General features: G+C 34.4%; 3 protein-coding genes and 1 non-coding gene across 4 annotated transcripts; all 4 read right to left on the bottom strand.

Moving 5' to 3' along the window:
- Positions 1-2,975: 2,975 nt before the first annotated feature.
- Trnan-guu (transfer RNA asparagine (anticodon GUU)) lies at positions 2,976-3,047 on the bottom strand. Its single transcript has one exon. It is a non-coding gene; the product is annotated as a tRNA-Asn (tRNA).
- A 9,093-nt stretch (positions 3,048-12,140) lies between these two features.
- On the bottom strand, positions 12,141-19,777 carry LOC123530684 (semaphorin-5A-like). Its single transcript, XM_045311432.2, has 10 exons — positions 19,594-19,777; positions 19,316-19,406; positions 17,607-17,648; positions 16,898-16,977; positions 16,317-16,385; positions 15,981-16,098; positions 15,165-15,287; positions 14,392-14,562; positions 13,534-13,704; positions 12,141-12,635 (listed from the first exon to the last, which is right to left on the bottom strand). The coding sequence occupies exons 2-10, from the start codon at positions 19,326-19,328 to the stop codon at positions 12,217-12,219; spliced, it is 1,206 nt and encodes a 401-aa protein (XP_045167367.2). The 5' UTR covers positions 19,329-19,406; positions 19,594-19,777; the 3' UTR covers positions 12,141-12,216.
- Positions 19,778-25,829: 6,052 nt separating this feature from the next.
- On the bottom strand, positions 25,830-29,455 carry LOC123532411 (C1q-related factor-like). The gene is made up of 2 exons (XM_045313838.2): positions 29,070-29,455; positions 25,830-27,473 (listed from the first exon to the last, which is right to left on the bottom strand). The coding sequence occupies exons 1-2, from the start codon at positions 29,308-29,310 to the stop codon at positions 27,064-27,066; spliced, it is 651 nt and encodes a 216-aa protein (XP_045169773.1). The 5' UTR covers positions 29,311-29,455; the 3' UTR covers positions 25,830-27,063.
- An 11,853-nt stretch (positions 29,456-41,308) lies between these two features.
- LOC123531012 (multidrug resistance-associated protein 1-like) lies at positions 41,309-56,311 on the bottom strand. The gene is made up of 31 exons (XM_053517508.1): positions 56,174-56,311; positions 55,641-55,823; positions 55,346-55,453; positions 54,659-54,787; positions 54,179-54,292; positions 53,786-53,847; positions 53,433-53,570; positions 53,026-53,160; positions 52,407-52,584; positions 51,849-52,169; positions 51,493-51,630; positions 51,044-51,272; positions 50,696-50,762; positions 50,115-50,241; positions 49,682-49,858; positions 49,301-49,468; positions 48,947-49,139; positions 48,455-48,547; positions 48,168-48,234; positions 47,458-47,698; positions 46,935-47,172; positions 46,411-46,555; positions 45,774-45,939; positions 45,287-45,486; positions 44,822-44,948; positions 44,490-44,591; positions 44,092-44,235; positions 43,584-43,742; positions 43,038-43,204; positions 42,074-42,268; positions 41,309-41,652 (listed from the first exon to the last, which is right to left on the bottom strand). The coding sequence occupies exons 1-31, from the start codon at positions 56,204-56,206 to the stop codon at positions 41,541-41,543; spliced, it is 4,656 nt and encodes a 1,551-aa protein (XP_053373483.1). The 5' UTR covers positions 56,207-56,311; the 3' UTR covers positions 41,309-41,540.
- Between the last annotated feature and the right edge of the window lie 1,193 nt (positions 56,312-57,504).

Below are 57,504 nucleotides of genomic sequence, written 5' to 3'. Positions count from 1 at the left end.
CTGAATATATCAATAACGGTTAACAAGTACTTTACTCCTTTATTATATTTTGAAAAAGCTTGCATGTCAACTAAATCAGCTGACCAAGTATCATCAATGTCATTAACTATCACTCTTCGTTTCCTAAATTTTCTTTTAATTGGTTTGTGTAATTCTTCTGCTAATTTATCACTCCAGCGGTAGCTTGGTACAGTTATTTCGGGGGTGTACTCTACCCCCTTTTCCCGTTTTTTGACTTTCGTTTTTGTCTGGGCGTTAAGCCCATAGGGAACTGTTGTTCCTGTCCTAACCCAAGTTTGTATTTCGTTTTAATTGCGGGTTTTACAACTAAATGTTTTGCAATCTTTTCTCCAAATGTTTTTGATTTAGTGTTATTTAAATTGGAAAGCATTTTTTTGTCGCATGTACCCTTTTTTTACACCGCTGTCATAGCAAAAGTCATGGTCCATACATACTGCATCCAGTTCGTTGACAGGAGGTCCGTTATCTAAAGGATTTCCTGGTCCACAATAATTATATCCTGGGAGTGTTAAACCTTTCTTAGGTAATAAAGGTAACATTGCTTTATGAATATCTAAATTACCCCCTGTACTTTTAACAAACTTTGATTTCATTTTTCCACAAGACGAACAGGTAGCCATTATCATTTTTCTCCCGTTTTTTGAGGATTTATATTATCAGTAAATCTTCTTTCTTTCAAACAATATATTTTATTCTGTAAACTCATTATATTATATGTGTTTAAAACTTTTTAGTTGGTTTGAAACTTGTGGGTTTTAAATTGTCCAGCATTGGATTTTTTAAAAGAGGGGCAAGGGGTCAAGTGGGGTCAGATTGGCCTAGAAGCCTTACTTTATTAACTACTGTCACAGAACATGTTCCCCAGTCAGACCACTCGGACCAACCGCCATTTACTGAAAAATCCAAGAATTTTAAGAATTGTCATATCAAAATCAATATAGTACTAACGATCAAATTTAAGAATGCCTGCTCGCATTTATAGAACCTAGATTAACCTTAATCTTTTTCATTTTCTGCTCGGATAGTAAAAAATAGAATATAAGCTTTAATTAAAGTTCTATAAATGCAAGCAGGCATTCTTAAATTTGATCGTTAGGACTATGTTGATTTTGATATGACAATTCTTAAAATTTTTGAATTTTCTTATTCGCTTTTTCAATTTTGTACTTGTTAATGAAATAATTCATTGTTCTTTTATATTCTCTGCTGGCGTTCTCTAACCTTAGCTTGCTATTAGCGGAGCGGTTGTTACGATAGTTTGATTTAGCATCGTGATAATTTTTCCTAGCCTTATTACATTTTGCTCCAAACCACAGCTTGTTATTTCTTGTGGAGTGACTATTTCTTACATAAGATCGGTTAACTTTAGGGAAAGAACAACTTGCAGAGTTTTCAAACAAAAGCTGTATTTCAGCAGTAACGTGCTCAATTGACAGTTCTGTTTGCGGTAAGTTTAATGTGTTTAATATGGAATTGGGTTAATATTTTTAACAAATTCGTCCTTGAGGTTATCTCGCCAAATCGGCTTTTTAGATACTTGAGAACCGGAGCCGTTAAAACTTGGTAAGCTTTGTTCGCATTTAAGAGACCAGTAAAGCGCACTGTGACCGTCGGATAAAAAGCGCATCCGTTTCGTTTATTTCAAATTCGGATAGAAATTCGTAACATTCTGCCTTTGCGATTAGGTAATCTATCACTGACTTATCTCTAAGTGTAAAAGCACCTATGTTGCTGTCTTTTCCTAGCCTCCCGTTTGCAATAGAACGATTATTATTCCGACATAAATCTATGACTAATAAACCGTGCGTATTTGTTTTCTTATCCTTGGAGGTGCGGGTGAGGGGTATAGACAAATATTCTAAAATAGCGTATTTATTAAAGTGCATGATAGAGTCCTGGTCAATTTGAAAAATATCATTCAGATACGTGTCAGATGGTATATAATCATTCATTTCAGCTATTCTGCCGTTAACATCACGGGCCAACATGACATATTTATTCTGGCTACATTTAGAAATAATTTTATTTTCAAAAATATTTAAATCGTAGTCATTAATGAAACGTGAATTTTCAGGAGGGAGATATAGATCTATCACACCTAAAATTAAATTTTCAGTCATTAATTAAAGCTGTTTGTCGACATAAACCCAAAGGATATACTCATTATCATTTAGTATAACATGTATAAATTTTGCAAGCGACTCTTTTATATATAACCCTATGCCACCTGATTTGCATTTGTAATTTTGACCTCTAGGTTTTGATAAAAAAAGTATAATTTTCAATGTTTACGATATCATAACTGTCAATATGCGTCTCTACAACACAAAAAAATGTCATGCAAAAATACAAATTCAACAAAATCTGGGTATTCCAGTCTTTTTTTCAACCTGTTTACATTCAGACATCCAAATGATAAATGCTTTATTTCAGAATTCCCCCTAATATCCTATTTCAGATTGCTATTTTCTGAATTTTTCAAACTTTGGTTTTGTCGCGGTGAGTCCCATGGTCGTGTTATTTTCGGGTCGCTCTGGGAGCTTACGTGTCTATCTGGAGCATGCCTTCGCTGAACATTAGATCTACGTCTTTGGTCCGATCCGTCTCGATTTGATGAACGACGGGCCTGCGGTGACTTGGATTCCCTCGTATTGGTAAATGTTGATGACTGGGAGAGTAAGAATCCCTGCGACGACTGTGTGTATTGTCCGGCGACCAAGTTAATCCATCAGAGTGAATATTTATGTTTACCTCGTCACGGTGCTGGATAGGAGTATTACTGCGCGACCTCGGGCTATTCATAGATTGAGAATTAACATAATCAGCTGATTTTGTGTTTACGTTACGAGTGGTTGACATAATTTTCTCCCAGTCTGGGAATTTGTCCAAAATTGTTTCACCGTCTTTTATAATTTTGGCAGGGTATGCCAGTGTCACAGGGTGAGAAAAATGTGCAGCCAGACCGGGACTCGAACCCGGGGCCTCGGAATAACGTTCCGATGCTCTACCGACTGAGCTATCCGGCCGCCTACACATATTCTCCCCGTTTTAATATTCAAGTTCTATACTGTGACACCAGCACTACTCTGCTGTTAGGGTGACGTGAGAAAATTACCAGTCTGGCGACAAAAGGTGTACGTTACGTTGAGCGTACCGTTACCAAAATGAAGTTTGCCGCAAACATTTTAGTTAGTATTGAAATGTTTGCAGAAGTTTGCCGTTAGCGGCAAACGTTTCGGTGACTTTGCTCAAAGAACTATAAATTTTACAGCTCTCTGCTTTGCTGCAAACTCACCACATACTTTATTGAATGCAGAGTTTGTCATAACATCGCTAGAAACATTATCACATGATTTTGTTCACCAAAATGTCACCAGAATCTTTTATCTATATTTTCGTCTTCAAAACATTCGCCATAATCTTTTAATTATCTGACCAGATGTGAAAGGTGGCGGAGTGGTTAAGGTCGCTGACGTCAAATCACTTGCCCCTCATCGATGTGGGTTCGAGCCTCACTCGGGGCGTTGAATTCTTCATGTGAGGAAGCCATCCAGCTGGCTTACGGAAGGTCGGTGGTTCTACCCAGGTGCCTGCTCGTGATGAAATAATGCACGGAGGGGCACCTGGAAAGTCGCCATATGACCTATCATGTGTCGGTGCGACGTTAAATCAATCAAAAAAAAAAAAAAAAGATGTGAAAGTTCGCCTGATTTTGCGACTTGTAATGTTTTCGATTTTCATTGTTTAACCCCGAACGATACCTTTGAGCACATCAGTTGAATGTACAAACAGCAAGACAGTCAGTTTCTCTTTCTACTATTCCAGACGGTTTAAGCACTCACTTAAGCTAATGTATGTTTTTCAACAGCTTTCCGGTCTATCAATGATTCGATATCATATACATATAGCAATGATCCGCACCACCAGAAACCCACTTTCTTATTACACAACACGTTTATAAAAATGTCTCTGGACGATTAATCGTTTCAAAGTGGTATACCCACTGGCACCAGATCAGTAAGAAAATGCCTCCGTACGTGTTATACCCTACACCTAGGTATTCTATAAGAACCATGGTCGTGAACGGGAAAATATACTAACCCGTTTCAATCGCACATTTCATACCTAAAACACGCAGTGTGGTAAATGTGTACTATGGATATCAAACAAGTAGTAATTTATCTTCCATTGTGTACCGGTCACATTTTTTCAATACATCTTATCTTAGAAAAACAACGCGTAGTTTATAGTAATTTCAACATTACACAAAAACTTGCTTGAACTTCCCTGGTGAAGTTCCGTTCTAGATTACAAAACCATTCTGATTGGCTGTTGTGAAAATGTATGTCAATCGTCATTTTACTACACGTGTTCGCTAAAATGTGAAAATGCAGCAAAATGTGCAAAATGAATAAAATATACAGAACAAATGCAGACCAATGTACGATTTCAAATTAAAGATCATATACAAGATGAATTTCATTCATCATTTCGATTTTTAGTGTAAAATTGTGATTTTTTTAAAATCTGTTTTTGTTTGTTTACGTTTCGCCAAACATGTGCGTACTGCCGTGACCTCTAGACCGGATGTTCATTAGGGAAGTTCAAGCAAGTTTTTTCTGTAACGTTGACGAAAGCATAAAATATGTTGATAATCTCAGCAATATGGAATATTGAGACAATGTGACTGGTACACGATGGAAGATAAATTATCGCTTGTTCAATATACTAGGTACCCATTCACCGAACTGCGCGTTTAAGTTGAGAAATGTACGATTGAAACGGGTTAGTGCACTTTCCCGTTCATGACCATGGTTCTTATAGAATACCTAGGGGTAGGGTTTAACACGTACGGAGGCATTTTCTTTCTGATCTGGTGCCAGTGGGTATACCTACAGTTTTATTCTCACTACTTTCACAGGCTCAAATACTGATCATAGATGTATCGAAATGTCATGGGGAAGCGGCTTGCCTAGCAGATCCTGCCAAACTTTTTACACTTTTGGGAAATGGCTTGTCTATCAAATCGTACCAAACATTTACACTTATGGGAAGTGGCTTGTGTAGCAGATCATACAAATGGGAAGTAGCTTGACTAGGAGATCGTATCAAACCTTTTATACTTTTGGGAAGTGGCAAACATTTTACACTTTTGGGGAGTGACTTGTCTAGGAGATCGTACCAAAGTTTTTCCATTTTCAAGTTGGGAAGTGACTTGTCTAGGAGATCGTATCAAACTTTGTAACACTTTTGGGAAGTGACTTATGCAGCAGATCGTACCAAACTTTTTAAATTTTTGGGAAGTGGCTTGTCTAGGAGACCGTATCAAACCTTTTACACTTTTGGGAAGTGGCTTGTCTAGATCGTCTAGGGGATCGTACCAAACTTTTTTACACTTTTGGGAAGTGGCTTGTGTAGCAGATCATACCAAACTATTTTACACTTTTGGGAAGTGACTTGTCTGGGAGAGCGTACCAAACTTTTTACACTTTTGGGAAGTAGCTTGTCTAGGAGATCGTACCAAACATTTTGCACTTTTGGGAAGTGGTTTGTTTAGGAGACCGTACCAAACTTTTAAAACTTTTGAGAAGTGGCTTGTCTAGGAGGTTGTACCAATTTTTTTATATTTTTGGGAAGTGGCTTGTCTTGCAGATCATACCGAATATTTTACACTTTTCATTAACTTACTCACCCCCCCCCCCCCCCGCCCACCCCCACCACCGCCATTTTTATCTGAAATTTTCACATTTTCTATGGGTGATACTTTCAATACTAAAATAACATAAGTAATAAAATACTAATACTATACTGAATTTTGATATGACATTAAGACTAGTTTTTGATTTAGGATGATAAGAGATGTCGTCACAATCATACGGTATAAAATGTTGAAAAAATAACAGGCAAATCTTTTTTCAATTATCACATAGAATCTATCATAATTTCAGCTTTTCACTCGTTTGAAGCAATATACAGTTAAATAAATTGATTTTTGTGTGTGCTTATTTACATTTTATTTTCAAGATGTATTTCGGGTCTTTTTCAGATCAACCCTTCTATCTGTTAAATGTAGCGGAGATTCGCATGTGTAAAAGGACACTTCCACAATGAACAATCAAAAATACAATTCATATATATTTGTATTTTATAGCACCTATAATGTTTGCAGGCATGGACGCGTTAATTGTAATTGTGCTGATTACATGACTTAGCCGAAACAATAATATTCGCCTTAAAACAGATCTTTTGAATGTTTGTTAACTTACATGCAGAATGCTGACATTCCTCAAAGGGACTATATTTCGTTATTATGCAAATGGGTATTTTCCCATATTTACCATATTTTCCGGATGGTAACTACACAATTCCAATTTATTCCTCACATGTGCAGTTTTGTTTTCATTTTATTTCAGATCTAACGTAGTCTGTAAGAATAACATTCGTTTTCCACGGACGTGCTCTATTAAAAATGGGCGTTTTTCATATGATAGCATAACGTAGCCGATATTGTGTTGTTGCTTATAGAAAGCTAAACGATTCATTCGACGTTTTTTTCTGAATCTTGCAAAGACTGGTACCGACTGAAAGTCCGAACCATTGGGCATAAGCTGATAACCGCGTACTTTGCGTAGGTTTGTACACTCTGGCTACATTTGTAGACAAGCTCAATTAACGGTTGTATGCTTATTGCAATATGTTGATGCAGTTCTGACACTACCTGGTATACCATCTTGTCATATTGGGCGCAATCTGCTGAAATTCATTACCCAAGAAATTATGTGCGGGAATTTAGTCAGAACAACCAGAACAGCCAGAGAAGCTAGAAACCAACCATAACCCTAACCCTAACCCTAACCCTGTCTACTCTGGCTACTTTGGCTGCTCTGGCTGGCTAAGTTCATGCAAGCCAAGAAATTATCAATAATAATTATGTCTGTAATGAGCGGAATCTGAAAAGTCATAGTGTTTTGTTCTTGAGACTCAGTTGGCCGCTTTAAAACTTGATTTATTTGTCCATAAGCAAGTTCTGTAAAGCAAAGATAAATTTCAGTGGTGGAAAAGAAAAGTAAGATATCGACATTATAACAAACGCAGTGCGCAAAAGCATCACAATGAAATGAGATTTTACCAGATATTTCTTCAAAGTGTCTCTTTCTCTTTTTTTTCACACTTCCTATCGATAAATGTCTTTATTTTAAGTCCGTTATATGGAACAGCGTCTTAATTTTCTTTAATGTTCAGAGAGCATATTTAAAGACTATTTAAACATTTTCCAATATCTTTGATATTTTTATCTTTACTTGAACCGACCACAGGGAAGGCAATGAACTCTTAGCTCAACAGGGAGACCGCAGAGCTACTGATCGTGAGATCGTGAGTTTGATCTCTGGGCTGGGCGTTTGTTCTACGTGACGATATGATAACGACATTGTGTCTGAAATCATTCTTCCTCCATCTCTGATTCATGTGGGGAAGTTGACAGTTACTTACCATGCGCGGATCCAGCTTATTTTCTCAGAGGGGGTCCAACCCCCCCCCCCACCCCCCGGGGAAATTTTGAAATTTAGCGCTTCATTTTCTGCATTCTGGGGTATTTTAGGAGCATTTAAGAACACCTTTCCACTGCAATTTTATATACAATATACCCCTTATTTTCACAGTTTTATGTGCTAACCTGTTAAATTTGGGGAAAATGATAAAATCAAGTTTTCTTCAAGGTAGAATTCCTAGTTTTCTTTTAGATAATTAATATAAATATGAATTATGTCGGGGTCGTATGAAGCAGCAGCCGCATATACTTTGAATTTGGTTCTAATATTGCCTTTTTCGGAAAACAAATTTTCTTTCCTTCTTCTCTTCTTTCCTTTTTTAAGGTCCGGAACCACTCTGGATCCGCACATGCTTACAGAAAACAACATTGTACTGGTTTAAAGAATCCAGGTAGACTGGTAATGCCGTTATGTAACTAAAATTTTGTTAAAAAACTACGTTTTAACCAGAAACAAACAAAAACTCTACACATAAAACACTATTTACATGATGTTTAGTGCACTTGGTGAAAGATTTTACTGAAGCAGTTCAAAGTTCAAAGCCTTGCTAGTGTCAATAAATCGACTCATATTAGTGGCCTGGGAAACATCAACCTATCTGTAAGCTTCGCTTTGTAAAAATGTACAGGAATCCTAGAGAAACTATCTATACTTCAACTCTGCCGCTGGGGCGAGTGTCCTGAACCTCAGAATTGGAATCAGCATAAGCACTTGAAAAGATGAAATAGGTACTATTCTAATTATGATATGCATCATTTACCACAATATAAATTGTCTGACCAACATCATGTTTCTTCTGGACTAAGCCAAGTGGTACCAACTCTCGAACGGCACCATCCCTAGAACAAAATTGTCCTTGTAACAATTCCTCGTCTGTTTAATATTGTTATCTATAATGGTAGTGAAGTGAAAAGAAGTACAGATCACTTACCTGCGTATTGTTCTAGCACAGTTCCAAACATTAGCCTGACTAATTTGGATGCAGACGAATTTCACAAAGTCTAGCGGACATATTAAATTTAGTGGTTATTTTCTTTAATTAAAGTAAGGTCATACATCCTTTTGTTTGAATATTTGATAGAAACTTAAAGAACAAATACTTATCACTCTATAAAGTATCAACATGCTTTCATTCTATTTCCACTTTAAATATCTCCTGTGTCCTGTCAAAGATGGGCCTGTTTTTTTATTTTCTTTTTCGGATAATTTAGATTTTAATCGAGATAGTGACCAATCATTGTCTAGGTTGTGACGAATGTCAAAAGAAAATTAATTATATTGTTTTTAACCCTGAAAACTTGGTTCTGTTGACCACAGTTTTGTTAATGGCGATCAGTGGTCTTTGGGATTTTGTTAAGACGAGTATAAGTTTTTACAATAATTTTATCATATTGAAGTGAATTAAACACGTTTATTTCAAATTATCTACATATATTTTGATGTGACTCAATGTTTTCTATTGTAAAAAGATATTTTTTAAAGTTTTCGGTTATTTACTTGTTACTTGGCAACAATGGTCGTTCGAGAGTTGGTTCCGGCCAAATTCTTTTACTTATCACGCGCCACTTAACGGTCATTTATAAAAGTCATGTTGGCGAAATAAAGATAGATACAAGTGATAACATATGTTATTCTTCTTTTTGGCTACATTGAAACTTAATCATTATCCTGCTAAATTTCTATAATGAACGTGTCTATCTTTCAATTGGGATAGTACCATTAACTGTTACAAGGGGTGCTTACCAGGCATCATTTCTAAATATGACATATCTTCTTTCAGTAACGGACTGCCCGCTCAGTCATTACGTCATCCAAAATATTTCCATTTCCTGGAAATTTTTCATCCGCATCCTTAGCAACATTTGAACCCAGTATTATCCGTGTAAAGTTGCAATGTTTGTTCTGGAATTATGTGTATGACGCCATGAAAATGTTCTTACAATTGACATAAGCATACCCCTTTCAGCAAAACAGAACCCCTTATGTTATGTCGAGGGTAATTAAGTGTAATAATGTTGTCACAGAACCGTCGAAAAATGCACTACTACTTCTAACACACTGAATAAAAAGCTCACTTTTTACTAGTACCAAGAACAACACTTTGTTTCGTGGAAGAAACTGAAACAGAAGTTGATTACTTTAATGTAGCGGAATAAGAATATGCATATTGTTAGAGTCCAGTTCTAAGCCCAGGAATGTGAAGGTTGTTGTGGACCGGCTGACTTTTCACCTGCAAAGGGAATATGTAGACTTTTATACGCCTTCGAACATTTGAGTAAACTGTGAGCTCATAATTGTAGCTATAAAATAAATTGATAACCGTTCACCTAAGTATAAATAAATTATGATAATGAATTTCATTTCAATATACCATATGCAAAACTGAAAAATGGTTTAAGGTTGCATGGATATTCCATAAAGCTCAAGCGGGCAAAAGAAACAGCGTCCGAAATATGTCAGGGAAATACAAACAGCTGTAATAGTTGGATTATTTCTAACTTGCTAACAGGTAACGAAGACTGAATGCACATGTTTGAGCCACAGAGAAGGGCTGATAGCAAGTTACGGAAGCACACTCATTATTCCAGAGTAACCGCCAATACTAAGAAAAAGGTTGTACACAATTCTACCGGGCCAGTTGTCCAAGTACCTTGGTCACCGGGTCATACAGTCACTGGACGCTACCATAAGAAAAAGAAGCGTCCAAGCAAAAGATGGTTCATCTGATTCAGGTGAGAAGATGATGTATCTGACAACCTGTATTTTGTAAAACCTTCTATGGTTCTATGCAACTTTGATGTCGAAGACTTAACAAACTGCCTTCTTGAGAAAAAAGTTCAGATGTTCCCTTTGCAGTGTTTTATACCAGTGTCTCCAACAGACACCAAACGAAGAATATCCAACTGCATCTCACGACAACAAAAAGCGTTTCTGTAAAGGTGGGGGATAGATTTACATTGTACTTTGAAAGATTGAAATAAAATATTCAGAAATCAAACCCAAAATAATGAAATATTTTGAAGGATCCTCGTTTCATATACTGATTTGTTTAGATAAGCCCAGATCATACTGGTTTACTTGTCCATTTACTCCTGCGATTTCATATCAAACACAGGCCTGTAATTAATTTTGCTTCACTAATTCCTAACTCAGGTACTCCAGTTCAACGGACACCAATAGAAACATTCCCGTATAGCTTTTAATGTCAGATTTATTTCGTCTCTTCGGCCTTAAATGTCAACAAGATTTTGTACTTGTGTACTTGTGTTATCAGTACACGATTAAATTCATTGGGCACAGCAAGGAAATGCTATAAATGTAAACTGGATATTTCGGAAGTTATTTTCACCGCTGTATGCCAACTTTGAAGAATATCTTTAAAATAAATCGGGCAAAGAATCTAAGGTTTGTACAAAGGTAGCGATCGCTTTCTATTCTATCACGGGAAGATTAGCAAGAAGGAATAAAATCCTTTCCTATGCGACAACCAGGTTGTATGTGCTCAGAAAATTATCATACCAACGCGACTTTGATCACAACTGAAATTAACTGGAATTAATTCTCGAAATAAGTAGATCAATATGGAATTTACATTTTAATTCTATATTATTCTTAATTTTACGATTTCTTACGTCTTTAACCGTTGCCTTATTTCGAGCCTGTATTTTTTTAATTTTCATTGTCGGCTGCTCCAGTTCATCAAAACTTCAGATTTAGATGTCATGTTCAAGACGTCACTTCGTTCTTATATATCAACAAGATTTTGTACTTTTGTACATGTGTTTTCGTTTTCAGTAATATATTAAATTCAATAGATACTATAGTGAAATGCTAGTAATGTCGACCGGATAGTGTTGAAGTTGAGTGTTCACCTCTGTCTGCTATTATTTTTGATGAACGTTTCTTTATACGAATCGAGCAAATATTTTCATGTTTGTACATAGGTAACACTTGTTCTCTATTCTATTACGGGAAGATCAGCAAGAAGATGTAAAATTCTTTCCAATACGACAACCAGGCTGTATTTGGTCAGAAAATTATTTTACCACTACGACTTTGATCTCCACTGCGTATTACATATGGAGTACCCTCCGAGAATCTTATCCAGTATATCAAAGTATACGTAAATTTTGTACGGTTCAAACGGTATACTGAATGATTATTTTTAAATCTCGCTATATTTAGGTCTGAGTGACTTCAATTTATTGTCGTACAGGACAACCTCATGTGTCCATAGGAAATGATTTAGGCAATGGAAAAGAAGCTGTGAAAAGATCATTTGGAAGCATAAAGTCCTTTCGTAAGCCAGCTGTCTGCCGTGGAAGTATGACTCTAACATGAAAGTCATATCTAGCACGAGGAAAAATAACACAAATGGAAACAAAGTGAGTCCAAGTCAATAGCTTCAGTTACCAGATAAATGAAGCAGATTTCTGAAAAACGTGTTTTAAGATTGTGATGTGTGTATTACAAATGCAGAAATAGACACTGTAGCCAAAAACAATCAATTTCGTTAAAACACAAAACTGAAATTCATTGTATAAGTTTAATGTCTGACATATTATACAGATATAACTTCAGGAACATACAAATATATGCGTAAGTACTGAATTGGGTTTCATTCAATTTAAAGAGCAAATATAGCCTAGCTTGAATACATATGCAATAGAGTGCCAGAGAAACTGCTTGTGGCATAACCATGATATTCCCATAGTGTTTTTCCGGCACAGCTTGCAAAACACTTTACAGAAACATGTTCTCCTGCATTTACAGCTGTCACGGTGTCTAAGCTGTTACACTGATTATACCCGGTCTGTCCGGCTAAAATATTCGATTCTATTCTTCCTTCCAATGAAAAGCCAAAATACGCTGCTCGACTACTATACATGCAGATCTGGGCAGTAAAATGGTAAACACCTTTGACAGGAGCCACAAATATGCCCGTGCTGTTATCGTACACATCGCCTATATTGAGAGTGTTCTTGGTGAAAACCAACACCTTGCCGTCCGCCAGACTTTTGTCAGAAACCGTATGAGATTTGAATGCGTAGAATGGTGCGACAGCTGAATATAGAAATGGTATATACTTTACTATCATCAACTTGCTAGATATTGCATTATAAATTAATTCGTATCGATATTACATTATCCAAGTGATACTTGAGGCACAATCGTGTAAAGCCTTTCAATAGAAAATATTTCTCCATGTTACCCAGGATCACAATACAATTCATTAATTATAAGTAATTAATGTTTGTATAATTGATAAATAAAGAAAATGTAAGATATCTTCTTTTTTCTGTCGTTTATAGAATATTCTAAATCAGCACAACTGAAAAAAAAGTTTCATTTATATTTAAGTGTATCTTATGGCTTTTAGCGGTAACAAATTTAAGAGCATAGCGACACAGTTGTCAGAGATTGGCTTTAAACGTGCAGGTTATGCATAAGCGACCGTAACAATTCCCCTCATTTATGATGTTGATATTGAAAGTGCAATTTTCGGCACGAGATAAAGTCCGTATCCGGGGCACATTGTACGACTTTTAGCCGTAACAAATAAAAAAGCACTACATTTTATGACGAAAACTCCTAGGTGCCTATGGTGGGATTTTAACACGGATCGCTCGGGTGCTAGTCCAATGCTCTAACCACTGATCCAAAGAGTCGACTTCTTTAGAGATTAGCTTTTAAATATGCATGCTAAGCGTAAGTCACCGTTACATTTATCCTCTTCATAAAATGCTATGCTCTTTGGCTTGTTGCGGCTAAAAGTCGTAAGATGTATAACTTTCATGCAGTCCGACACATTAAAACATTGATAGTTTTCCTGTTCTACTGAAAGAACTCGAAACGAAGTCAATGCAATTTCTGTTGAACATTACTCTTATGATATTGTAATAATCATCAATGATATGTAGCGAACATATCAAAATAAATATCAAGAAAGTAAGCCACTCACTGAAACATGGCCTTATTGTGCATATGTCAACATCTGTGGAGTCTCCGAAGCAATGGTCACCCGACCTTGATGGATGCGGATTGGAACAGGACCGATTTCTTCTCTTGAGACCAAAGTCACAGGTCACAGAACATGTTCCCCAGTCAGACCACTCGGACCAACCGCCATTTACTGAAAATCCAAGAATTTTAAGAATAGTCATATCAAAATCAACATAGTACTAACATCAAGTTGAAGAATGTCTGATCGCATTTATGGAACTTAAATTAAAGCTTATATTCAATTATTTACTATCCGAGCAGAAAATGGAAACTATATGTAATCATAATACTGTTCTGAAATTGGAACCTGTATTAATCGTCATGAAATATGTTGGCCGATATGTGACAAAACAGATTTTAGACACAAACTGCAAAATAAAGATCGATAACATAGTATTGATGAAGAACATTATTTATTTAACCTTTCAAAAATGAAAACAAGTTATTTTCACTATTTGAGAGTTATACTTTTGAGAAAGTCACTGAAAGCAGTTAGGGACCTGGCGTCAAGAACACAAAGACGGCTTTATTATTTATTTATAAGTTCATTGTTTACTTGGAATTTTACTGCCTTCTTATTACATAGATTTGTTATTCCAGGTGACTATTTGCCACTGACTCATTTTATAAGTTAAATAGACTGTAATCAATCTGATACTTATGAATATTGGTAAGAAGCATACCATATCAAATTTAATTTATTATCTTCTAGTCTAAAAAAACTCTTAAAAGCATGAATATTAATAAAAGTAGTAACATAACACCAAGAAAATATTTCCACATCGTTTATACCGACATATAAACTAAAATGTAATACCTGGGCACAACTGGTTGTCACAAGATTTGGTATCGGTATCTTTTCCTATACACTGCATTCCATGATATGCTGGGGCAGGGTTGGTGCACGTTCTTTTCCTGGTATGTATGCCGCTGTCACATGTCACATCACATGACGACCACCTAGACCACTCAGCCCAGTTCCCATCAACTATATTTGTTATACATATATCATTATTATAAATAATATACTTTAAACTGACTGGTGAATTTCGTATTCAAATTTCGATAAACATCTACAGGAGTACGTTATCATGTCAGACGTAACACAACCTGTAACGATGGATGGCATACCTGTGTGTAGGAGCAATCAGAACTCAAGACAACAGCTCTGCCTTGTTATCAATAATTGACCATATAATTGATATAGTTTCTTGTATACCGGAAAGGATTTACCCGTATTTTTGACAGTTCTGAAAATCTCTCACGGGGTGTAATGTGACACACATGCTGAAATTTATGAATGGTTGCGTAAATTCATACGCTACTATAAGTAAACAGTGCTTAAAAGAAAAAAAATCCGTAAATCTTCTAATATTTTAAGAATACGGTATGCAAGAAAATAGCATCACTGGTTGTAGGTTCGGATGGAAATATCCGACTCTCGGGTAACTGTTTTGTGTAACTTGGCAGAGCCTCGTTACCGCGTAAACAGTTACTCTCGAACCAGATATTTCACCAGTGAATGAGTTTTGCTCATTAACAAGTAAGAATTTTATGGGACATGTACACTCTATGAATATCTTTACCTACCCAAAGAGCACAAATGACAAAATTTTGGACAAATATTCTTTGCCTCATCTACATTTGTGCAAATGTTAAACATTTCGTTAATGTGCGCACAGTCTACATTCACGTCATCTATACATTTTGAGGCTGAAATAGGGAAAACAGTAAAACATATATTCATTAACGCTTTTTCAAAGGGAAGAATTTCTTTATTATGTTATATATTTTCAGAAATAACCTTATTTTTATGTCTTTATTATCATTTTATCATCTTGTATGTACAACAAGAATAACAAATGTCTGCAGAGAATTGGATTTAGCAAATTAAACGTAAATCTATCTTTACAGGAATAATTGCCAACTTACTCTGTATACAGTATGGTGGAAAGGCGGTTATTAAGCTTGCAAACATGTTCTTTTTTCTTCGAATACAAAAACATGAAAGTGGATTACACTAAGTTATTCATCAAGTGTTTATTGCACCAATATAAACCATGTAAATGGCAATTATTGAATTACTTTGTTGAGCAGATTTATTTAATTTCATCATATACTGATACAAGGAAACGTCGATACGCGTTCTGTTTCCCGCGTCTCGTCGGGAAAAAAATCTTCAGTATTTTAAAGTTACGTCATAAATGCGCTGGGTAGCTGTACGTGACGTTGCCATGGATACTGTATTACAGAATAGACTAAAGATGTGAATCAAGATTTTTAATACCATATGAAAAAAATCATTAAATTTGTTTCCACATTATACAGAGAATTTTTCCTACAACTTGATGAATATATTCAAATGCGTTAAAATATGAGACTTGTAATATTTTGTACTATACTTACGTTTCAAATGCTGGCAAAGTCGATTGTTGCATTTATCTTTACCACAGCACTCAAAACATTTCCTGTAGACATCTCTCTTGACTATTGCCCTTGTGTAGTTTGGAATAGCCCCGCAGTTCTAGAAAAACAAAATTGTTAATCTGATCACTGAATGACGAACTGCAAAGTAAATTAAGTAACCGTACATACTACTATGAAGACGATGATATACCAAACTTGCACACTTTCGTTATCAAAACATGTTTAAAAGTGTTTCTTAAGCTTATACATAGAGAGAGAGGGAGAGAGGGAGAGAGAGAGAGAGAGATTTATAGTATCTGACGATTTTACCCGTACCTTATTATCTGTTATTCCTAATGTGAATGTCTTGGATATCCCAGATATATTAACGTAGGCAAAACATGACTGAAAAATAAATAGAATCTACTATGGTATATAGATTTACTGTTTATTATAATAACATACGTTTTTACGAAATATATGTTATTAATAGTAGGAACTTAGCTAATAAGTATTTGGATCTCAAGTATCATTTTATTATTAGCTCGACTATTCGAAGAATAGGGGAGCTATCCTACTCGCCTCGGCGTCGGCGTTAGCGTGAGCGTCACACAAATGTTAATGTTTGCGTACCACCCCAAATATTTTCAAAGTCCATTGAGATATTGCTTTCATATTTTGCATACTTGTTTACTATCACGACCCCATTCTGTAAACGGGAGCAGACAACTCTATCAAGCATTTTGACTGAATTATGGTCCCTTTTCGACTTAGAATATGCTTACTGTAATGTTTAAGTTTTACTCATAGCTTATATAATACTATCAAGCACTGAGAATAGTCGAGCGCGCTGTCCACTGACAGCTCTTATTAATGTAAATCTTTCAAAAATGATTAACAAAAGTACAATTACATACCTGTCCGTTACCGCCTTCCGTTATGTTGTGACAATTATCAGGATCGTCGATATTATCACACGTGTAACATTCATGAGTAACTGCAAGTATAAACCAAATAATTCCGTCATACCACGTCTTGCTTCTACGTGAGTGTTGAAATTTTAGTATGCGCACTATTAATTTTGGTTATGATAACGCATAAGGGCTTTAAAGCAATTATGTCATTATGAGCATGCTCTAAGCTTAAGTCAAAATACAAGTTTAGACAAAATTCGTGCAGGTATTGTGGCTGATTTCTGTCATTTCGTTCTGCTGTGCAGGCGCGTTTGAAGAGCGCAAACACACCAACACACCAGAAAGACAACCTAGCGTGCCAATACGATAAAATACTTTTGTCGTATCAGCGTTCTTATTTGTCGCTCTTCAAACGCACCATAACGAAATGGCAGAAATCAGCCACCAAATATTCAGACGATACGCTGGTTATTTCAAACATTAGTTCATAGTATTATATATTTGATTTCAGTCTCATCCATTTACATGCAATAAAAGCATATAAACAGTAAAAACACACCATAAATGTAAATGTCCACTCGCTAAGAGTTACAGGAGACTATAGATAATTACTCATCTGAAATTATTACATAGATATACAAAGGTCATGAGAGGCGCTTCCTGTCAACTGACTGTGACTAAGTATTTGGATAAGTAGATAATTCATACAAACCAGTCTTTCTCGCCGAGATAAGCAGAAGAAAAGCTGTAAAGTCTGAAAATATAAAAATATGAATAAACTGTATTATTTTTTTCATGCTTTTTATTTTCATTTGTTTGTTGAAATATAACGAAGAATTATATTTATGACTTAAAGTATTTCACTGTTTCAAACAGCGGGGTTTTCGTTTTATAATTTTCACTACGGAGCTAGATTCAGCACTTGAATGTGAATGAATATGAATAGATCTAGATTTAGTAGATATTTTTTCCCCAAAACTATAGATATATAAAGATACAGAACTACATAAATACCTACAAAAAATAAAGATATGCGCTCTAGGTAACGCATGAAAATGTAAAAGAAATCTAAACATCTGACATAATTATTTAAATATTTTTTACAACGTCATGATTTTATGTATGACGCCGCGCGGGTAAAACTGGTATATTTAATCCCATTAAATAAAAAAAAAGGTTTGTTTCGGGGAAAGATCGAAATATCTTTCACTCATGAACAGTAATTGAATTTTCACTTGTGGCTAAAGGTTCGTTTACACTATTCAAGAAAACTTGCACAAGATATAAATCACAGCAACTTGTATAGTGTAGACAGTACATTGTGTCCCCCATTAGTGTCTTTTTGAGTGGCAGTTTCCAGATAATTTTAGGCTACAAGATCTTAGAGCGTTTAGAACTCATCCTATTTTTCTTGGATGGTAGTGCTGTCAAATGCTCTGATAAAGGGTTTTTGATGAGGAGCACCTGCCCGGTATGGTATTTTGTTTACATTTTTTCATTAAATGTGTATTGAGATCTAATAAAACAATCATTGAATGTTTGGCTTTGATAATTTAACAGTGTGGACAGCAGAAAAAAAAAAGATGTTTTAATTTAATGACATTCTCAAAAGCCAAGTTTATATAATTCAATAATAAAATTATATCTAGTACTCCAGTGAAAGAGTAACATCAGCAAGTTCGGTGTTCTCAAAAAGTATTTTCACAATATCAATGATGTTTCTCACAATGTTACCTATTAACAAAATATGACTTTTTTATCATATTTCTTGAAATAATATCTTTTAAGTAGCTTTGTTCTTCAACTGGATATGTATCACTTCAACTAGAGTTTTTCTCAATCAATGTTTTCACCAATGATTCATTTTTTGAATGTACAAATATTTGATCTTTATAAACACTTTGTACCGGTATCATTTCGGCCATTTTTTTATTTACCTGTCATGATTTCCTTCCATTTAAAATTAATGTGTCTTCCAAGTTCAAGAAATATTGCAAAGCACTAATTGCTTGTACAAGATATAAATTATCTAGTGATTTATGGGCCCTACAAGATTTTCTTGAATAGTGTAGACGAGCTTTAAGCCACTCGAGAAAATATGGCATCTGACGTTCACTTGGTTATTTCAGAAAGATATTTCGATCTTTCACCGAAACAAACAAATATCCTCTAGCTATATCTTCGAGGAATGGATTTGAATCCGAGAAGCCACAAATCAGTTATCACACTTATACTTAAGCATGATCATACTTAAACACATCGCTAATTAATTTACACGATTCCAGTTGAATAACTATATCGAGTGAAAACCTCATTTATTAAAATTTCAAAACGAGTATGATAATCACTGGAAAATAGTGTTTAAAGAAGGATCTATTGAAATGATACAAGCTTGTATGAAAAGACAGAAAAGTTACTTACAAAAGAACCACATCTTTTCCTGTTCAGTTGTTACAATGAAATCGAATATCTTCACAACTTTTCTTTCGTTTTTTTTAGTTTTTCCTTTGAACTGAAAATATAACCTAACGAGTTTCTTTCTGCATGTACTAGTCTTAACTCTGTGATAAATGTGGCTAAAAATTTAGATAGCAAAACTCTGTGTATCTGTGTTCATCATATTTGACAGTGTTAAATGGGTAAATAGTGTATTATGTAGAATTATTTTCAACTATTTTTTTATTATGAAAAAACATTACCTGCTTAATAGTAGTGTATTAAATATATATCCGAAAACTCCAATGAATATCGCCTGAATTATTTTCTTTATACTATTTAGCGTTATAGCTTTTTTCATTTAAAACAATTGTAACAATTAAGTAAGTGAATGAATACTTATAGTGTAAATATTAATTTGAGAAAATCGTTGTTAACTTAGACATAAAGCAGTTGAACTTAACATATATACACAAACACTAATTGATCAATATCAGTAAAAACTTTTAAGTCCAGAGATCTTTTTTATTTGTTTCAAGGGTCTTCTTAAAAGATGTTTTCTCTATCAAATATCTTATGATTGAAGTAAAAGACAACTCAGATCAAACATATGTGATGCCGTTACAGAATGTTTCGATCTAAAATTAATTTTTACCTAAAACACAAATGTTCACTGAACAGTAATATTTTGAAAATAAAAAACGACAATCCATTGTCTCATAATATTTATGCATGTAACAGAATCGTATTAAAAATACATAATGATAAATGTCTTGGTATTCATTTAACATGAACAGTTTGAAAAATGTGTAGCTTACATATGACACAAATAATACGGTAATGGACATCTTCGAACCAGTCTCACAGCAAAGGGTTGCCCTGGCTATATATATGCCGCACACGTCTTGGTATGAATGCAAAGCAGATATGTGATGAACTGTGTTATATATACGCACATCGATCCATTTCTATGCAAACAAACTTCAGGTGGGTTTAAAGGTGGGAAAATATTTGTAAAAGATGACGTCCGCCTTGGCAGACCTAACATCTGATAATTCAGGACAAACATCGATACTGTAAAGGCTGTGGTGGAACAGAATGCCCGAGTGTTGGTGACAGAAGTAGAAGAAGCCAGTAGCAGATCAGACGGCAGTGTGAAAACGATTTTGAAAATCAATTAGCACCTAAGTAAGACTGTAACAGTCGGGTTATTTCTGACTTGCTAAAAGATGACGACGAAGCATATGTGCAAACCTGTGAGCAAATGTATGAGTCAAAGAGAAGGGCTGAAAACAAGCAATTGAAGCGAAAATCACGCCCATGTATTCCAATAGAACCATCAGTTCAAAGCAAATACTGTTCGCCATTTTCTTTGATTCTAACTGGTCAGTTGTTTAAATGCCATACAATCACTAAACGCTTCTATAAAAATTATGAGCTGAAGGAAGTGAAAATGTCTTAGAAGAAGAAGCAGCCAAGCAAAGGATGATCAGGGATACATCTGAGCCATGACACGTGTGCGAGGATATAAAGCCTGAAAACATTTTGTAAACCACCTGCCTTACTCATTGAACCTAAGTTCATGCGACTTGTATTTATTTCAAAATCTGTAAAAAGATCCCAAATACTTTCTGGGAAGATAAACGTTCAGATGTTCTCTTGGCAGCCCTGTATACCAGTGTCTCCAACAGACACCAAAAGAAGAGTATCTAACTGCATTTCACGACAAAGCTTTTGATTTGTCAGCTTTGTTTCGTCTCTTCGATCTTAAGATTTTGTACATTTGTACATTTGTTATCAGTAATCTATTAAATTCAATGGATACAACTGTGAAATGCTAGTAATGTTGACTGGATAGTGTGGACGTCGGCCCTTCGCCTCTGTATGCTTACTTTGATGAATGTTTCTAAAAACGAACCGAGCAAATATCATCAGGTTTGTAAAAAAAGGTAATACTTGTTTTCTATTTTCTAACAGAAGATCAGCACGAAGGTGTAACCTCCTTTCCAATGCGATAGCCAGGCTGTATTTGGTAAGACAATTACTAAACCGACGCGATTTTAATCACAACCGAGAATACGCCAGAACCTTACTAGACCCTCCAATACATTATAGTATACGAATATTTTGTACGAGTGAACAGGTGGAGTGGATAAATTGTGGATAAATTCTCGAAATAAGTAAATCAATATGGATTTTGCATATTGACTCTATATTATTTTCGATTTGACAATTTCTTACATCTGTAATTGCTGTTTACCCGTTGCCTTATTTCAAGTGTGTAGAATATTTTGTTTGTCGTTATTTACTTATATCGGCACGCTAAATCTCGTGCCTTTACGCAGTCCAAATTGTTTCTATACTATCTACTGTTGGTTTTGTTTGTAATTTTCTTTATGAAAAGTGGTTTCAAAAATATAAGAAACATAGATAATGTTTAGATTTTTATCCCAGTTTCGTCCAGTTGATGGCAAATACTTCCCGATGGCAAACCCCGTCTTTTGTTTGAGGTACACCATGTTATGTATCTGTTTACTATCTGAAGCTTTTTAGCCAGTTGTAAAGATAAAATATGTTTTCTATTGGAAGAAATTTAAAGATAGTTGTAAGTGACGATTTGATTTGGAGAATACATGCAATACTATTGTACAGCTGCGTTTACTTATAAGGAAAATATTATTTCATTTACTTTCGTAAACATGATGTTTACCACTTAAGTATTGTCCGCAAGATCCTGATCAAGGACCATGAAAAAAGTTTTAAATAATCAGACTATCATACCTTTATGAAATCCCCTTCCATAATTTAATGTAAAAATTGAAAAAAAGAAGAAAATAAGATGCTTTAGAAGGTACTTTTATAACGAATATAAATGCAGTTACGAACAAAAAGTGTAGCCTGAGAGAGAATTTATACGAACTAATCACCACCACAGTTTAGCAGACCAATTACGACAAAGCGCCTAGCAGAACAAACGAGCTGTATATTTCACAGCAGGTCCACTGGCACAATAACATTAATTTTGATACTGCTTTATATTCACACCCGAATTGCACCACACATTCGTACTGGTTGAACATTTGCATATATACTCAAATCTCTGTTTCAACAGTGACATTTTAGTCGTTTTTACTGATTCAATACATACTGTTACCATACATATAGAAGAAAAGGGGAGATACACTGTAAATTAGTTATAGATTATTTTAGATCTGCACTTCCACTCATTCAAGTGTATCAGTAAATTCTATTCAACAGTTGCAAAGTTATTGTACAGGGGAAAATTAATCACTTCATAAAATGATCACTGATCTGCCTCCGGCCATTACGACTGACCTCAGCACAATTCCAGTATGTTTTCATTATGTTATTACTTTTTTGTTATTCCATAATTTACTCAGACTTTATTGTAAAATGTATACATGGAATTGTTTTTGCTTTTGTTGTGTTTAACGTCACACCGACACAATTATATGTCATATAACGACTTTCCAGCATTTGACAGAATCATTGACCGTCCTCTTATGTCAGCTGGATGGCTTCCTAATATCATCGGAACAATTCTACGCACCCACATCGGTGAGTGGCAAATATCTGGGATTGAGATGATAACTATAATCAAATAATTACAAACTAAATGTGGGCCCATAGCCACTTATTGGCACTGTATAGTCGTATGTTAAAAGTGTAGACAATGCAAGACAAAACTTTCTTTTTATCTTCATTGTTTAGAGATTAAAATTGGATGATATTACCGACAGAAGCTGAGTGAAACCCTTAAAAAATACCAGATGCAAAAGCATACAAGTAACATTTCTACAACAGTTTCAAGACACCATGTCTAATAGCTTTTGAGATACGTAGGACACTATCCTTTTTGTCCTCAATGAATATTTTTGATTTTGTCTCGGGCAAAAACTCTGTTCTTACTGAGTGAAACATCTAACAAAATCACTTCACATGCTCAATATAAGCCCTATAAGGTTTAACGACCCTAGGTCAAATACTTTTGATACACGACGTAAATTCGGACAAACGCACAAACAAAGGCAACTCTAAGTGAGTATCAAATTATTTAATTAGAATCGATAATCAGTGAATACATGTACATATGCACTAACTGTTTCTAGCGCTTTTATGTGGTTGTGTCAACTACAATCGTTAATCAACGTGCTACTCTTTGTTTGTCTTTACGGATTATTTACCGTTAGAGGAAGTCATTTTTAAGTTAACGTACATCTCAAATGGATACGTCCATGTAAGATTCATAGACCAGCTAAAAGATTGATTACCGTTTCTTCTATAATGCAAATGCTGCTTCTCGATTACTAGTAAAATTGCGTTCAACATCTAGTAAATTACTTTTCTTTTCGGTATTTATACCTCTACTCCAGTGCCCAGTGTTGGCATTTTGATATCTTTGAGTTTTACTGTAAATATCCTTTTTATGCGATTTTCATTCGGCTGCCAAAATAAGATCAATATTTCAAAAATATATATTTTAGATATTCCGTTAAATTACGCGAAAAACAATTTGTTGTTTTTAAAGACGGGTGTCGGATTATTAAATAAAAAAAAATAATCATTTAAACGGAACGATGAAGAAAATATTTTTGAAATGGTATACCATGGAAAACTTAAAACGAAATAGATATCTTTTTAAGAAATTTCAATTTATAAAAAGGTATAATTTAAATCACATAAATGTTTTATCGCACCAATAAGTATTATTTTATGTAAAGTTAAGCATACAACTGTCTGAATTTTACAAATGGACGCTTTGTTCGTATAAAAATGCGGAAATTTTAAAAAATGACTGAAATGAATTACATGTATGTTCGTTCAATTCTAATTTTTTTTTTATTTTACACTCGATACAAATTTAAATGCAATCTTTACAAATTTTCCTTAAAACAGAATACGAAAGCTCATTTACAGGACTACTCTGGTAGAATTGTAAAATGAAAAATTAAAATCTTTGTAGTATCGACACTTCGACATACTTAGTTAAATTAGATACACATATGGTAAAAGGGAATGAACTCTTTTTCCATAGACCTACATAGTAGTGATGTTGCCTATGACCCTTGACTAACATTTAAACTTTTGATTCATCTACTTAGGATGAAAGAACTATCCAAGAACGTTTATCATCACATTCGGGCACTTCTTTTTTCTCCTGGAAGCCGGATACCCCCAGTCAGACTGATTTTATGGAAAAAATAGCATTTCACTCAAAATGCATCTTTCAATTTCATTTTGAGAATTAATCATTAATATTGTTTAGAAATTTCATTTATGATATAAGACAGTAAATATAACCTCAGAATGCCTTATACATTTTCAACAAATCAGAAGCCCATCTGATCATAAACCAGGTTAGGACAAGATTTAGCTGACCAAAAGGTTCCTTCTAGCGGATATGCAATGATTTGTCTTTTAAGAAAATCTTATTTTAGCATCATTGTTCCTTCACACTTGACTCAGTAGATAATGGATACAGGAGTACTGTCAAAGGCATCCGAATACCAGTAGGGCGCCGTCATCTTGAACTCATGCATATTCATCAAGGCACGCTATTGTTTTTAAACTAATTATCTTTGAGTTTTTTAAAAACAGAAGACTATTATGAAGGCGAACAGCTATTGTAGTTCACCTCGAACAGTTCTTAAGATCTAAATTCCACTGTCTATCACTGTCACATACATGTATTAAAACGTCGTGCTCCTTAAGTGTCATACCTTAAGCCAAATTTACAATTCTACGATTATCACTATGCCATGCAGTGTTCTTACACCGGAAAACAAACAAAAAAAGGAGAAATTTCTCCGATATGAGGAAGTAGTGTTGAACCTATTCAAAATGTTGTTAGTTAAGTGATTTTCATGATTTAAGAATAAAAATGATTTTAAAGGGAAAACATTAATTGAGATATTTAACATTCAATTCGAGAAAATAATTGCACAACTTTACTAAAAGTTTCAGACTAAGTATACAAGATTGGAAAGAAAGACTTGGAAATGTTCTCTAGAACAATCACTAAGCAGATAAAACATTCATGTTTGCACGTGATTAAAGTTAACAATATTTAAATATTCCTCATTTGCTGTATCTTCAAAGTTGCAGGTCTTTTATGATTTTCATCAATCGATCATATATTTTCCTGTCAAATAACATTTAGAACAAAAAATGTTATAGTTACGAGCAATAATGGAAGACATAGCATTTGTCACAGTTTGATTTCAACTATATAAATATCAAAAATGTCAACAGGCAAGTGGCTCGAAAAGCACTGTATTTGCTATCTATATATATGTATGGAGAATTTATGCAGTTTGTGTACTAATGACGGGGTCACTATACAGTTGTTACATCACAAAACAAATATGTATGGTCGGTATTCGTGCATAGAAACATTGTTGTAGGAACCGTCATCATGTTTTAGCTTCCAAAGCATAAATGTGAACGGCAGCAACAAAAACAGCATCAATTCAATATGTCTGAATGATGAGTTTTATTTCTCTTTCTTTATATGACAAAACGTCATAAAAGTATACATATAGTTAAAGGCCTAGATTCACTACTATATAAGTGTCCCCCCACCCCAAATCCAATATACAACTCCCATCTTATCTGCTGCTTATCAGCGATTATCTAATAGCAACTGATTAAAGGGCAATTAGCACAGCAGGAACCCCAACTAGACCATTAAGATGTGTGCAGTGGAGTTGAAAGAAATTATTTTTTCTTCAGTGAATGTGGAATGATAATAATAATAATTATTATTTTGATATTATATAGATGATAATAACTATTACTTTAATGTTATAATAATGATAATAATAATAATAAAAAAAATAATCATAATAATAATTATTATTTTATTACATATAGGATGATAAAAGATACAGTAATAATATTGAAAATTATACTGATAATAAAACACAAGTATAGTGAAAACTTCATGAGTTCTTTCTGCTGACAAACAATATTTTTTGAATTGGAAATTGATTTTCTTGTATTCCTGTAATCACATTATTTGAATATAAAATTATTGTGTTCCATCTATACTCAATTTTCATTTTCAGTATGTTGCCAAAAGTGGCTTTTTTTCATGCTTTTCTTTGTAACTTTGAAATGCACGTTCTGTTTTCAATTTTAGACCAATGTTATTTACAGTACTCTGCAAGCTTTAGATGAGTGAAAGTCACATTTTTCTGAAATATCACAATTCTCCAGACAGAATTTGTAAAAATAAAAACTTGCATATTTCTTAAAGTAAGTTTCTCATTATTTCATTATTGTGAAAATAAGTTTCTGATTATTTTATTATTGTGTTTGATCAACAAATATTTTTCTTTAAATAGAAATGCCCCAAAAAACTAGTATAACTTTAAAAATTACCAATTATTCATTAATTTAAAATAAATTACATTGTTTCCCCTTCTCACTTATTGATACACTTGTAAGGTAGACTGACTCTCCAATAAACAATGACCCTTGTTTATTGGAACCATACTGTGATGGTCATTAGCCCCTAACTGTGCTGGCGAAGACAGAAATCCCTCGGCCCACTGCCAAAATCTAGGCCTTTAAGCATATTATTTATGATAGCAGTTATACAACATGAAATTAAATTCATGTACTAATTTACTTGGATACAAAAATGTGCAGTAGTCCACTTGTATGGACACAATACATATTTACACTTTTAAATCACATTCTTTGTATCTCTACGGAATCAATATTCCCGAAAAGCTACTGATAGCCTGGCTATTCTCCCACAAGCTGTCACCTCTGCAAGATGCCGTACATTTAACAGCAACCTTGTCCCCAGTTTTTACCGTCGCTACTGTGTCCAAGGTATAGCATTTCTCCCAAACGTTGTCTCCAAGCAGAGATTTTGAAATGATATTTCCATTCAAAGAGATGCCGAAATATGAACGAGTGCCTATTCCCAGGCAAATTTGCGTTGTGAAAAGATATGTGCCTCCAACCGGTGCCACAAATATACCAGACGCCTTGTCGTAAGCATCACCTTGGTTTAGAAGTGTTTCGGAGAATACTATAACTTTGCCGTCACTCATTGCTTTGTCAGAAACCACTTGCGCCTTGAATGCAACAGTACGTTTGATAGCAGAACCTGTACAATAGACAACAAACTAGTATATAATTGATGCTTTCATTCTCAGACCTATGACGGCAAGACAACCAATTCCATCGTTTTAGTGTATGTTGAAAAGATAAACGAGATAAAATATAAAATCTGAATGTGCATTATTGGAGAGGTCTATCAAGACCTCTCCATAGTGTTGGCTTTCAAACAAGGAGAATTTAGACTAATCTACTAATTTTACGGCGTTAAATTTCACTTTCTAGCGCAATGTACGGTAAGCCAGTCTAAAATGGCCCAATGCGCTTGCGCACAAGTAAGTTTTGAAAGCCTCCAAGACGAAAATAATTGTTCGTTTAAAATAAAGAAATATAGTGTAATACTATTGTTACAAATGTTGGAAACGGTTCAGTTATTAACAATAAATATATAGATATAGATTTACTATTCTTTGTTCGCAAAATTCAAAGATATGCATATGAATTGAATCACGTTAAAATGTATTTCGTTCAATTAAATGAATTTATAGTTTAACTGGCGGGTTCGTTTGCCCCGTTCGGTAGATCTGCCGGAATAAGAAGAGTTCTTCCGAGCTTCTGACAGTTGGAGATGTTAATCATGTGATCAAAACAAGGAGGCAATTCGACAAACTGAGTAATAAACTGTAACAAATAAAATGTTTAGAATTTCAAATAGCACATTAACAATAAAAATATCTGAAAAAATTATTTAAAAGATAATGATATTTTTTCACTTCCGGTAGATGTCCTTTCGATTGGGATTTTAACTTTATTCTCTGATATAACTTTAAAAGGAACAACACTGGACCTCCCCTAGGTTTCTTTTTTTAAAAGAATCCTACTTGTTTATATTCCTGTCTCGTTCCACATTTCATAGGCTTTGAACGCTCAACATGCTTAGACTCCAACTTGGGTATTTAAATTGCACTAAAATCCTAGGATCAATGTCCTTGTTATGCTTATGAACTAAATCTGGTATACTAATATTAATGTGCATGTCATAGAATTTATAACAAATACTTTTACTTTACCTCAAAGACATATTTAGTTAAAAAAATGTCTGAAGTTAAACTGTACATGTTCGATTGTTGCAAACGCACACATATAGAAAATGACCAAATCTATTTACGTCAAATCCTAATAAAATATTTTAGACAAAACTCAAGACGACAGAACTAGAAAAGTGTTCAAAAGGGTAAATGTATTACCAGACATTTCTGAAAAAAAGTCCATAAACATAGCTTTACTGAATATATTTGCAACGAGAAACACACGTTGTGTAAAACAAACATTCATTTTATATATAAATTTTTCCTTGCCTCAGTTAAATTATAACTGTATTTTTTTAACTTAAATTATTGCTTTAAACAAGGTTTCTAGAGTGGTCACAATGTGAGAGAAATAAATAAATTTTACAATACACGTTTACCTTTTAAAACATAGAAATAATATTCTTGTAGTTCATTGTAATAGTGTGCCTAATATTTTCTACAATTCAATGCTACGACTACCTTGTTCCTTATTCCATTATGTTGCAATTATGATTTCTGCTTTCGATTTCAGCTTTCTGCTTTGTATTTACATGTGTTTTATAACTGTATCTTACCTTTCATTTCGTCTTTTAGAGACTCCATGGCTTGCCTCTCATTCTTCAAATCTGATAGAGCGTCAAGTACTTCTTGCTTTGTAACATCCATTTCAGCTTTTATTTTCTCTATCAATATCTCCTGTCTTATCATTTTTTCTAACGTCTGTTCTTCGTAATGAAACCGGGAGCAAACGGGCTCGGAGCCAATCACTGAACAAGGGTTCCAGACGAAAAATAAAATTAACAAAGTTTTGAACATTTCGATCTACTGATATTTACTGCTCTCTGCTTTGCTCTAAATCCAGATTGCTATAAAGACAGGCTAAAATGGTTGGTGTTTTTCCAGGTGTTTATATTTCATGTAAAGAAGACAGCTGCTAGAAAGTAAACATCCTGTTATTATCCGATGAAGACTAAATATTAATAATAACTTTCTATAATGTTAACACATGCAATATGATTAGAATTTTATATTGAGCTTCAGCATCGTTCATTTACAAGGTGCACTAAAGCAAAAATTGTTCTCCTATGATCCTATTAAAATACTGGGATGTAATTTTCATCAGAACTTGTTGTTTATATGTTGATTTATTTATGCATGATTTATTGTTTATATGTTGATTTATTTATGTATGATTTATTGTGTATATGTTGATTTATTTATGTATGTCTGTCTTTGCCATTCATGTTTTGTTAGTACGAGGGATGTTCGAAATGAATTGCTTATTTCTATCTGGAGACTTCAAATTACAAGTTAGCCCGAAAGGGCTCATTTCATGCCCTCGAAGTACTCCCCGTGGCTAGAAATGCAAAGTTTCAGCCGATGTATCCACTTCTTGAAGGCGTCACGGTACGCTGATTTGGGCACAGTAATAAGGTACTGATGAATGGCAGATCCAAGTGCCTGTCGAGACTGGTATTTCCGCCCAGCAAGGAATGATTTCAATTTCGAAAACAAAAAGAAATCACATGGGGCAAGGTCTGGGGAATACGGGGGGGGGGGGGGGGGGGGGGGGGGGGGGGTAAGGCAAAACAGTTACTTTTTCTTTCTTCAAAAACGCCGTAACTATTGGGGAGGTATGAGCGGGGGCATTGTCATGTAGAAGACGGACATGTTTAAAACCACTGGCAGGGCGTCGTTTCTGATAATACTTTTTCAGTTTCTTCAGTACTACGTCTTTGTAGTACTTTCCGGTGATGCTTTTGCCCCTTTTCACCGGCACTTTTATTGCGACTCCTTCACCAGAGAAGAAGATTGCATACAAAACCTTCTTTGCACTCAAAGAACGTTTGGCAATTATTGGGCGTTTGCTGTGTTTAGTGGCCCAGATCTTATTGCTAACCTTTCTGACGGGCTCAAAATAATGGACCCAGGTTTTATCACCTGTGACGACATTGGCAAACTGCTTTTTGTCATATTTTGGAAACATTTGAAGCAGCTTTTTGGCCACTTTAACCCGTTGCCTCTTTTGCTCATCAGTCAACAGATGTGGCACCCATCTAGCAGAAATCTTTCTGACTTTCAAATGCTTCTTCAAAATAAGGTGAACCGTTGATAGTGATATGCCTATCTTTCGTGCAATATCACGAACTGTAAACCTGGCATCTACTTCAATGATTTCCTTTATTTTGGAAACGATTTCTTTACGAGATGCAGATTTTGGCCTACCTGATTTCGGTGCATTTTTGCTGGACTCTACACCAGACTCAAATTTCTTTTTCCACCGCCGAATTGTGTCATAAGACACACAAGAAGGTCCATAAGCAGTAGAAAGTTCAGTCATCAGCTGCTTCAAAGAACAACCAAGTTTTGAGCGAGCTTTGATGTAAGCCCGTATTTCATCTTTCTTGTCGACGCTTCTATTAACCATTTTTACTACAGTGGTCAATGACTGCGTGTATTCAAATGGCAAAATTTTATGTCTTACACTTAGTCTAACATGTACATTTATACACCGTTGTGTAGGTATTGAATAACCCTATACAGGTAGGTATTGGTTTTTGTCGTGTCCCACGTGGATATCGAGCTAGAGGACAATAAGCAATTCATATCGAACACTCCTCGTATATGACCAAAGGCATGTACTATGCTGACTGTCAATAAATTTGAAACTTGAAACTTGTTGTGTTGGTCTCAGACACATCAATAACCTAACTTACTACGGAATTCCGCTAGGGCCATCGCCTTTGAATGTATTGATCTGAAACGCGATACTCGATAGTACGATGATGAAAACGCGAAATCACGAAACCACGATAACGAAAACGCGACAGCACGATGATGATAATGCGATACTACGATAACGAAAACGCGATAATACGATAGTACGATGATGATAATGCGATACACTATCGCGTTTTCATCATCGCACTGTCGCGTTTTCACCATCGTACTATCGTATTATCGCATTTTCGTTATTGTAGTATCGTGATTTCGCAATATCATTATCGTACTATCGCGTTATCACCATCGTACTGTCGCGTTATCATCATCATACTGTCGCATTATCGTCATCGTACTGTCGCGTTATCACCATTGTACTGTCGCGTTATCACCATCGTACTATCGCGTTATCATCATCGTACTATCGCCTTCCGGTGCCCATGCGCACAGAAGAATTTCCTCTCCAGTGTTCTGGTTTCTATTTATCTTATTATTTAAGCTCTGTTGAAATTAAAAATGATTTCTATTGCTTGCTAATGGGTTGTAAAAAGTTTTTTCAGCTAAAACCAAATATGTACTTAGGCAAAAACTCTGCAGGTCAATCGGTTTGAGTTTTCTATATAGTATATGATAACAAGAAAAAAAAGAATGTTATATTGTACCATGATCAGGGCGTTTTTTGTTTGTTTTTATTTTGGTCTGACATGAATATTTTCACAAATATGATGATGAATATTTTCACAAATATGATGGTTTATATTTCAACACTGAAAAGCAAATGCATGTCTTTAAAGCTCAGGTCATTGATGTTGAATTCCGTAAGACGCATAACGACACTGAAATCGGAGCATCGCAAATATTCGAAGAATATTGTTTGCAGTTTTCATGGCACATAGTTTCTTTTAATGCATCAAAGTCTGGCATATTTCTGCAAAAATAAAATAAAAAGTAAAGCAGTTTACAACCAAAAGTGAGTTAACGCCCCCTTACTCAGACATTTTATTTATGATTTTACAGGAATGAGAAATGCAGTAAAATTATATCTGCACAGCATTCTGAACCTGTTCAACATCCAACACGCTTTGTCTCCCTAAATTCATTTTCTGTAAATGACTCTTAAATTGACGAAAGCTAAAAAAGCATGGAAAAATGTTAATTATTTTTTGCTTTTGACTAACTAGCATCTGTAGCTATAGGAGGATCATCAATGCAAATCAAGATTTTCACACACTAGCACCCGCGTTCGAATCTGCCTATCGCCCTATCGCTAGAGCAGGAGCTGTAGTTCTAAAAGTATAACTTCTAATCTTCTCATTTTTAGCATGCACATGCGCACCGGAAGGCGATGGTGCGATAATGATAACGCGACAGTACGATGGTGATAACGCGACAATACGATGGTGATAACGTGACAGTACGATGATGATAATGCGACAGTACGATGGTGATAACGCGACAGTACGATGGTGATAACGCGATAGTACGATAATGATATTGCGAAATCACGATACTACGATAACGAAAACGCGATAATACGACAGTACGATGGTGAAAACGCGACAGTACGATGGTGAAAACGCGATAGTATATCGCATTATCATCATCGTCCTATCGCATTATCGCGTTTTCGTTATCGTAGTATCGCGTTATCATCATCGTGTTGTCGCGTTTTCGTTATCGTAGTTTCGTGATTTCGCGTTTTCATCATCGTACTATCGAGTATCGCGTTTCAGATCAACACATACAAAGGCGATGGCCCTAACGGAATTCCGTAACTTACACCATATCAGGCAATGAAATGTCTTCAGAAATTTATTTTCAAAATATTGCCATTTGCGTTTGTAATAAAGTTTATATGATGAAAGATACGTACTTTCCTTTAGGAACTGGTTGCGGTATTCTGGCTAGTTATCAACGGTGAATATCTTGTACTATACGAATATTCTTTAACAATAAGCGTGCATTTATAAGTTAGAATGAACCTTTGATAGAAAGAGTTGCTAGGCAGTTTAATCAGGTCATAAAATTCACAAAGTTTGTCATTCGGATGTAGCATGTTTACTTATAAAATAATTCCAAAGAATGGGTATAATATATAATAGATAGAATCAATCGTTCATTCATCATCCAACTTCTTATTAATATAATCAAATGAAAATCGTGCCTATCAAGCCTTAAGTGTAAATAATTAAACTGACGCTGTATGTAAATGTATAGTTTAGATATAGTGAATATGGATGAATTAGATAAACTGAATATAGATACTTGATATAATGCAAAGACAATAAAAAATATCAAAAAAGTAGGGATGGGAACGAATATTCGAATATTCGAATATTCGGAAATCGGTCGAATATTCGAATATGAAAATCAAATTCGAATATTCGTAAATTATTGTATATTTTTGTTCAAAATAAGTATCATTGATTTTGGGCAATATGAGCATGCTAATTCTACAGAATAAAACCATGTCATGTTTGTTTCACGAGTATCAAAAGATGTCCAATTAACAAGAAAATAGCAATGCATAATTGGCAGGGGCCATCGTTACGGATTAACAGTTTGCAACAGGCGTCATTGTGTCAGATGCATGTCAAAAATGTCCAATTAACAAGAAAATTGCATACATAATTACCGGGGGTAATCGCTACGGATTTAAACAGTTTGTATTAGGCGAAAATTGTGATATCTTTATATCGTTTGTTCATTTTTATTGGCGCCTGTTTTATGTAACAAGTTGTAGAATTTTTTTTTCGAAAACAATACCAAACTTGTAGATATTCCCGATCTTTTCACAATATTTTGTACGCGTTTCAGACCATCCGCAGAATCGGTTTTCATCCGCAATCGGCCGTATTCAAAATTAACTTTTAAAATTTAAAATCAAGATAACATATTACTGATGCATAAGTTCATGTTGAAGGGGGTTTTAAGTTTGCCTTACTTGCTTTTACACGACGATTAAAAATTTTAAAAATGGCGGGGGGTAATACAACAGCGCGTCACGTGTTTAAAGGGGGCGACCTGCTATTTTTAGATAAAATTGCGACGGTCAAAATTTATAATCGTTTTGATTTTTTGTATTATTTTGAAGCTAAAACACTGAATTAGTTAATAGTTCATGATTTATTTGACAGAATCGTAAAAAAATAATATGCTAGGATCGGCGGGTTTTGCAAAGTAGGATCGGGTTACCCGAAGCAAACTTTTTTTGGGCCCTTATTACGTACGATGATCCACGCTGAAAAACAAAGGGAATACGTTGTTTTTATGCCAATCACTTAAAAGAATTGAAAGCTTCCATTAAGCAACCGAAAATTCGAATATATTCGAATATGGCAAACCGAATATTCGAATATTGATTTCAGTATTCGTTCCCATCCCTACAAAAAAGTGATGGCCTCACGATGTATGACATTATTTGTCACCAAGTCGCGAGTGACCAACGTAATTTCTTGATTGTACAGTTTGTTACTTTTTATACATTATTCACTTAAAAAATAAGAAATTACAAGATATATATATTTGGTAAATATACAAAGAACCTGTTATTTCATTGTCAGTGAAAACAAGACATTTTTTGCCACAATTACTCGTTACGGGTCCTCACTAGAAAAAATTTTTATGGTATTATCTGTTGCTACAATCACTTGTCACGGGTCCTCACTAGAATACATATTAATTGATGGTATTATCTGTTGTCACAATCACTTGTCACTGGTCCTCACTAGAAAACATATCAATTGATGGTGTTATCTGTTGTTTAAAGCCTGCAGCGTGTGAAGTATTTTAAAATTCAAAGGAACTACTCCGTTTTCTTGACAGAGCTGCCCAATCATACCTCTCCTTCTCGCCAATCCAGACTTTTAGCTCGTGCTTTATCAGGTCTGACAAACTGTTTCTGTTCAGGTTTACGTTTTCCCACTGTTGTTGTTGTAAATAAAGAGGCTTGGATATAAATTAGGATATAATGATACGGCCGTCTTTGCAGTCAAACAAACTTTTAAACATGTTTTGCAGCACGTGAATCACGCAATCAAAAAGTTTCGTATTCTGTGTATGTCATGCATGGACGGTTTCGAATTCACAATCACCAGCATTTTAATGGCGAAACTGTCATACAAACCGAAACCGAAACCCCGAAATTCTCTGACGTACTGCAATCTTTGATTGCCATTTATAAGGTATTTCAATACACGAAAGGCTTTCAGATGCCTGGCAGGTAATTCCTTTATTAAACGAACCTCCGTTTCGGTGAAAGCTTTCTTAAGGGTCCATCAGAAGCCGGATCACGAGAAAAAAATCCAGTTTCGACCACGTGATTTTTTAATAATGGAGTTGAGAGGGTCGTGTGGAAATATAAACTCTTGCCCTCTTTCGACCTTATAGCTGGCGTTATGTTAACAACTATAGTTTCAGTGGACATTTTGTCAATTCTCTTCATTTCTTCAACAACGTGCCAGTATTTAGTCAGGATGAGTGACAGTCTCACAGAAGGACCATCTCGGCAAATATCTGCCGATCTATCAAGTTCAATAATCCCAAATTTTGTATGCACTGTACTTTGGAAAACAGCAACTTTGCGTAAGCGGTTCAAAAATACATCCAGTATTCCTAATTTCTTAGTATTGTTTGTTTTTCGCCCGATTAGATAAGAATGATCAATCATGTCGTCCCATCTTTCTGCGAACTGTTTATGTTTTTCCGATCAATATACATTTTAAACATTTATTCCTTTTAAAAGGGGCTGGTTCAGATCTTCTATCATAATCTTGTCACCCCCTAACTCGTTCAACACTACAATATAATCAAATTGATCTGTATTCCCCTAACTTGGTTCCTTCTAAAAACTACCAACTTTCAATAGATCTTCATCTTTTACACCGAATCGTGAATCTTTCAAACCTCCAAGTTTCAGCAAAGACCGTATATACTTTTCAACGCCATCTCGCACGTGTATTGTTTCATTTGTCGTCTGTTTTTAGTTGGATATTGTCATGCAGATGGTGAAAGTACTGTCTATGTTTCTCATTGACGATAAAGGGAAAGCGTATTTCCTCATAAGGCTTATCTGTCTGAGGAAGAGTCAAACTTGTTGAACAACCCATATTTCATAAATGTCCACTCCCGTATTCTGAAAATGCCAAGGTTTTGATAATATTGTAGTTTGAGCACTTTAGCTTTAAAAGTTATTGTAATTACGTTTTATAAAATTTTTAAAAGTACACGTATGTTAAGATCACCGAGTTTTCAAAATATTGAAATAAAAATATCAACATACTCTGTTTCTATATGATTTTGTTTTTTTGTTTATTTTGAGTTTAACGCCTTTTTCAACAGTATTTCAATTATGCAACGGCTGGCACTTAACCTAAAAAGTGTTCCTGGATTCTGTATCAGTACAAACCTGTTCGCCGCAAGTAACTGCCAACTTCCCCACATGAATCAGAGGCTGCAGACACAAGGTATCTTATCAAATCGTCACGGAGAACGTACGGCCCGCCCGAAAATCAAACTCAGTCACTCAATCGATCCGTAGATCGGCGCTCTGCTATTGAGCTGGGCGGGCGGGTTTTTCTATATGATGGCAACAAGTTATTGTATATAGTCACAGCAATATGCAACGATTTATCATTTTTAAATAATGTAAAAGATAAATCAACAAAGATGTATATATTCAGTGGATATATGGCTTATTTTTACCTCGTTCAGTTCCACAGCCTTAATTACAAAATACGGTACTATTAAAAAATCTAATTTCAAAAAATAATAATTACCTCTCTTATAAAGTTCGTCCATTTACAAAGGAACCTCCACTATGTACAATTTCTATTATTTTAACCGTCACGCGTTTATTGTCTTAATCAATATGCGTAACAATATCACATATTAAGTTAAAGTTCACTTTTGAATAAACCAATATTATGTATAGATAGCAACATTGGCGACATTAAATCACAATACCTCAGTATCGTTTAAGTTTTCAATCAAATATAATAGGGTCATTATAACAGTAGGTCTATCTGAGATGCTGTATTCGGATCGAGTGGACTTTTGCTAGATCGGATCTCACGGGGCGCGCAAGCGCCGAGTGTGATCCGACCTTGCAAAATCCACGACAGTCGAATACAAAATCCCAGATAGTCTAAGATGTAGCTACTGTTATAATGACCTTTTCATTATATACGTCTACCTTTTTGTTTGTTGTTTTGTTATTAAACGGAATCTTCAGTGTTTATCGATATTAAAATGGAACTAAGTGACGTTTTTATGTGCCCTATTTATAGAATTGTGTCAGGTCATGCATATTAATGAAAGTAGTCCGGCAGCATACAATACAAAGGTACAATACGGAATTTAAAAGGTACAATACGGATTTTTTTTGTCTGGTCGTATTTAGTTGTGAAATACAAGCCGACTTTTTTATGAATTTATATAATAAAGCGATGTATCCTGATCCAATCTTATAATTGTCTTACAACACTTTAATGCGCACTTGCCTAGATTATAACTGTCAGTTCCCATGCCTTGGTCATCATATTATGTAAAACATATAATAAATGAGTATTCGACCATTTCCATCTAGTTTAGTATTTTAAGTCCGTCCTCCGTCAGTCGGTAGCAGTACTCAACTCCTCCCACAATATCCCTAAAAATGGAACTTAGAATATATCATCATCATCATGAAGCAGACATGCACACATGTCCAGTGAGTAATAGCCTTTTTCGGACTTTGAATGAAATAGTACATCAAACATGTGGTACTAAACCCTCTTCAAGGGGTTCCATTCAATGAAATCAAACTTTTAATTTTTCAAATAAAAGTGGACAATGCATATTATCGGGACAATCTATTTGATTTTATTATTTCTTGTTGTATGACCAGTGACTTTGAAATATTACAACTACATCTGAACAAGTGATGCATAGGCTTATATTAGAATACTTGTTTTCTTATTGTTTAAATACAGTAAGCTTCATTTACTCAGGTGAGCGCAGGACCAGTTGGTCCTATTATCAGTTTATTGCTTGGCGTTTATTCTTTCAGGTAAACCAAGTCTGGAGCTGTTTTATGCTGTTTCTTTATGTATATTGCTTTTTAGCTTAAACGTCCTACTTATTCCAAATACCTCAAATAATGTAGAGGCGATGACTATAATGTTCATTTTTGAAGTGTTTGAACGAAGTAGAAAGTTTTAGCCAAAAGGAGATATATCGTCAGAAACAGCATAAAATAGCTCCAGACTGGGACATGTCTGAAAGAAATTTAAAAAAAACAAAAAAAAAAACGCCTGGCAACAAAAATACGACTTTTACCTCTGCATATTTCGGTATCTGTATCTGTGCATTTTAATCACGTGATCCCAAAGCCTGGAATTAACTCCAGTCAAATACAGAAGAATATTTGAGGTTTGACCTTTATCAGGTGATATTCCTAGACAGAAGACAAACAGGATCCGGTTTGCAGATTTAATGAATTAAAATTTCCTAATTTCCTAATTAGAAAATTAATATTGCTTTGCTAAATCCATACTGTGCATCAGTGTTTTAACGTATGCATATACAGTTTTATATGTTTCAAAATTCACCATTTAAACGTCTTGACACACTATAAAAACCGCGGAAGATCTCAAGATCTCTTGAAGGGAACACGACAAAACCGGCTGAAAAATACTCCCTGATACGCGAGTCGAATTCGTCTTCCGTGTTTACGCATGTACACCAAAAGGCGAAAGTGTGATATTAAAATTTCGTGTTTTCGCGTTTTCGCTCTCGATCTCCCATCGTGTCTTCGCGGTCAGTAGGGCGAAAACAAGATCATTATATTCTATAGCTTTCAAACTTTCAAAACAATCATCCAACCGTAGCTTAACTCGGACACAATTACCTGAACAAAAGTCAAAAATATTGGGGCTTAAGGGTGGGGTGGGGGAGGCAAATGTCCGTTTCAGAAATAATAATAATGATGAAACCCTGATATTTTGACAGTAAACCACTTATAACCAATCGTACCTTAACTCGGACACAATTACTGAATAATTTCTACCTGAACGAAAGTCAAAAGTGTTGGGGCTTAAGGGTGGGGTGGGGGGGGTGGGGGAGGCAAATGTCCGTTTCAGAAATAATAATAATGATGAAACCCTGATATTTTGAAAGTAAACCACTTATAACCAACCGTACCTTAACTCGGACACAATTACTGAATAATTTCTACCTGATACCAAGTTAGCATGACCCAAGTCACGTCGTATTTAGATGGAAACGGTCCCGGGACTCCATCCCCGCAACTTCATTAAAACACGGCGGACTTAGACCTTTTGATAACCTTATATTGATATTTCATTTATTTCAGAAGAAATTAACGGCTATACTTACATAAGTATTAATAATAGCTGAACGAAAGTCAAATATAAAAGGTAGTTTGGTATTTATATTTGCTAGTTACTACTTTATAGATGAAGTTGTATGAAACCTTATAAGGGTACATTGGTATCTCCATTAAGGAGCGGGGAATTCGCCATATCAAAATCATTTTTAAGACACCTTGCTTTGCATTCCGCATTGTACAATCATTCAAGTATTTTATATGTCGCGGCCGGGGAGCGAACGTACGACCTCTCGCACTCTCTTTTTTACTTTTTACTGATAACTTTAACAAAATACCTGTTTCTTAATATTTCTTTATTTTAAAGGCACTGACCTCCACACTTTGGCTAAAAAATATCGTTCTTTCAAATTGGAGTTTGGTAACCCGGACCGCCGCGGCAGTAAAGACATTTTCCGCTGTCGTTACCAAAACTGCTATAGAGGATTTAGTGTTCAATGTGCGTTACATATAGATATTTATAATAGGGGCAATTTTTCATCGTAAAAAGTAGTACATACAGTCTGTCAGCAGTTAAATTTCAAAGCATTACTAAAAATACAGCATTAATTTCCAGACATCTTCTCTTTTTTTTCTTCTTTTTTTCCGAATGATCTGGAGGCCAGTGCCTTTAAGATGACAGTTATATTTTGACGAAAATACAGTCTGAAAACCAGTCCCAACACAAAAGATAAAATGAATGTTTCATTCAAGATAACGATTTTTAGCTTTATGAGACAAGAAAATGAATGATTTGCTTTAATAGAACATAATAATTCATGAATAATGTATTGTCTTTCAATACTACTGCAGAGGACTGGATGGGAGAATGGAGGTCGGATTGACGATTGTTTTATATCTAGAATTTAACTGGGTGAAATTTGTTCATATTTTGGAAATTTATGTGTCTATACTTGTGCGTTCCATATACACACGCTGTGGGTTTGTGTATGAAATGGTTCTCAACGTGCACAGGTAACAGTGGTCACGTTTCAGGCAACATAAAGAAAACCGTCATTTTAGATTGAATGAATAATGATAGAATGTATGTAAATATTTGGCTGGAAGTTGAAAGAACAAATATTTCCAATAAGTGCACATTGAATTTTGTACATCCTTGGGTGTAGATTACTATTCATATTAATGTCCATCATTCTGTCACATGTAATTAAGATTATTTGCCCATGTGTCGGAATGTCTGGTAAGTTTATGTTTTAATAGGTAAGAATATTTTTTATTCTACTAATGGCAACGATGTTGAAAACATTTTATGTAACTTGATTTACATAATGATGTTAATATACCAGTCAACTAGGCAAATTTAAATGTTTGTGGTTTGTCATCTGCAAATGTCCACATGATGATTTCAGAGCTCAATATATAATATGTAAAGTAATGTTCTTTTTCAGCCTATAGGAATAAACTTTGTTGAATAGAGCCTGTTCATAAGAGATAATTAAATGTGTAACACCTCTCACTTCCACTGACACAGGCTGCTTAACCGGAATTCTATTATATCAATATGATAGTAAAATTAAATGCTCCCAATGTAATGATCACAAAGAACCAGACCGGGGAGAGATTTTAAGCTACCACACTTAAAACATAAGGCGGAAACGTGAGAAGCAGCAGAACGGAGATGCTTTAAACACTTTATGCAAATCACGTATGTTAACCGGTTCTTTGAAATTAATTAAAACAATAAAGAGAAATTTTGTTACAGTTTTTATTTCATATTGCAGTATAAAAATTAAAATACGTACATATCGGTAAATGGTATGACTGTTGTAGCTATGATGGTGTGACTGTAAATGACATTTATCAGTGCCAATGTAAAAATAACAAACAACATGTATATACAAAATAACGTTGTTGACACTTAAATCACTCAAAATATTCCGCGTCATTCCTCACACCACAGACGGCAAGTTGTTGGACGAAGAAAATATTTATAAATCTATCAAACTAGACCAGCATCTTTTGCCATACTATAGAACGAAGAATTCTTGTTTTCAAGTAGTATCTTAGGACTGTCAAATTCTTTAATCTCTCCATGCTCCAATACCAAAATTCTGAAATGGAAACGAAATGTTTTAAGTTAAGTGTTTTGATAGGAAATGATAAGAACAGCCTGGTGATAATTGCATCGTAATTTTCGAAGCAAACAAATCGTAATTACAAGATATTGATAAATAGTGTAAATTATACTAGAAAGTGGAATTTGTAGCATGGAAAATGCAAATTGCGCTTAAAATATCAATGCAATGTATAATAATGTTATACATTTTCATAATTGTGTATAATTTCCAATTTTGCCACCAATTCAAGAATATATCCTTATTGTATTTAAATATATATATTGCCTTAAACAGAAAATATTATATTGGATTTTTTAATTTACAAATATACCAGATGGTTAAATTTAACGATCATGTGACGATTCTTATACCGGCTTATATACCTCAATATAATAAAAAAATAGCAATTAATTACCTGTCATAATCTATAATTGTGTTTAATCTGTGGGCAATGGTCAATACAGTACAGTCTTTGAACTCCATTTTGATCGTGTTTTGTATTAATTCATCCGTTTTCATATCTACCGCCGCCGTCGCCTCGTCCAGTACCAGAATGCTGCTCTTTCGTAATAAACTCCGAGCTAAACAGATAAGCTGACGTTGGCCCATGCTGAAATTGACATAAATATGAATAATATACCACTTGGCTAAATATGATTCAAATAGATGTAAATGTATACGAATCATAATGAATATATGTAAACTTCAGAACCCGTTCTATATTTCAGTATGTTTAATTTAAAATTTAATAAACATTTGATTAAATAAATACAGTACAGTACAGTATGATTTTCTTAGTGTAAGCTCTTTATCTGTTATATCGTTCAAGTATAGCTATATGTACAGTATGATTTTCTTAGTGTAAGCTCTTTATCTGTTATATCGTTCAAGTATAGCTATATGTATATTCATTATACCAATTAATGAGCAGTTATGTAAAATGAATGACATCGCGAGTCTTATAAGCGACCGAGGTTCAACAAAACTTGACTGTGGTATTGGAGTTCTGTCAGATCGGAAACGGTCATCCATATAATATGTGATAGGTGTCATCAGGTGGTTGGAGGTGCATTTTGGTCATTTTGTCTTAAAGTTTTGTGCCTGATATTAACACGTTTTAACCGCGTAAACGATAAAATAGATTGAAATGATATACGCGGTGTTACTGGCAACAGCTCCGTATGTGCAAAACATCGCCTAAATTATCACATTGGCAACAAGGCGTCTCGTGATTTTTTTCTTTTCCGAGGTCTCCTTGTCCCATGCTCACAGGATCGATGGCTAAGGTTACGGGATGGCCGGCCCTGGAATGTGTTGGAGGCTCTCAAAAATCACATGGACATTGCTTTTACTTTATTGTTACAGTGACTTGCACTTACCTGAGGTTTTGTCCTCCCTCACCACAGTCATAACTGAGTTTATCCGGAAGTGTGTCAATGAACGTTTTAAGATGGGCATGTTCAAGTGCTGTAAAGATTTCTTCATCAGTGTGGGTATCAAGCGGGTCAAGATTATTTTTCAAAGTACCGGAGAATAAAACAGGTTCCTGAAATTGCAAGAAATACATTTTAATTTAGGAAAAAGCCATGAAAGAAATTGTACTGGCGTCATGCAAATTAATCTATCTAGATGAATCATATTTTTCCAACCTGAGAAAGTGTTTCCATTTGCTAGTAAATATAAATAAAACAAATAGTGATTAGGGGTCTCCTGCTTAAAATTCTTATGTGTAGTCAATGAAATGAGCGGACATGCTATCTACTAACTTCTTTTCGGACTTTTGATGTGGTTAAAATGAAGAACTATCTAACTGAAAATGATATTCTGACCAGTATGACAACACACTTTTGGCTATGACATATTGTTTCTTCATCAGAATGTATATATTGCAAGAGAACATTTGAAAATTCTCATTATTAAAATACCTGTGGTAATATAGTTAAGTTTGATCTTAAATCAAAGAGTCCCAGCTCACTGATGTCATATTTGTCAATGCGTATGTTTCCTTCAGCTGGTTCAACGAGACGGAACAACCCCAATGTCAAGGAACTCTTGCCCGCTCCAGTGCGACCTACTATTCCAACCTAAAATATTAAAAATAATACATGTATAACAATTACATATTTTATGTTAGCGCTTTCGGGTCGGAGCTAGGGCTTAAACCCTCAATGTGACAGCGACATCATCTATGCGACATAACAAATACATTTGAATAAATATAGTAGGTATTATTCCGTCGGCGCAATTATTACAGTATGAAAAGGAAATCATTTAAAACACTGGTCTGTGAAATCGAATGCTCAAATCGAACTGTGACGTTTTCAGAATTTATGATCTACTTAAAAGGAAGGAAAAAGCCATGCTTTTGTCAGAGATGATCATCCAAGAATTGATTTTTTTCAAAAATAATCTAAACATCACTGATCTATTTACCTTTTCACCTGGTTTAACGCTGACGTTGACGTTTTTAAGTACAAGATCAAGACCTTCCCTATACCTTAGGGAGTAGTTACAGATATCGACTTCTCCACTCTCTGGCCAGGACTTTTCTGGAACTGCTGGTGTATGGAGAGGTGCCTAGTGTTAATATAAAAAAGTTTATAAATGTTTATAAATCTATCAGTATGCATACCTTCAGAAAAATCGTACTTTAGTTGACATACCATTTACACTGACGGATAACTTAGAGGGTTTAATAGTCGCTAAGATTATTCAAATAAGGGTTTAATTAATTCAAACATTTTGCAAAGAATTTATAACAAAACTTTCAGTTAACCTTCAATGGAACACTACACAATTATTTCTACATAAATATTATACATGTTTTCTACCTCTTGTTTGATGGAAGAGTACTGGCCAATGCGTTCAATAGAGACCACGTCCTTCTCTAACTCTCCAGATACTCGCACAAATCCCTCTAAAGATCCGTTTAGCTGGTAATAAAATCAAAACGATACGCTTAATAGATTTATAAAAAAGACACCTGTCACAAGAAAAAGTTTACAGTAAAAGCGACTTAATAAAGCTGCTTCACTATTGATAAGTAATAACGGTTCCAATACAGACTGTGACATATACACTTTAACTTGTGATTTAATTCCAACATGTTAAGTAAGTATCACCTTATATGTTGCAAGGACAGATAATGAAAACAAATAAATACCTGGAAAACGTAGGTAATTGCCATTCCAATCAGAGCCCCACTCAGATATTCCCGTTCTTGGATGGCGAAGTACGTTGTCGCAGCAAAACAAAATATGTTCATCAAAATAAGACGTACGTTCATCCACCTGAAATATACCGAATGTTGAAATAAATTACATGAAATAGATTGCATTATGCTGATCGGTTAACAGACAAGCATTCTTTTCAGACAATAGAGAAATGATTTTGGATGCAGCTAATGCGGCTTAATTGTCTTATGATTCCATGCTTTTAAGGTTTCCAGATATGATAAATAGTGTGTAAAAAGCACACATTTATTTGACCCGGTAATATTAAATGCAGAGATAATGAGACAGATAAAAACAATGCAGCTCAAACATTTTTGTTCGAATAACATTTTCATGTATTCCGCGTTAAAGGATCATCAGCTGCCAAAAGAAAGAAACGGGCCGAATATGCATACCTATCTACTGTTCGGTTGTGGAAACTTGTTTCACATGTATCGGTAACCTTTCTTGAAGATTGCAAAGCAAAGTCCTTTTGCATACCAAATGCCCGGATCACGTGCACCCCGTTTAAACTTTCAGTGAAATGACTATGGACTGGCGTTCCTCTTTTCGATTCTATACGACTGAGTTGGCGTCTTATCGGTACAAATCGTTTCTAAAATCAAAAGGAAACAAACATAATTGCTTAAGTAGCCTTGTAGATTGTTCTAACATCGTAAAAGTCATTAATCATTACAATTTACTCCACCATTAAAGCTGAAAACTTTTTTCATTATGACCTTAGTTTTAAGCACATCCTCAATAGCAAATATTTATTGGTAGAGGTTATTGTACAGGTATACAGAAAATTCTCGACAAGTTAAAAGACTAATTTATACATGTAACAAATAAATGACACAGGCTTTATTAACAGAATAGAATAAAGACTAGTCTAGTAATTACCTGAATTTCATTATAAACTACAGCAATTGGTATAACCATTATGATGAATTTTGGTAAAGACATCATTATAACGACAAACACACTGATGAGTCCGATAATACAGTGAAGTAAATGATTTGTATGACCAGTTATAGCACCATCTAAAGGCTCGATATCACCTGAAAACCTGAAAATTTGACATTAAGGTAAGACTGTTTTAACATAATTATATCACTCAGATCAAACAATATAAATTTAAGCGATTTTCTCAAATAATTTTGAACTGAGAATGTTTAACTAAATTTGCATTACCTAGGAACAAACTGTATGGAATGAATAAGTTATATTGCACACGAAGCGGAAAATTCAAAAGTTACCTCGCAGGCACTGTAAAGCTTTGCTTTATGTGACCAGTATTTTTACAGTATTTTTAGATTACTTTATTAATTTATACGTTGAAGTATTGCAAATTAATACATTTCTAAAACAAAATAACGGTTTTATAAGCTTAATTAATACTAATAAATGTTAAATATGAGATATATGATTACAACGACATTTCCAGTTTGACGTTTGAGTTTGAATAACTTCTTTTGCAATCGTATTTGAACTGTTCTAAGATGCGTTCATAGAAAATTTAGAATACATGGTAATATACCTATGTACAATTCTTCCAACAGGTGTAGTGTCAAAGAAAGACATTGGACCACGGAGAAGATTCTGCAACATTTTCTCATGAAGAACTTTAGCAGCTCGCAATACGCCTAGTGCCATTAAAGCTTCTTGTGATATATTGGCGACGCCTGAAAGAATGTTTGAATTGATGACAATCATAGTGAAATGTTTACTTAGTTAAATAGAAACCACATTATCTTTCAATGTTGAAACGCACCATACAAGATAGTGCAAGATTACATTTAAACAATCGAGCTAAAATAAATTAGTATAACTAAATGAGATTATAAACCGTATATTCCCTTGTTAACGGTCCCATGCGGGCGTTTTGTTTCTGAAAAAGGCCTTATGTTTTGGAAGGGGCGGGCTGTTTGGATGTTTCTGTTTCTTATTAACATTTTCACAGTACATATTGACTATAAGCCGTGGATGTTTATAAATGGGGAAGGTGTTAATTAGTGTTTATAAGGATATATGTATACAAATACAATCATAAATGTAACTCACAGTGAACTAATCCAAACACTGCAAAAAGTTTGATAAAATGCTGGTTTTGTTTGTATCTTTCTTCACTTTCACTTGGAAGAGCTGTTATATTGTTCAGAGACTCATCTTCAGTCCATTCCTTTATCAGCACACTTCGCACGATTTCACATACTTTAAATCCAATGAAACAAATCACAATCGCCACACAAGAAAGAAGTCCTATCGCTTTGAAATACGGTAGGAGGTACTTCAACTGAACCTGTAACAAAACGTCGAGTTGTATACTTGGGAGAGTTTCAAGTATTAAATTTGTCAGTCTTTGATTAATTTAACTCGTACTGAAAAGAATGCAAAATGATTTTATTCAATATTCATAACCGAAACATGTAAATGTGAGGCGTTGAGACCATTTAAAAAATACGGCAATTAAAATGAAAATATACTGAAGTATGGATATGTGACCACAATTTCGTTCGAATCAGAAGACGGTTGAAAGTTAAATGTTAAAAAATGCCGTAGGGGTTAGAATTAAAACTTTAAATACCTCCCCAGTTTCGATTTCTTCATCCTCAATAAGTTTTCCTGTACAGATCTTATCCGATTCCCGTTTGATTCTCTCTTCATTCATTTTCTTCTCATCATCAAACGTTTCTAATCTAACACCTTTCTTCTCCGGTATATGGTCTTGTGTTTCGGTTTCTACGTTGTTGACAACTTGCTTGTCTTCTATTGAAATTGCCCTAGAGATCGACCTTCTGAACAGTTCATGCTTCCTGTCTACTTTTCTATCAGAAATAACAACATGAATACTGTCATGAATTTTCTGTAAGGTTCTGAAATACTTGTTCACATGCTAGATAGGGAATAACTGAGTTAGATTTTACCGTGGAGCGGATTCGAAGAGCGACCAGTTACCTCCTCAAATGAAATAAAGAAACGTTTGAGCTTATTTCATGATTTTCAGTGTTTTTTATTGAAATATATAGATACATCCACTTTTTCAAAAAGTGAGATTCTCAAATGTATAATTTCAAAACAAACAAATATGCTCCATATCTTTGGCTGAAATAGTTAAACACCTTAAGGCATTTATTAGGATATGCAAGGCGGAAAATGTAATTTCTACATTTAACATATGCATTGTTGAGGGAATCCAAACATAAGAATGATCTTTACTGAGTTCACCGCTGTATTATCGTATGAAAACTGGTATAGGTATAAATATTGAAAATAGATCTAGACAATCATAGATACCTCTGTCCGGACGTTGATTCGGATTCAGTAGAGTAGCCGCTATCTGATTCAAAGAACAAATTGTTCACTGAAAAAGGACAAATAAAACAAATAAAAGTGTTTCTAAATGAATATCAATATGAATATATGAAAACTGTTCTAGAAATATTTCTGCAACACATATTTCTCTTTGAATTATTAAATGATAAGGTACTTCAAAATAACGGCATTCTCTTTATATGTCCTGTTAATTATGATATGGTTTTAATGTTTCTTGTTCACTATAACTTGAAAGAATAAACACTTACGCGGAGGTTTACATTTATCTGGTGTTTTTATCAAGTCATATATACGATCATTTGCTGTAGCGTCTATAGTTTCTTCCGTTGATTGTGTAACTTCTACAAAGCAAGTACTTAATGAGAATATAACAACTAGACGAAATTCTGATGTGTGTTCTTTGTTGGACTATTTCCGTTTCCGTGACATATTTTCGGTTTCTTTTTTTCTAATTTGATATAAGTCACAGTATCCTGTCGTTACATAACATGGAATAAATCTGGACTGAAACATCAAATTCACCAATGTTTGTGCCTACCATAAAAAACAGTCCGTAGTAAGTGTGCTCTTTCTTTATAAGCGAGTATAGACTTTAGTTAAATATTTCATATGTGCAGTTCTATGTTTTACAAATTCCCCGTAGATTTTCACAGATCTTTCTGTGTATTAAATGTAGTTTTGACATTTCATATTCTTGGACTTCTATAATAATTCATTATATATTGTAATGTTTTACGAACCTTCAACTCTGTTCTCCTCATCGTCTGAAATGTGTCCGTCATTTTGATATTTCTGCACAAACGTCGCGAAAGCTCCTTCATTACTCATCAGCTGCTGGTATGTACCTGTCTCTGATATTGTTCCATTTTCTACCACAAAAATTTTGTCAACATACGGCAGCCATGTTATGCCGTGTGTAACCAATACTCTCGTCTGAAAACGAAATAAGTAAGATTAATAATGAAAAGATACAGGAAAATCATGACCTCTTTTTGGGCTTGAGAACATTTTTAATTGTTTCTAAACGATACAAGATATTTTTCTAGTCTTTATGTCCTAAGACAACTAACAAGGCAATGATGTATTAGGTTTACCTTGTTTCTCAAGAGGCCTTTCCCGCCAATAACACGATCAAATATATGTTTCCCCACGTGCGCGTCTACAGCAGACAACGGGTCATCTAGCAGATAAATATCAGAGTTGAAATACACAGCTCTAGCCATACTGACACGCTGCTTTTGTCCACCACTTAGGTTGATGCCCTAAAAGAAATAAAAAAAGAAGTTTAAGACTGACCAAATAATCGATTATACAATTACTGAATGCTGCCACGATAAGTTTGAAAAGCTTATTTTTACAAACACCCGCATTTTCAGATAAAGAAGTTGTCTACATCATGTGAATGTTCAACCAATTCTGATAGCAAATACAATCAACTTTCAGGTTTTATACAAAATGAAATTCAATTATCAAACCTTTTCTCCAATCTCTGTTTGATCTTTTCCTGGCAGAATGTCCAAATCTCTTTTCAAAGAACATGCGTCAATGACGTCAGTGTAAGTCTGTTTTCTGTATTTGTTACCAAACAGAACATTATCTCTCAGAGTGTTATTCTGTATCCATGCTTGCTGAGGAACATACGCGACACTTCCCTATATAAAAAATGCAATATTAGTATTGTGCGTACCAAGGCAATGAAATGTAAACACATAACGGAATTTCTTAGTTTATGCACTTCGTTCAGTTATACATTTTCATTATTTTTCTTTATAGAGCCGAGCATATGTTCTTCATAGGAAAACATTAGTTTAGTTCATATAAGTGCCTTAGTGCTAATGCCAGCATTTGCAACAAATATTCATTTCAATGTATTTATTTAGTTAAATTTGTCTTATTTTTGCTACATACATCAACATTAACATGTCCTGTGTCCTTTTCCATCTCTCCCAGGATTGCCGACAGCAATGACGATTTCCCTGATCCTACAGTCCCAACAATTGCTACAAGACTTCCTTTTGGAATCGACATATTTATGCTGGAGCAAAAAGTAGCAAAACTATGAGTACATCTGATCGCTTTTAAGTTCAATGTGATATTACAGTTCCTTATTGCATCAGTTTTTTTTTATTCCATTTCAATGTTTTTATAATGTAAGCTATAGATGTTAAGGGGCATGAGAGGTGTTACCTATTAAAAAACAAGGATAAATATCAAAAAGGAATTAAGTTTCATCTTATGTATAGACTCAACCAAACTAGGTATACTGCATGACTGCGTTCTATGATTTCAAAGGGTCTTCTAACAAGTAGAACATGTTTCTACATATTTACATTGTATCTATTTGTAGATATTGACTATATATTAAACAGGTCATGTTTTCATATATAGATACACGTATATTTTTGTAATAAATGTCCTTTATGGCCTACTCAGGTAGCATTACTAAACTTTCGTTATCAAGTGCATTTATATTTAATAAAGCCACATACCTTTTTAGGCATGGTCCAAGTTTTTCATCCCAAGTAAATGTACCGTCTTCTACCTTAATAGCATCATCTGAAATTCAAAACACAAATATTAAAAGCGGAAACTCACAGGTCGCCAGTTATGACAAAAAAAAAAAGAAAATGATGCAGGCTCTGTTTTCTGAATCAGTAAATGGATGTTAAAGGAAATGCAAGCTATGATTTAGAATAAAAAAAGAGAAAGTGAAACAATCAACGTCTTATTTCCATAACAACAACATAGCATAAAAAATATTAAACATAAATATATGTAAGCCACAATTTCAGTTACGTTTATTTAATGGCAATAATGACATCACAAAAAGAACATACCAAAGCAATTATGTGCCACGATGTCTTCTGGAATTTCATCATTATTCAGGAATTTCTCTACTCTTCTTATGGATACAAAAGACCGAAGAAAGTGACAGACGATGTGTGGCAATGCATTGAACGTGTGTGTCAGCATTCCAAATGTAGCCATGGCTCGGAAGGCAGTCTCGGCAGTAAGCATATGATTCGCATTGATATTAACATACACTCCAAACGTCACCAAGGTCATCTTAAATGTAAAGGACAGCAACAATTTAATTGGTATTTGTACTGAGTAAATATATAATAGCATCGTCCGTCCACATTCTGTTACTTTATTCGCAATATGGCATCCCACAAAAGAATATAAAAATGTGAAAAATATTTCTTTAAAAATGCGATATATCAACAAAACGTTTTCAATCTTCAATATCAAGTTATGAATAATGGTGAGAAAATATCCTTAATACCATGATAGGTGCAAGTCCCCAGCATAAGGATCCGATGAGACCAAATATTCTTTGTTTTCGAAGGATTGATATTTCGTCTTTACGCAGTTCCAATATTTTCTCTCCGAAGGCCATCTCCCAGGCATACAATTTCAAAATCTGAAACGCATATTTATCTGAATCTTACTATTCGTTTACATCAACAATATAACTTAGTAACTGAAAAAATCATGGTTAATTGCAAGCGAACATGGCTGATATAACTCATGTTCATAATTGAAAGTTAGACAAAAACGTAGAAGAAACTGTTGACGGAAAGGTTCGGTTAGAACGTTTGTCACAGTATTCATTTGATTTAACATTTATATATTACTTACCTTGATCCCGTTCATTATTTCCGTCATCAATTTGATTCTTTTATCCTTCTTATTCATGCGAGCTAAATGCGTGTTGTGACCATTTCGTGCCATGAAAACATTTAGAGGCATAACAATGACAAGTACACAAATGCCAGCGACTGCTGCGTAGTCTACGGTGTAATATAGAACTGCAAAGCTGGCCACAAGCTCGAATGGAACGCACCATATCCAAAAGAAGTAAGCAATAAAATGTTGAACTTGACCGACATCCTGACTAAGAACATTGACTATTTCGCCTACGGTGGATTCTGAACGGGCTTTATTCGTCATTCGCATTGACTGAAAGTTTATAAATGCAATTCAGTAATTCTTCTTGACTGTCAACAGAAATGTGCTTCATGTATGCCGTTAATTTCTTTTGTCTAAAAATAAAAGTATCTTTTATAAAATAATTCGTTACTTAAAGACAGTGACACTACATACACAGAAACGAATGTCTCCTTTATTTATACATTATTTATTTCTTAGCCAATCATGGATTTTGTTTCCAGAAGCAAGCTCTTTTCAAGTCATTACCTTTTTGAAAACTGCACTATTTAGACAGACCCTTAGCCTCAGAGCCGTAGATGCACACAAATGTTCCACATAGTTGCCAATGCATTCATCTCCAATAATACATGTGATTCCAGCAATCAGATATACATAGCCTTTCCAACCTGGCTGGCTCATGTCTCCAACAAATGCAACCAGCAACCTGTACAGCATTAATACAATACGCTAAAGTCAATACAAGTCAATTCTTATTTGCTCCAACTGTATTATTTGTCAACAAGGTTTGGATACATAACTGGGACTTTCTCACAAAATTGATATTTCTACATTGAAATGCTTACTTTTTTTCTAATTGCTATATCGTTGCAGAGACAGCCAATACTTTCATAAAATATTATGTTGATATTGCCCGTTTACAGCATCAAGCCAAAGTTACGTCGGAAAGAATATATCAGAAATTGAAGTACTAATACACATTTTAGGCTCTACAAATTGAGGAATATAGACCTTAAAACAATATATCCAATCACATTTACTCATGACATTCTGCAATCAAATAACTCGGTAAATATTTAAAAGTTGTTAATCATTCGTATTTTGAACCATTTTATGGTGACTTTTGTATGTATATCGAAACTCTTACCCAGTGATGAACGGTCTTGACATGATGAAAATTTGTGATGACAGTTTAAGGAGATTTGCTGACAGAAGTATTGGTAAGTTTGCTTTGATAATCACTTCCAATAAGCTTACTTTCTCCTTGTTACTGTTACTCATTCTGAAATCATGATCATGAAGAGTAAAGGAAACTTGCAAATGTAAGCGAACGTTTTGAAAAGTTAATGTATGGTATTTACATTTTTCTTATTGGTCTGCATGCACAGAAAATACGAATGAGATCATTTCTAGTAAATACTTAAAATGTAGGAATAAATCCGAGATAACACCTAAATGTAATCAATGTATTTTATTAAACAAAAAACGAAATAATTATATGTGTGATAGATTAGAACAATTTATATTTCAACTTGATGCATGTAAATAACTCACGTTTCAGATTTTACTTTATTTTGTACCGAAGCCCATGTCTTTTCAAAATTTGGTATGGCTGTTTTTGCGTTTTCGGTAGGCATCATTTCTGATATATCACTGTCAATGATTGGTCGCTGGTAACCCAGACTCATGAATCTGGAAATAAATAATCCTTCTTTTATTAAACAACCACAGACAATATTTAGAAAAATCAAGAAAATTATTTACCGAGCAATACCTCAGATGAACACCCGGATTGTAAGAGTTAACATACTTGTATATGTTCACAAAGGAGAAAAGTGCATTTCAATATGTTGTTATATTATCATTATTTTATATGTCATTATACACATATATGTTTTTACACTTACCCATCAAACCACGTAAACATTAAACGTGAGACGAAAGAAGAACTTGACAATTTACATTCTCTCTGAAAAAACAAAATGATATTCGGCTCTAGTCATGTTTGTGTAGAAATGTGTAATCGAAGAAAGCGAAATGAAATTTTCTGACATTTGGACGCCTGATAATAAAAACGCAGATGCGTGCTTTACGTTAGTTGACAGATGGAAAAGGCCAAAATAATAAAAGTTAATATTATATTTATATCTACAACAATCTTGAGGAGACAGGTGCTTACTTTACTTCAATGTATTCAAAAACTGGTTTTAGAGAATGCATGAGCAAATTCAAAATTTGGTATCAAATGAAAAGAAATCACAGGCTGGAGATCTGAGACAGGTGTCCACAATTAAACTCACCTCTGACATTGAGTCTTTGCTTATGTCAGCAAACCAAGTTAGCACAAATTGAACGACACACAGTGCAAGGTAAGATTTCATCAGTATAATCTCTTCGGACCCTGAGTCGTAGTCCTTAATGAAAAAGAGGACACTTGATATTCTGGTTACATTTGTATATGTATTGCCGTAATTGGTCTGGTATATTGTATAGGTGATTTAGTTCGTATAAATTCTCTCTACTATATATACATATGTTAAAATTTTCTTATTTGCTAGTACAGAAATGATATGAACAAAGAAATTTATCCACTCGAAAACCAAACCTTAATTTTAATTAAAGAGATCGTTATATACATTTCAACTGTAAACTGATATCTCATGTCATTTTAGCGTCCATAGTTCGACGCTAGTATTAAGTCAATAGTCAGTAAACTTATGTTTTACAATATGCTCATTAAAAAGTTTATTTCGTGATAAAAATGTCAATACATCTGGTACCTGTTTTACCATTCTGGAATACATTAATATGGCACCGCACAGTGAGGATAGGAACCAGTAAATAGTCTGTATTCCAGAGGTAACAAATCCTTTCCTTCTTTCACGGTCGATATACCAAATAACCAATAACTGAAAAAGAAGAGGAAAACATTTTCTGTTGACAGTAACCGTTGCTTACCATGAACATAAACCAATAATCACGCGTGTAACATCAGCTATTTATACCCGATAAAACAATTACAGGTATGATTATGGAGCGGACGCAGTGGTTCAGTGGTTGGTTACCAAACCAAGAGATATGAGTTTAAGCCCCGCTCCTCCTTCTAAAATTTACTCCCATTTGGATAAGAGTCCTGTGTATGATTGCTTTACACATGACACGCTGAAAACATGGCGTTTCTGGAATTTGAGCGTCAGCTGTATCTTGTACTATCCTCCAGTCCTACTAACATTACTAACAGTCTTCTGGAGGAGTCGCCCGCATGTGAGTAACCAGTAAGGTACAAACAAAAAGAAATACCAGCTATACAAAAAAAAAAAACATCGACGTCTGATAAACCGTTTAAGTATGTTAAAGGGCTTGTCGCTAGTGTCGCTGTGTAAGCACAATACATTTTACGGCGATACGTTTAAGGAGGATGGTAAATGTCTCTAGGACAAATTTCAAGTATGATATCACAGACATACCAGTGTCACTCCCTCTATCATCTGGTTGATATTACGGGTGTTCCACGCCCCACCATCTGTCTGAGCTATCTGTAGATACCGTACTGATAGCTGTAGTGCGGCTGTACTCTGAAAATAATATATGTTTCAATATAAGTACAACAGTACTTAAACAGTAGTCTCAAATTCACAAAATGGATTTGATATAATTTCACTCTTAAATAAACACATATTAAACAGCGAAATATTATAGATTATGAACATGATAATTATCACTTATTCACAACTATATTTTAAAAACTTTATTGCAACTTACAATTTTTACTATACATTTTCCGCTCCATTGCCGATGAGAATCTTTGTATTGCAGTAATACATACAAGTACAAAGGTGTCGTCAAAATTAACCAAAGACTAGGCACAAGCAATATGATGGTGTCCTGGAAACATTCTGTAAATTCTGGGTATGTCCGATCATTTCCCCATGTCAGATTCGTATCCTTAAAATAAAAGAAAATAGTACTTTTATGCTAAATCTCTTAATATTTAAATGTTTTCTCATAGTACACGTACTGTACTGAAATTTGATAGAAATATCCAGGCGAAATAGTTCAAGTTACAGTTTTTATGAATATATACTTAGTATATATATAAATAATAATAATAATAATGATTGAAAAAATATACAAGGTAATAACAAAAGAACAAAACTCAATATTTAAAAAGTAATACAGCTTTAAAAATCGTCATTTGTGCCATTTTGATTAATAAATTTTATCAACGAATAAATTCATGATAGAACAATTAATATTACAAATAAACAAATGAACGAATGACAGAATTAATTTACCCAGAGTTTATCTGAACATATAACATGCTCCATTTCCTTTTATTTCCTAAGTCAGATTACGATCCTTCTCGTTCTGTCACTTTCAAATTATGAAGATGTTATAGATTTCTTTTCGTATTTATAGTCGTTTGTATCGACCTATTTACCTCTGGTATTCCCCAGCATTAAATCTAATTATACAAATTAATTTGTCATGTTGCAGACCTTCAGAGCTTTATAGGAATTTAAAATCCCCTTTTAGTACAGTTTAGAGTGACTAACTAAAAACGAGACCCCCGTAGTATATGTTCAATACATTAAGACTATTGGGAATATTGATTAGCGATTTTGCTGACCGTAACATAAGAAATTTTAAAATATCTAAATATAGAAATTACAAATCAGATATAGATTGCACAACCTTGGCTTTATCGGACCGTGTTAAAAAACGTCGGTGAGAGGAACAATATAATTATATTTGTTTTGTAGTTACAATAAAACAGTGAAAATGATTTATAAACTGTATAGTCTGTATAGTGTGTTTAAGTGAAACCATTACAGTGTTTTCAAGAGGTATACTGGACCCAAATTTTATATAGGAAAATATGAACAAGTACTGAATATAAAATACAAACGTACGATTGCATGTACAATACAGCTTAAATGTATACTTAACTAGCGAGGTTTTTAACATTATAGACTGTTACTGTTACGAATTAAGCTCAACATATATATATATATAGAATTTCTCTGTTTAATATTTGATGAGGATTTTCAATATTTGAAGACAAAGTATTTTAGTAAATGATCCGCATTTGAAATCGTTAAAATATATGATAATTAACTTGGATAACAGAATCAGTCGGGAAAATTTTGAAGACATGTACATGAATCTGACCTTTTATATGTAAATTTAGATATTGTCGCTGGGAAGGCGAGAGAGGGCTTAAGTTCTCGTAAAGCGGATTTCGCCGGTATTCGCGCACGGAAAAGACTTGTTCTTCTAGCTAGACAACTCATACTAACGGTCATATCAAATCATCACAGCGCTAGCTGTAAAAGTCAAAATATCGTATCTCGCTGCGTTTGTAAACAAGCTGTTTATAGTTTCCACTCATATTTATGGTATTTGATATGGGATTGTATTTGTCGGAATGATGTGGGCACTCTTGCTGAAGTAAATGAAAACATTGATGCTGAAAAATATGAAAACATACAAGAAGACAATTTTGTGGCCAGTATAAATTGCAAGACATTTTCCTAATAAGGGATAATTATTTCAAAATGATAATGCCCCTGTATATCGTCACGCAGACTGAATGATTACAAGGCTAGAAATCGTGTTAGATCCA

The sequence above is a fragment of the Mercenaria mercenaria genome, chromosome 11 (assembly GCF_021730395.1).
Source record: "Mercenaria mercenaria strain notata chromosome 11, MADL_Memer_1, whole genome shotgun sequence".
Taxonomy (NCBI): domain Eukaryota; kingdom Metazoa; phylum Mollusca; class Bivalvia; order Venerida; family Veneridae; genus Mercenaria; species Mercenaria mercenaria.
Note: the sequence above shows the minus strand (reverse complement) of the source record. Positions and strands in the feature narration are given on the sequence as shown.

Bases quoted from the DNA above. Each gene is read 5' to 3' on its own strand.
- LOC123530684 (XM_045311432.2), bottom strand. The intron at 15,288-15,980 runs GTAAGTATAGTA...TCCCTATTTCAG, and splicing joins ACTTTGCCAGCATTTGAAAC to CCTCAAAATGTATAGATGAC. The intron at 12,636-13,533 runs GTGAGTGGCTTA...TTCTATATTCAG, and splicing joins CACAATAAGGCCATGTTTCA to CTGTCGCACCATTCTACGCA.
- LOC123532411 (XM_045313838.2), bottom strand. From the start codon at position 29,310: ATGTTCAAAACTTTGTTAATTTTATTTTTCGTCTGGAACCCTTGTTCA. The intron at 27,474-29,069 runs GTAAGATACAGT...TCTATTGTACAG, and splicing joins TCTAAAAGACGAAATGAAAG to GTTCTGCTATCAAACGTACT.
- LOC123531012 (XM_053517508.1), bottom strand. From the start codon at position 56,206: ATGGAGCATGTTATATGTTCAGATAAACTCTGG. The intron at 54,293-54,658 runs GTACCAGATGTA...TTTTTCATTAAG, and splicing joins ATTCCAGAATGGTAAAACAG to GACTACGACTCAGGGTCCGA. The intron at 46,556-46,934 runs GTGAGTTACATT...ACATTCTTTCAG, and splicing joins AGTGTTTGGATTAGTTCACT to GCGTCGCCAATATATCACAA.